Source organism: Papaver somniferum, unplaced genomic scaffold, assembly GCF_003573695.1.
Source record: "Papaver somniferum cultivar HN1 unplaced genomic scaffold, ASM357369v1 unplaced-scaffold_154, whole genome shotgun sequence".
Classification (NCBI taxonomy): Eukaryota; Viridiplantae; Streptophyta; class Magnoliopsida; order Ranunculales; family Papaveraceae; genus Papaver; species Papaver somniferum.
This window is the reverse complement of record NW_020624820.1, coordinates 9018508-9079455: the sequence shown is the minus strand read 5'-3', so window position 1 is coordinate 9079455 and position 60948 is coordinate 9018508. Positions and strand designations below refer to the sequence as shown.

Genomic DNA, 60948 nt, shown 5'->3' with positions numbered 1-60948 from the left:
ATTGCATCCCCTTGGTCAGATGCATACGTATTCTTGGGGTACTGCGATGGTTGGCTTCTTGAATGCAGAGTTGGCTAAGGCTTCAAGGTCACTAGTGAAGCAAGTTAACGGGAATCCATGTCTCTTCCAGGTAATTCAATTGTCTAAATTATTTATATTCGCAAAATTCTTATAAAATAAGATTCTTACTAAATTTTGCGTTTGCATAGGTTTGGATATATGAACACTTCCCTTATTTGGTGAAATCCAACCCCAACATCAAAGTGAATAATAGTTTTGTGAAGCACAAGCCAAAAGGACGCCGATACACTTTTAGTGGTTGTCAGGAGAAAGATATGCCTCATCAAATTATCAACATGCAAGTTTCCTTGGACAAAATGAATGCGGATGAGGTAATATTTGATCTGTATCAAGATGATAGAAAAGATAGAATAATTGTAAGGAGAAATGATATTGCATTTTACTACGGTCTCGTGTTTTACCCCTAAGGATTTTCAATGTACGATCCACATAGGGTAATGCAACAAGTGGGTTACGTCCAAGAAGTACCTCATCTCGGTGATGATTCGTTCTATAAAGTGGTAAGGGGGGAGTGCAACACATCCCAAAAAACTATTGACTACGTTTACGGTCCACCATCAAAGATTTGACGTCTTATTGGGAAGAAAGACGTGACCATAAAATCGATTTGAGTCTTTTGGACGAGGTGATCGAAGCTCATGAAGATTACATGTCGTGGTACTCCGGTTTTTCTCGCCCTACTGTGATTAGGGAAGAGATTGTTGCACAACCGGCTCGTAAGAGGAAGAACACGTCTTAAGAATTTTGTAAGTATTTTAGAGTTGCTCTAATTGTTTTAAGATTACATTATCGAATCAGTCTATTAATTGTTTGTTGTTTAAATGAAAATAAAAGGACCACTTGAAGACTCTTTTGAAGATTATGTGTTGCGCGAGAGATAGAGGAGAGCCTTTGTTAGTTGAAGAGAAAATTAAGCACATTGACTATGTTAAGAATGTTGACAATTAATATGTCACCAAAATGTTCCAACAAGCTAATGTTGAGCTAAAGAGGCCTCATAACCGTGTAAGTGGTAGCCAAAGAGGCGAAATTACTAAACGGGGCCATGGCGGTGGTAGTGGTCGTGAATGAATGACTTTCTAGTTTGTTTCTTTATGTGTTAAACAACATGTTAAGGTTAATGGTTGGACAAATGTTTCTTAAAGGTTGTTTGGACATATGTTTTTTTATTTTGGACAAATGTTGGATTCCTCGTTGTTGAACGAATGGGTTATTTAGATATGTTAAGTTTCAATAATTTAGCCGGAAGGGTATTGAATGGATGGTTTGTTTAGTTACAATGCTGACTAAACCAGAGTCGGCAAGGTGTTAAACTGGCAGACTGCCGACCCTAACAGCAAAAATGATGCAGTTACCAGGGTCGTCAGGTTAAGAGAATTACGACCTTGTCGACTATATTTTAGTCGGGATTATTGTAAAACATCACATGTCGACTACTGGTAGATTGAACCGGCCTTCTCTCGTGTGTGAAAAAATATATAGCCTCAGGTTAAGAACATTACGACTTAGACGACCATGTATTAGTTGACATTTTTCTAAATCACTATCGCGCCGACTAATGTTCAATGAATATGAGTTTTCCCCGTGTGCTAAATTGTCATTAGTCGTCAGCTTAACAATTTGACGTCCATACTGACTATATGTTAGTCGTCGTTGTAATAAACAAATATCTTACCGACTATATGCAGAAGAATATGACCTTTTCATGTGTGTGAAAATTCTATTAGTTGTCAGGTTGCGACCCTTACGACTAAGGATGGCCGGCAGCCAGAGGAAACAAAAACCTTGACGGCGAGTTCAACATTCAAACTTTTGCAAGTACAATTGCATTGATTGACTACCCAAACGGCTAGATTTGGGAATTATCTTATAAATACTTTAGTTCTCTCTACAAAAATACACAAACCTATTTTCAAATATTCTACAAACCTCAGTCCATCATCTACTCTTTCTAACTCTCTTCATACCTCTACATACAACCATGGCATCATTTGACTCCGCCGAAGATTTGGCCATCATCAAAACATGATACGCCGAAAGTCGAGTTGTCGACCAATCCCCCGTAAGGGTAGAACCAGAAACCTTTTGGGCGAGATTATATAACCAATATCGTCGAGATAATGAGAATCCAAAGAGAAGAAGTCCTCAAAAAATTCACGATAGGTACCAAGTTATCCAAAAAGGCATATGCAACTTTATAGGTATCCAAAAATGGATTTTGAATGCTAGCCAACTTAGCTTTCCCTCAGACCATTTTGTAAGTATTTTTATGGTTCATATTGCATAATATATGTTTTTTGATCTTCAAATTAAACAACACCAACTAAGTAATTTTGTGTTGTGTTTTTGTAGCACGAAGTCGTAAAAGCGCGCTACTTGGAGGAAAAGGGGAGACATTCAATTTGATGAAAGCTATCATTTCATGGTACCCAAAATTCCGGAGTATTCGCACCACGACTATTCCTCCGACGAATATTGATAGTTTTACAAGTTGTTGTGTAGATTTTGTGGGTAGATATCTATGTAAACCCTCACGAGACTATAACTCGCCTAGGGGGTTCAAACGCACGTGCTAAGTGCATCCGTGATTCCTACAAAAAGGAATTAGATTTTATGTTTCAATCTATGTGGTAACCAAAATTGCATGAATAAAGTGGATAACATCTTTTCAGATTCTGTTTTTGGTTGGTATACCAAAAGACGGCAAGGTTTTAAATTACACAGCTTGCCGACTAACCCAGGGTCGTCATTTTTCGTAATGACAATATTGGCGACTACGGTCAAGTCGGCGGGTTCAGAAATAAATATCATGTCGACTAATCAAGAATTTACAACACCTTTCATATAGGTCAAAAAAACATATAGGCGACATGATGATTTTTTTACTAGCCCGTCGGCTATTTGTAGTCGGTATCTTCCGACATTGTCGACCCCAACTTTTCATATTTTCAGTTTCAGAAGTGTGCATCTCGTCTCAAATTTTGAGTATGAAATCACTCAGAAGCTTTACAATCTCATATACATAAATGTTTAGGTAGTATGGTTTCATTTCCGTTACAAACAGAATTCTAAAAAAAAAAAATCTCAAAAAACTAACCACATAATCCATGAGTTCAATCTAAATAAAACCTAATTTTTAGAACTTTAATCAACTAACTAAATTAATTAATCTAATCAGATTTAGTAGTGTTTATTAAGCAAGAGTAAATTAGTCATTATTGTAAATATATGGCTAAAACACAAAATGACCTTATTCTGTCTTATATGGTATACCAATTTGGCCAAGCAGATATACAAATAGTGTGCCAAGAGACAAATAGTGTTGATGATTCAATAGCAAAATATGCGAGAACTTCCTCAGATGTACAAGATTGGAATATACGCTGTCCTGAATGAATTAAAATCCTTATGAATCCAGCCTTATCCAGGTAGATCAACCAAGTGTGTATCTCTGCTTCTTATTAATTGAAGTTCTTTCTTATTACAGTAAAAAAAAAAAAAAAAAATCCCGTGAGGACAAAACTTAAAAATGTTAAGTGGCCTCTTTTCTTCTGTGTTTTTCTATTTTAGATATTTTTGCTGGAGCAAAATAAAAACAAGGATAGCAACTAACGTATATCGTTTTTATTATTATGATCATCTTCGTGCTCGGCAGTTACATTTGAGTTAGGAAGGCTATCAAAAGAAGTCTCATCTTCATAATCACATATATCTGATAAGCGTACTTTGTATGGAATCTCGTCATCATCACTTTTGTCGGACTCATCATTGCTGCTGCCTTTCCTTTTCATGATTCTTGGGACCACCCGAGTTACCTCTTTGGTCTCCAACACCATTTCATCTCCATTTATCCTTTCAAACCTGACAGCACTCACCTTCCTTGCATTCCCCGCCAATATCTGTCAAACAAGTGGGAATGCAGAAATTTCAAGTGAATCCATTGCTAAACAAAATCTCAATACAAGAGAATGTTCTCATTGCAATTCAATCGCAATAAAATTGTAATGGCTAAATGAAGTACAGCCAGAGACCGACTTGCTGTACACTTGGAGCTCCATCCAAATGTCTGCACTTGTAATATACTCATGCATTTACATATAATAATATTGCCTAGTATACCATACCTCAAGCTTAAAAATCAGATGTTTTTCCTTAGGTTGTTGGCGCTCAGCTTCTACTTCAGTATATTCATTGTTCTCTTCTAGGTCTGCCTTTTCAAGCACCACTTCAATATTCTCACCTGTCCTTGGAATATATCCAAATGCCTCGCACACAAAGCCTGATACTGTCTCATATTGATGGCCCTACAAGATAATAAAAACGATGTAAAGATGTTTGTTTTTCGGTATACATCGCTACCATGGCAATGCAAGCACATATTTCCTTTAAAGGAAAAATAAAGAGACAAATTACAAACCTCTGCCATTTTCACAGTTAAATCTTCTGAAAGCTGGTCAATTGATGTATTTGCATCTACATCAAATATTCCCTCTGCTCGCATAACAATATAGCCAGTTTTTTTCTGAATTTCTTCCTATAAGGAGCAAAGTTGAATATGAACTTTCCAAAATTTATTAAGTACCTAAACATAAAGCTAAAATAAATTCTGCAGGACTATCAAGGATATTGTATGCAGAAGGATGTTAAATTTTCTACTTTGGGAGTGAAAAGGTGCAACTTCAAATATTGAGGCAGAAAAATAAAACAGAAATAATTTAAGCAACCAACAGATAAGTACTCAGAGATCTGGAGGAAGCGCATTAACAAATCCACGCACGAAACAATCACATACGTGTTTACGTTAAAGATTGTTTTCCATCAATATCAAGCTCTCATGCAGGTTGACACTATTTTATTGCATTTCAATTTTTTCATTTTTTGGTTCATAAGAAGCTGTAGACCGAAACATATACTTATAAAGCATTAACAAGATAAGGTCAAATATACTTCGAGTACTAATTGCAAGTCAGAGAGGTTCTCATAAGTCATAAGATATGATGCTCAGTTACATGCTAAACTCAGAATATCATTATCAGCTTATCTACTTCCAAGGAATACTAAGGATGGGGATCCATGAAGAAACAAGGGCAGACATCAGTTCATATACAAAGGGTAGAACTTTCTACAGGCTTAGTTGCAGTAATTCATCTGGTAGATCAACAATGTAAACATCTCCAAACCTTAAGTGTGACTCTTCAAATGATTTACTAACTACAGCTTCACAAAGTTGCCTAGAGTATGTGTTCACTATCAAATTAGCAAAATATGGAGCAGTAGCCAATTTTGGTAAAAATTAAGTAGTTACCTATACCTAATTAAAATTTCCCAAGGGTAAAATATAGCCCAAACAATCATAACCTGTAACTGATATTACAGTAACACAAGAAAATAAAAAAATACGATAAAATAAAATATTTGATCACACCTGTTACATATAGATATAGGATATTACATGGGATAGTGTGTAATGGGTGCTAATTTGGTCAACAACTAGCCAAATAAATCTACTCTGAGGGTAAGATATAGCCAAAACAATCGAAATTATCAACTAATAGCACAGAAACAATAACCAACCATTACCATATTAAGCTAAATCACATGTGTTACGAATTAGGATATGAAACAATCGCCTCGTAGACACTGAAGCACAAATGTTTACAAATAACTAACTTACCTTTGAATCATTCTCATCAAAGATTTCACCAACTATTTCTTCCACGACATCTTCCAAAGTCACTATCTGCTTGAACCGAAAAAGAAACATAAATTTGTATAATATCCAGCTAGAATAACATGACGATAACCTGCCATATAGAGCAGTTAGATTCTTGTAGTTCCAAAAGTCATGTTATAAAGTCGTTTTAAGCAAACATAGATATCTGAACAGAAAATAAAGTAACAGCAGGAACGTGACCAAAATATTATATATTGGACAATAAAACAATCTTTTATGTAGTATTTTAATGTGCGGATCTTCTCTCAAGTTTCCCCATAGTTCCCTGCTGTCATGATATTTCTCAGTTAATTTGGGTGCATGTGATATGAAACATATTCCACGACCAGCAGTATTGCAGCTAACGCAAACAACAAATTGATGACTTTGTGACAATAACTGTACAAATTCTAAAAATTCTCTTGGCCAATTGTTTCGGTTATATGAAAATTGGAGTACTAAATATATACGATGTTATATGAGCATAAGTGCTGGAAAAAAATAAATAATGCATGGCATGTGGCTTCCTATATTACTGTAAGAAGGAGAAACATCGAATACTATGTAAATCAAAAAGAAAATTAAATAGTTCAGACACTAAGCATGAGGCCTCTGACAAAATAAGTTTCCAGCAGCATGAACATCCAATAAATTCTTAATCATACCCCGATAGTTCCACCATATTCATTGAGGACAACTGCCATGTGAACCTTCCTGATACGAAATTCTCTCAGCAGATTCCACACCGACATTAAATCTGCATCAAAACTAAAACGCAATTGTCCACTCTGTACAGTAGCAATAAAATGATCCAAAATCTAAGAAATAAGAAAGTATGTCTCGTGCTACTCGAAGCATATGTATCTTTTTCATTTTTCATTGGTCGGTAGGAGTTATTAGGGTGCTGAAGAGTTCCGAACTCAGGTCAATGGGCATCCAAACCCAACGACCTTACCACTCTACTGGAGAAGCATCTGCAAATTCAATTGAGCTTCCAATACATTACTTGAAGGAAAACTAATTTAGAGATCTTGTCTGACGGTATATAGCAACTTCAGCTGCATGACAGATTGGAATAGCTAATTAAACAATTTACCGGGCACAAAGTATGCAGGTTTGTGCGCAATATCCCCCACAGTAGAACTTTCTAGTAGCTCACCCTTCATTAATGAGAAGACAATGAACACAATGAGGTTCTTTAAACTGACGAAATAAAGAGAAGAAACACTAATTCAGGAAAACAAACATTAAGAAGCAGAAGAAGTAGCTAACCTTTCGAACATAATCCAGTAGATCCATTGCGTAAGTCAAGCCGACTATGTTGTCAACTCTCTGCTCAAAAACTGGAACCCTGGGAATATCCCCAACCAACTCTTAGTGCACAATGACTTGAATATAATATTAGGAATATGCTTTGATTATTTTATTTTATTTTTATTAAAAAGTCAGCAAGTTAACAAACCAAGATGTTCTACCTAGGCGGGAAGCAAAGTTACAAGCATGTTTGGATACCATAATACCAAAGCAGAAGTTATTCTACTTCTTGCAGATGTAGAAGTACTTTGGGAGTCGAACATTTAAGATATGTTTGTACGCCGAACTGTTAACTGAGAAGTCGATAATTAAAAAACAAAAAAAAACATGTAACACGAGAACCAAGAAAAGGTTGGTTCCCGCGGCATAAATCTTTAACGTTTCAAAAAGATGCAACATTCTGTGCTCGTGAAAGTCTTTTTATTTACTACATTTCAATCATGCCTTTCTACTCAAGAGCAACTTCCTAAGCAGTATTAAGACAGCCTATAACGAGACTTAAACATGACTTCACAAGGATACACATATAAATAAACCTAAAGAAACTATTATTTATAAGATGAAGGAGCAATTTCCTAGTGAGATGATATGGGTATTTGCAACGCTACTTTTATTCATTGCCACTGACAAAATACACTAAGTTTTGGTATATAATGAACTGCAAACCTGGAATATTGATGTGTCAGCCAGAGGTTGTGGAAATCAACAAGTGTTGCACTAGCGTCAATTGCAACAACATCTACAAGAGGTGTCATCACCTCCCTGACATGTGTATCTTTGATCTCTAACACATTTTCGATCATATCCTGAAAAATACCCTTAAAGATGTAAGTGACACTGTGACAGCATGTAAGACTACCACAACTTTCACAAAGTAACTACTCTGTAGTAGAAACACAAGTATCCATATTAACTGCCATGTCGTTCAATTTTTAGGCCAACATCTGAAAGTTGGTGATTATATCCAACTTTAGACTAGGTTTATCCATCTAAAGTGGTATGTCAGTCTCTGGATTTGGATTGTAAACAGTTCCCTGTGGAAGGTGGATGAATGTTGAACTGATATTTTCTATATATATTTTGTTTCCTGTTCTCTGTACTCTATCATTTATATGGATTTTCTAAACTAAGGATATGTCCTCAAGTACATCCACGTCTCGGAATTTATCCTACTTAAGAATGTTGCTTAAGTACTTCCTCTTATATTTTTCTTTTTTAGTAATTAAGATTGATTATAGTTTCACCGACATCGTCAAGAAGTGAAAGAGATTGTACATAGGCTATTTTCATCTGAGTAACATAGAGAAAAAAAACCTATACTATAAACACAGCAGCTGAAATCAATAGTTCTACCATATGTAAAAGCAACCAAAAAAGACAACAAACCGATGCTTAAGTTTCGAAAGGATAACTACACGACAAAAATTCTAGCCTCCTAGGTGATAAAAGTATGACTGGGCATCCCCAGCGAAGAGTTAAAAGGCGCACAAAGAAAGATTTCAGCCTTGATGTGTGTTATTTTACTATCTAGTCAGTTATTCACCTTCTAGGAGCATGTGCAGTCCTGTAGTAGTTATCAGGTAGTAAAAACTTAATAAAATAGTCCTGGATTTTACGCTATTGAAGAGAGAATAACTTGATATCACTTTCAAATGGCTCTTCCCACAGGGAAAAAGCACAATCAAGCTATACGCAGAGAGGTTGGAGGTATCCGCTTATGTTATGCTGGCTCTCGAATGCCCTTCTTGCTTTCACTTTATTCAATATATATTATGGCAGTAGGGACATGGAACAAAAATGAGAGTTTTAACCAAGGAACCGAAAGTGACTCAATAAGCACATACGAACCTGCTCTTCCTCCTCTATCGCCCCACTCAACTCTGCTCCTCTCAGCATCAACTTCAACTCTTCTTCAGTTACAAATGGTTCGCTGCATCACAGTTTTAAGTGTGTGAAAAGGAAAATAATGAAGACACCATTCAAGGTAGCGAACTTTCAGAAATATGATCCATTTCATTTACTAGATAATCATGCAAAGCATACACACATCATTGTGGCCATACTGGGAGAACAAGCCACAAAATATATGGAAAAGGAGAGGAAATATACACATGTTTTGAGCAAAACAGTTCTGATGTTTGAAATGGTATCCAAACAGCATGAGATCCAAAGTATCAACGAATTTGTAAAGTTGTTTTTCCAGCCAAAACTTCAAAACATTTTATGTTAAGGCTATTCTCGAAAGATCATTTGGGTTTGGACTTGAAGGCACACTCTCAACATCTAGGTGTCAGCAGCATCCTCAGCCACCCAATATTCCTCGGTATCAAACATATCCAGATGAATTTTCTTTTTGAGGAACTAGTCATCCTATAGAAAATATAACATGACCTTCCCAAGTTTCAGTTTACTGCCTAAAGCTAAGATGTTGCAGGATTTAGTTGCTGACCTATATCAAGTGATATAGTTACTTGTGCAAATGAGATGAATTTAACATATGCAATGGCCTGCGAGGATACCTACTGCAAGGAACTGAAGAAGTGACATCGAGAACCAAGAACAAAAACAATTAAATAAAAGGGACCAGAATAACCAGACAGAAATCACCAGAGTTTACTATAGAGTGATGCATTTTTGTGATACAACTAAGATAGAAATCACCAGACAGATTCCTAATAGGGATACAAACAACACTGATCATAGGAATGACACTTCGACTAGACCACCTGAAAATTGCTTTAAATTAAATGTTGATGCTTCTTTTGTTGCAGGGTCTAATATTGTTGGAATGGCTCTAATATTAAGGGATTTTTCAGGCAATCTGGTGGAGCGAAGAGCCTTAACTGAGTGTGCTAATGCTGGAGGCTACTAAATGGGCAAACCAACTTCAGCAAATGCAGCTAATAATTGAGGGTGATAACAAAAAGGTGACTGATGCTATGAATGGTAATCTAAGATGGGAGGACCAGCACATGATTGATAATGCTAGGAAACATCTTCAATCTGTGCCTGCTGTTAAAGTGTGTTTTAGTCATAGGATGTGTAATAAGGCTGCTGATAAGCTAGCCAAGTTTAATAGAAGAAATCATTGTAATACTACCTTCAGAGAAGATATCCCTGTTGAGATTTGAAATCAATTATGTTGGGATAGAGCCATGTCAGGTGTGTTGCAATCTTCTAGTCCTGGGGAGGATAACAGTCTGTGTGTGTGTGTCTAGTCTGGTTGTGTTTCCTTTGCTGGTTTGGTCAGTTTGTACTCTCTTTCATGCTTAATGAAAATCTTTGTTTTTCTGTCAAAAGAAAAATACAATAAAAAGGACCAGAAAAATAACTTATGAATTCGCGAACACTTTACAGAGTTGTTATTTTATCAGTTTCACAAACTCTTTACGAATAGACCAAGAAATATAAAGCCCCGGCGACTACTTCCTAGTGTTCTCCAAAACGTAACAAGGACACCCTTCAAGGGAAATATGCAGAGAACTTTAGGGCCTTGTGCACAACCTTGCCCCCTTTCTTTTTTCTTTCTTTGTGCATCCCCATAAACCTTGGAAATACAGCTACAACTTACAGCTATAATTATCATGAAGCTCTATAACTATTGTGAATACAAGTTCTTAGATAATCTAAGTGAAACTTGAGAAACAACAATAGTTGAAATATTAGTATCAACAAGTGAGGAACAACTTGAAAATTATGAAGAAACTGAAAAACAAATTGACTTAAACCGTTACTCGTAAACATGGCCTATCAAGCAATTGCAATAACATAATAAATAATTACATTGTAAAAGGTGAAAAAGTATGTTAAAACAAGAAAGTACCTTCGTCCTTTTAAACCCATCAGTTTCAACATTCCCATTGACAGAAAAGTAACAACTCTCCCGACAGGATACAGTATCAACGAAAGCCATGCCACTGGCCTCACCTGTAGACATTCCAGTCCACATTATTGTCAAATATAACTCAAATTTATCAGAACCATCACAACTCAAATTCGTCTAATATTGACATGTAATAAACTTAAGAAATACAATATCTAATGTAAGTTTCACCTTACCACAAACCTAACAACCTCCGTGGCATTGTGAACAGCTATACTCTTTGGAGTAATTTCTGTCAGGAGCAAAATTGCAACCTGTGATCATCCACAGTTAAATCAGTTTAACAAACACTTCGAGGTCAATCCAGGCATCAATTTAAAAAATTCACCTATCTATATCAAGAGTTTCCAGGATATTCCTATAATTATCAGACTTCAACTTCACACTCTAAAGACATCTGCTCTAGTAACACCAATCTTGATTGCCTACTAATGAGGACTTGAACATAGGACATGAATGAAAATATGCAAGGTAAGAGATGAAAGGCATTGAACTGATGAGAAGAAAAAGGACCACTCGGAAATAGTAAGTCGAACTCTAATTATTAATAAAACAATCATCCAGCTCAACCTCTACCGAAATACATACAAGGATTGGTATTTATAGTGTGGCACCAAGAGTTTTTTTAGCGAATTTGGCTACATGTCTACAAGGTAGAGAAATATTCTAGCTACAGTTTCCATGTCTCGAATAAAGTCAAACAAAAATGATTTCTGAAGGAAGGCTAATTCATTGATCTCTACAAACGGCAAAAGAATACTGAAGAATTAAAGAAAACAATGTAGGAAAGTTCTTAAATGTTTGAAGGCATCTAAGTATTTACAAATACCAAAACATGATTAGGCAGTGTGCAAGCATCAGATAAGAGAGGAAGCCTGGCAGGACCAGAAAAGTATGAAAGACATTTTGGGATTTTAAGTTACTCCCCTTAGTCTGGATTTACATGATTTCCTTTTTAGATATTAAAAAAATCAAAACAAGGAACTGAGACATACAGTCATAACTCCTGTTGCTGCACTAACACCAGCTTCACCAAAAATTGTTGTAGCTGCCTCCGTAACTAATGCAGTTGCTCCAATGTTGACCACACTGTTTAGAAGAACCTTGTAAGATTCGTATGATATAAGAATAATAAGCACTTCAGTCGCTTAGAAAGTAATAATCCAAAATATTTACAAAGCAATACGTTGTGCCAATAAGAATGGTTGTTAGGAACCGAGTCACGTCACTTCGAAGCATTTTGAAGACACCATTCTCTGGCTCTTTTTCAGCCAACTCGCGCACCTGAGAAGAAACACATGCATAAGCCTCAGAAAACTGATCGTAGCATAGGATACGAAAGTTGGGACATACTTTAAGGACAAGGAATGACAAGAAATCATGTGTTCTCCAAGGAACAAATGGGCAGAAGTGTAAACTTTTTGATGCGGGACGAGTGTGGCAAAGCGATTATCATGGGAAAGTCGTAAGGAGTCAGTCTATGTTGCATTTGCAAGAAAGATATATACAATCAAGTGTTAAGTGAGAAATTATTTATTTAGTTATTGGTACATAATCAGCACTCTAGATCATGTATTTCAGGTAGGAAACAAAGTGTATTTCTCGTAATATCTGACAAGAATGCACCCTATAGAGGTGAAGCTTTTGATGACTTCACCACCTATCTTCAACTTAACCTTGACCTGGTGACCGAACAAGCCCTTGAAGATGCAATTACAGATGTAATTACTAACCCAGAGAGCACCAACTAACTCTAAGTAATGGAATGCTATAGTAACAACAACGTCATTATTACAATGATAAAGAAAAAAAAAAGAAAAATCTACAAATGAGACGTAACCCCAAAAAAGTACTAGGACCAGCAACAGCAAACCCAAAATTTATACCAACTGTACAATAAATTTTTGCAAGGTGCTAAGGGAATTCTTAAATCTTTCTACCAAAAGAAATTTAGCCACAAGTTCCATTCTTAGTTTGATGCTGACTATGGGTTTACAGCAACTAAGACAGACGAAAAGCTCAAGATTACTTTTAAGTGCAATGCAACAATCAAAAAAGCAGGTTTAAACATTTTTCAGAATATAAGTTACGGGGATTAAAAAAATATTACAAAGCTAACATGGGTCTTTGGCGCCTTTCGAGTGCACAAGGATTTTCATATCATTTTTCGCTAAACCTGGAAAGCTTTACAAATTTTTTGATTAACTCCCATTACTGTTTTAAGTAGCTGATTTGGTATTTGGCAACTAAGATGTTTCACCTACTCATATAATCTCACTATAATGTATTTATAATCGCTCGTGGTGGTTGATTTTGACACGGATATTGCAGAGTAACCAGAACAACAGAGGCAAAGGTCAAACCCATCTCAGACTCTCATTACAGTGTTCCAAGGCTTCTTTTAACTTAATTTTGCCACATTTTTCAAATCGCCATTTTGTTATATAACATCTAAAAACTTTTATATATCTCTCAGACTTAAACAGGCTACATTTTCTGCTACTAATGTGCTCAAGAGAGAGAGAGAGAGATGAACTTACTTTCCAAGGCCAAAGCGTGGTGATTGAAGTCTCTGCCATTGAGAAAAATGCTGAGAGACCCAAAAGAGCAGCTAAAACCAGCCCTTGCTCTTTAAGAACAATCAAAACCTGCAATAATTTTGGCCACGCTTCCTGTCCAAAAGCCTTATAACCCGCATTGACAACTCCATCTGTTGCAATAACTTTCCCACACCTAACAATAAAAACCCCACATACCACTGCAGCCAACAAAAACCCTCGCTTAGCTAAAACCATAAACCATTCCAACTTTTTTTTAGAACCTTTTTCTTCCACTTCATACTTGGATTCAACTTCAGCATCAAATATCTTAATTTCATTAAGCTTTCTACTGGAATTCCTAACAAAGCGAGGATTGATTCGCTTCATAGTGATAATTCGGACATTGGGAATGAACTTAGTTGAGATTCTAAATTGACGATTAAATGGAACAAAAACTGAAGATTTTCCACCGCATATGAAACTTGATTGACCTAAGACTGAAAAGTCCACAGCAAAATACATTGTGTGTGTTTACAGAAATGGAGCAAAATGAATGAGATTAATCAAACATTAGGATTTCTTTCAGAGGCGAACACGTTGTATTTAGCTTATAATTTCATTACAGGAATGGAATACGGAGATACCTAATCAAGAAATGCATAGTGCACCCCAAGTTGCAGGGTTTTGTGGGTGAGAATAAGATATGTGTTTGTTCTTCGTCATCTTCTCAGTTATCTCTGCCAAGAAGTGGATTTTTGGGTTGGACTCTTTTACCCACACAAATACATAAAAATCACATTATTTAAGAACGATTTTTTTGGGACCATGGTTTATTCGGGGACCATGGTTTTATTTTGGGTAAAGACATTAGAAGTAATTCTAGGTCACTTCATATCTAGTTATTAATTTAGTATCTAATCTACCCTCTTAATTAATTTAGGTTATGATTAGTGAAATGATTTAGTTAAAAACAATTAGTGAGATTAAATTAAAAGATGGGTTTATTATTAGTTGAGTAGAATTATTGTGAGAGTAGAGTTAGAGAAGGTGAAGGAGAAAAACATGGAAAATAAAAAAAAATTCTAATTCACCCCCTTTGAGTATTCAAGTGATGAAAACTCATCTGATTCTTCATCTCCATCCTCTCCTAGAATATTTGTTAATCTTCAAAATGATCCGAATTTGGCTTATTTCTTAGACGGTGATTGTATTCTTCCCCAAAATGAAACTCAAGATGAAAATGATGGATTTTATCAACCACAACCGGAGGAAGAGTATTTGGGTGAACAAATATGCTCCAAACTTAGATAATGTATGTTGAATTGGTAAAAACTTACCCAAAAATGTAAATTTTGAACTGGATTTTGCACAGTTCGGTTACATTATATGAAGAACGTGTAACCGAACTGTTCTGAAGGTGTAGTTCGGTTGCCTTGTGAGATGAATAAGTAATTGAACTCATTTAAAGATGTAGTTCGGTTACTTTATCCAAACACGCAGGTTACCGAACTCCATATTAATGGAAGTTCTGAGATGCAGTGTTATGTTCGGTTGATTCGCAACTAACCGAACTTTACGTAAAAATAAAGATTAACTAAGTGTATACAGTTCGGTTGGTTCGCAAACTGCATGTACCAACTATCTAACCGAACTATGTTTAATAAGTTCGGTTGTTTCGCAAACTTGAACCTAACAGCATAACCAATCGAACTTAACAAACAAAAAAAAATCTGAAGTTCCAGTGTCTAGTTCGGTTATCTACATAAAATACAAAGTAACCGAACTCCGTTCCTTTTATTAGTTCGGTTGTTGCGATAAAATTCACATGTTACCGAACTCGGTTCCTTTTATTTGTTCGGTTGCTTTGCAACTTTCTTAACCAACCGAACAATGAGTTCGGTTTTCCCGATAAAATTATTATGTGACCGAACTTATTTGTGATTGCATTGATGTTGTTACATTTCTTGTAGATGGAATCACAACCTATACCAATGCATGATCAACCTTCTCCGATTGGTATGTTGTTCGAAGATACATCTACTCACTATGCGAATGAGTTGGTATTTGACTTACCTATTGATGCGAAGAATTGGTCTAGAGAACATGCCAAGAGAGTCAATTGTGTCTTGGTTTTGAATGGAAAAGAAAGCAACACTCGTTCTGAAATGGTTTGTGAGAGAAGTGGAGATCCGATGTTAGTCACAAGAGGAAGGGTTATTAGTATAAAGGAAAGACGACGAGGAAGAACACAACGTGCTCAAAGAAAATCAAATGTCCGTTCAAGCTAGTATTTAGCAAGAGCAAATTAACGACGAAATGGTTTCTAGCTATGGATAAGGTGGTAGGTCGTCATAACCACCCTCGTCCGGATGATCTTGAAGGGCATGCAATGGCCACAAAGCTCACTCCTCGAGAAATGGAAAAAATAGCCGAGTATAGGAAATTGTGTATTCCACCTTCCACAATGCTTCACTTATTAAAGCAAGATAACCCGGGTAACGTATCATCTTTGTACACCATTTATAATGCAATTGAGACGATTAAAAGGAATGAATGGAATGATAGAAAAGTAATGCAACAAATTTTTTTTTTGGCTCAAGAGAAAGGTTACGCGGTTCAAAGAAGGTAGGTCCGGAAGAAGAAATAACTCATCTCTTCATTGCCCATCCGAAGAGTGTTCAATTGGCTCAATCATTCCGTGAAGTTCTTATAATGGATTGCACTTACAAGATAAACAAATACGAGATGCCATTGTTGAACATTGTTGGTCGTACGTCGACGAAGTCACCGTTTACCGTTGCTTTTTGTTTTCTAAAGGACGAGCAAGAACCAAGTTACACTTGGGCGCTACAACAAGTGAAGGCGATCTACCGAGATGATGAGATCCCCGGGGTTATCGTGACGGACAATGACGTAACATTGATGAACGCAATAGAGAAAGTCTTCCCATTAGCATATAATATGCTTTGTACATTTCATATATGGTGCAATGTAATGAATAGGTGCAAGCCTCAACTTTGTCCACCTAAGAGGAAAGGATTGGGAGAGATTAGTAAGCTACCGGAAGATGAACAAGCGGATGCAAAATAGGAATTCGATAAACAATACGCCATAAATCACGCTAAATGGGTTGCCTTCTCCGTGGAATGGGAGGCATTGACTTGGTCTCTCACCGAAGAAGAGTATTATCTAAATCTTGCCGAATTTAGAGAACATTGGTCTAGCCCCGAATATCCGGAGGATATAATAACGTATGTGGTGAAGCAATGGTTGGAACCGCACAAAGAGCGCTTCGTTTATGCTTTTACCAACAACTATAAACACTTTGGGAATCAAGCGACAAGTTTGGTAGAATCGGCTCACCACCGGTTGAAGAAAAATCTCTTTGGATGTGTCGATAATTTTTTGGTTGTGTTTAACGCAATGGAGAGTTACTTCAAACGCGATATTGAGAGAATTAAAGAGAAGTTCCAAAAAAGCCGCATCATGAAGTACACAAAGATTGTAAACAAAGATGGTAACATCAAGAAAATGGCGGACCTTCGGTTTTTTAAGGGACTCCGCTGTAATGTTTCACATGCTTGCATCAAGAGGTTAATGGTTGAGGTGAATTTGATTGACATATGGGGAACCAAGCTGGACGAGGTGTGTGTTTGCAACATGATGAAGTCTATGGGACTCCCTTGTCGCCACATGATATCTAAGTATGAACATGGCATAATCCCTTTAAGCGATATTGATTCACATTGGCAACAATTAAGTTTTGTCCCTCCTCCAAAGGGCGATGTCGGTGAAGAGTTTGGTGACAATGAAATGGGAAGAGCGGTTATCGAAATGTACCGGAACATGACCAAACTCGAAAGGTAAATCTTTTGGGATGACATGCGGCCAATCATTTTTCCGCATACTTCGGAGAATGTGCAAGAACCGGATAAAGGCAAGGGCAAAGGTAGGCCAAAAACCAAAGAAACAAAAAAACAAGTTAGAGAATATGCAAAGGTGTTGGCTAAAAGGAAAAGTGAAATTACTCCTTTTACTAGAGATCCTTCGGGGCATGAGTATACCGCGGCGAAGTACCAAGAAGATTCTAAGAAAAGGGGAAGGAAAATTATTGAAAAAGGCGAGTCAAGTGAACGGGATATGAAGAAAAAAGGACCGAAGTTACACTCTCAACCTACTCCGTCAGAACCGAGCCAACCAAGTCAACGAGACGTGAATCTAAAGGCTCCAATTGATACACCACCTCTTGATGATAAAAGGTACTTGGAAGAGGTACCTCCTTACATTAGAGATTATGTCATATCCACCCATGACGTCCCTTCGGATGGTAATTGCGGTTTCCATGTAGTCGTACAACAAATAGTGCCTTTCACTCAAGGTGCCAAGCTATATGATGATAATCAAATCACTTATGTCCGTCAAAGGATGTTGATGAAGCTAAATGATAAACCGGAATTTTACAAGACAATGTTGTCCGATGGTGATGCTAGTCTCAATATTCAATTTGTTAGGTTTCAAATGCGTCTCCACGGGGCCCATCCAATCACAGTGATCATTGGATGGCCATGCCGATATGCGGGCACTTAATCTCCGACGCATTCAATTGCGTGGTTCACTATTTCTCAAAAGGTGCTAGTTTCACATACACTCCCAAAACAACCATATGTGTCGAGAAACTTAGACGTAGGAGAGTGGTGATTGCGCTCGTTAACCACAACCATTTTATAGGCCTTCGGTTAGAAGACAATTGTCCATTGCCTCCGATATGCGGATGCTCTTATTGAAATGGATTTAACCCCGTCACAATGTTGGGTTGGTGCATTATGTATGAACATAACATGGAGATGTGGAAAGCTTTGGAGGAATCAGACAAAATTATACACGATGGTTCAATTTCCCTTGGGGATGATTAAATGTACCCTTAGCTAGAATATGTATGCTTTGAACATCATCATAAGAATTAAAGGTTGTGTTTTTTGGAATTTGGGTGTATTATAGTGTGTTTGCATAATTTGGGTGTAACCGAACTATGCATAGACAAAACCGAACACGGCAGTCTAAAAGTTCGGTTGTTTCGCAGATTTGGTCAACTAACCGAACTAAGCAACAACAATATTTCAAAATTTACAGTGTAATGTTCGGTTACCTGGTATTATTTTGCAGGTAACCGAACTTAGAAAAAATTTCACTGATTTTTGAGCTCCATAGTTCGGTTACCTGGTATTATTGCGCAGGTAACCGAACATTACACTGTAACTTTGAAATTTGTTGTTAATGAGTTCGGTTAGTTGATTAAATCTGCGGAACAACCGAACTTGTTGTTTATCAAGTTCGGTTGTTTACCAAATTTAATCAACTAACCGAACTTCCTAATAATTTCTTTAAAAATTTGAGTTTAATGGAACACATATGAGTCAAATAGCCAAACTAACTAATAATTTCTTAAAATTTTGAATTTAACGAAACACATATGAGTCAAATAGCCAAACTAATCCCTTAAAACACAAATTAAAAACCAAATTATGAAATTCATTTAGTAATCCATATAACTAAATGTTGGAAGCAAACATAAGAAAACAAACTACCAAATCCGCAAAACAAAAGTATTCCAAACATAAGGAAACAAACTACCAAATCCGCAATAAAAAAGTCTTCCAAACATAAGAAAACAAAGTACTAATTGTTGAAATCACTCATTTACCACGACTACTACGAGAAACTTTTCTACTCTTGCGTTTAGGAGCTTTAGGTCGTCCTTCGTCACTAGGAGTGTCATCTCCACTGCTTTGTTGTTGAACCATCCGACTTGAACCTTCCCCTTGTTGGCGACTCCTTTTCAACGGCATGGTCTGGCTTGGATCAACCTGGCTTGTATCGACAAGGTCGGGATTAAAAACATTAGTTATTTGGTTGTAGAGGTCTGTTTGTTCTCGAGTGTCCATCGGCTCTCCACTCCGGATTTTTGCCATCAATTTCTTCAACAACTTAGCACTTGCCTTCACCTTTTCTCATCAAAAACATAAGTCACTATTATTTTTCAATACTTTATAAAATTTTGAAAAACAAAAATAAGAGTAAATATCTTACCGCTGAATTCCACAAGATCAAGCCTCATCACCACACATAGGGGTAGGCTTCATAATCTTCTGAGCTTCTTTCTCCATTGCCGTCGCTTTTGCTTTATCAGCACGGGCTTTTTGGACACTATTTATTACACGAGGATGAGAAAAATTTTCATACCATTCCATATATCCATCGTAAGCGGCATTTGGATCATCAAACGAATCTTGTAACTCTTCGACTGGAACAAGATAATCCCCAAAGTTCTTCCAGTGGTCCACTGATGGAGAAGGATCATATTTGGGGATGAAATTCTTCTCGCTGTTCTTAGTTCCGAGCTTATTTACCTTGAAGTTGAAGTTTTCCACTTGTGGGACACTTTGGACACAAGAAAGTTGTCTAAGTACTCTTCGAGGATTATACATTGTACAACCCCCAGGATGAAACAACGGTCCATTATAACCCGCAACAGGTGAGAAATTAATAACATCAACATCCTCCTCGTCTTCATCTGATGCAATGCTGTAAGGATGGAAAACCACATCTTCCACTGTTAACTTATCCAATGTCTCCCTCAACTCCAACACCTTCTTTTCCTGTGAGTTCAAAAATTCATATTTACCAACTGTAGACTTCCCATAAGGCCAAGGAGTGCGAGCATGAGACAATTGCAGTTTAGGGAAGTGGTCGTACACCCAAACCTATGAGAAGAGGCAAAAAAATAATACATTCGCAATATGATTAGTAACAATACACATTCATTCACTTATATAATCAAACACACAAACGATAATTTAACGGGGTACCTGAACAAGGGTGTATAAGCCTCCAAAATATAGACTCCTAAGCCTCGAAGCTTTTCTGAGTTCCACTTGAACGAATGAAAGAACCACAATGCCCCAAGAGTAGTTGTTCACCTCATCCAAGGGGTCCTATAGCTGGAGGTAATGAGCATTTACCACGTGGCCTGAAGTGTCAGGGAAGAAGACGGTTCCAAGTTGATATAACAAATAAGCAGTCACATGGTGCTTAGTTTTCTCCTCTGTCATCACCAACTTTCCTTGAGCAACCAAATCTTTCGTCCCTGAAAACTCATCAAACAAGGTTTTGAGCTTGATCTTTTTCAACTTCTTCTTGTACGTGGTGTCTTCCTCAAACTCATTATACTCATCACCTTCCTTAGGCTCTTTGTTAGCTCGCCTAAATTCACATTGTGCCTTTTTATCGCTCCATCCTAGACACCTTTCGACTAGTTTTTCAAGAACTTCATAACTCATCGAGGGATCGTAGCCATCTCGAACACTTGTTCCTGTAATTGGTAGGGCTGTGATTCTAAAACAATCATCCGGAGTTATTGCCATCTCACCAAAAGGTAGATGAAAGGTATCCGTTTCTGGATAAGCCCTCTCGGAAAATGCAGTAACAGCGACATCATCAAATTTTTGGTGCGCATGTTGTATCCCGTTCCATAATACATAATCAAATACTGCCAAGCGGACCTCATCACACTCATTTTCTATATTCCATACCTTGTTCTTTTAACGTTTCAAAACACGAACAACATTTTTATGATCCTAAAAAAACAACATCATATCTTATATACTAATATATATAGAAAAGAAAAATATATGTCAAAATATAATAAAATGACTGAGAAATCTAAATCTTGATGGTTAAGATTGAACCATACCTTTGTCGCAAAGATCTTGGCGGCCCATGAGTTTTTGTAGCCCATCAATACCTCCCCGCCATCTCTTGGAGTACCATATGTTGGATTCTTTGGCGGCAAATACAAATACTTATGAGGAATGTATGAATATCTAGCACAAGGCTTTTTAGGCGCCTTTCTAGGTCTCTTTACCACTATGTCTGCTTGTTCCTCTTCTTCTTCCTCTTCATCCGAGTCCTCCTCTGATCCATCATCATCCTTATTTCCATCCTTGTCTTCGTCTTCCTCATCTTTTTCACCCTCATCATCGCCGCCCTCATTTCCTCCCCCTTGAGCTAGTTCATCTTCTCCGCCTTGATTATGTTCTTGACTGTCCGTCTCTTCCATAATCTCTTCATTAACTTGTTGGCTTACGTTGTCAACATTATCTCTATTGACACCATCTTGGATGACAACACCCGGTAATGACCCACCTCCATACTTAGCATTTTTGGTTCCACGCTTACCGGCACCACAATGTACTTTGTCTCGAGGCGTGGGAGTTCTCAGATCTTCCAGTAAAGGTTGTTTTCCTCTAATCAAGAAAACAAAATATATTAGCTTAACCGATAAATGATTGACTAAATCAGATGCAACATAAGTAGGCATGTCAATGGAAGAATATCCGTCGGATATTTAGAAATCCTATATCCGACATGTTAAGCACTACCGGATATTCGATATCCGATAATATCCTACAGGATATCAAAATCAGATATCGATTCCGATAGGCTAAGCTGTCGGATATCCGATAAATATCCGATAGTATCCGGTTATAACAAAAAAGCTTAAAAACCCCTGTAAAACATTTTCATAATTGACACTTATGGGATATGTATCCGATAATATCCGATACTAGACTCGAAATTAGGATAAATTACAAATAAGTTCCTATACTATCGGATATCGGATATTAACATTTCGGATGGGGTCTAATCCGTTTCCGATATGTTAACGAAGAAATATCCGATAAAAAATTCCGATCTGATATCCGATATCCGATAAAACGGATAAAATCCTATAGGATCTCGAATACTCGGAAACGGATACCGGATATCGGACAAATATTGACAGGCCTAAACATAAGGGTTCTCAGCGTAAGGTTCGGTTTGAATAGGTTTTTTGCGAACACACCGAACTCCACATTTGTGCAAATACTGAAGAGTTCGGTTTGTCAAGGTTTTTTGCGAATAAACCGAACTCAACATTGGTCACTAATAGTAAAGAGTTCGGTTTGTCAAGGTTTTTTGCGATCAAACCGAACTCCACATGTGTGCAAATACTGAAGAGTTCGGTTTGTCAAGGTTTTTTGCGAATAAACCGAACTCAACATTGGTAACTAATAGTGAAGAGTTCGGTTTGTCAAGGTTTTTTGCGAATAAACCGAACTCCACATGTATGCAACACAACATAGTTGGACAAGTTCGGTTAAATTGAAACTCAACATATAGGGCAAAATAGCATAGTTCGGTTATATTGAAATTTGTTTTTTTTTTTTGTTAAAGTTCGGTTACTAAATAGTTTTAGAATATTATGTGAACCAACCGAACAAGATAGCTCAGTTCGGTTACACAAAAACTCAAAATAGCGGGCAAAATTGCACAGTTCGGTTACAAGTGGAAAAAAAATTGTTGCAAAACTGGTGAAGTTCGGTTAGAAAAAAGTTTTAGGCTTTTTTGCGAACTAACCGAACTGGCAGTTCGGTGACCCGGTTTTGAATCCTATAAAACCGAACTGTTTTTCGTGTTCTTCCTTTCAGAAAGTTCGGTTAACAAACTAGGGTTTTCTAGAAATTCGTCCTAACCGAATAACGCATTGTAACTCCCATTCGAACCCTATTTTGATGATTTCTATTCAATTAAACGAATCAAAATCAAATTAAAAGTATGGGTTTGTTGGAAAATACCTGCGAATCGGTCACATGGCAGAATCAGGCTTCTTACTGCGTTTATTATATTGGATTATGGATTCACTTGGCTCTTCCACTTCTTTATGAATCTCAAAATCACTTGGCTGATTTGCTAGATGTCCTAATGGGGGACCTGTTCCTGGAAGTCTATTGGTTTTCTTTCGAAGAACCATTCTTATAGTCGATTGATTAATCGACGATGAAAATTTTATGAATCGACGATTAATCGATGAAGATGATGTTGGAATGGGGGAAGAGGAAAGAAGAAGAGGAGAACAGTTCCTCAAAACTGTTTTTTTTTTTGTGCGGCTAGGTTAGATTAGGATTATATTTAGGTTTTTCTTTTGATTAAGTTAGATGTAGTTATTAGGTTAGGGTTAATTTAATTAGGGTAAGGTCCAAATTAGTAATCTCATCTGATTTTAGGACATCCCTTAACATTGTAGGGTAGGTGGCCTAATAGGACCATGGTCCCCCCAAAAAAACCATGGTCCCAAAAAATGGTTCTTATCTAAAGGAGCCCAACCTTTCTTTTCCTTTTTTCTTGGGTTAACTTAATCTATCTTACAAAAACAAATGGTTTTTATAAAATCCGATTGTTGTGGATGCATTTTTTAGTTTGATCCACCGACACTATTTGCTCTCAAAGTTCAGAAATCTATCTTACAAAAACAAATGATTTTTGTAAAATCTGATGATTGTGGATGTGTTTTTTAGTTTGATCCACCGACACTATTTGCTCTCAAAGTTCAGAAAGTTGAGAGACAAATCGTGGCTAAGAACCAACCCATGTTTAACGCCCCATCCAATCGTCCAGATTCACGCATCTATTATTGTCTCTCCGTCAGTTATCAATATCATCAATATCAGCACCGATTTAGGGCCCGTTGTTGTTTCTCACTTCAATAGGTTTGTCAAAAATAGGTTCTTTCTCCCGTCCGTTACCAATCCTATTAATGTTGTTTCTCCCTTCAACAAGCACCAATCCATCCGGCTAAAATTCGATTTATTTCTCCCTTCAATTTCCTTACGTTACTTACCATGGATTCCCGTTGTCAGAAATAGGTTTTACAGCCCTAATTGTTCATGCGTTACGAAAAGAAAAAAGTGCCCCATTAACAACTCTCTAATTTCTACTATAAATCCCTTCGACTACATAAACATCAAAAGGGGTACGGTTATCTTCCAAAGGTTCTCGGTATGTTTCTAAACCCCTGTAAGTTTCAGTTTGGGTATTTTTTCTTTGTTTTAATTCTTTTATTTTGATTTAGTGTTATTGGTTCAAGGTTTTGTTTTTAGTTTTTTTTTTCACTAATTTTTCATTTGATGCTTCGATCTTACTCAATTTCCCATTTGAAGTGGAATGCTACGGTTGAAATTTAACATTTTTTTTTCTATCGTTAAGATTGTAATTTGGCATCCGTATCAATCTTAGCGAATGATAATGATTTTATCATCAGCTGTGAATAAGGTGACTGCAGCTAAAATTGAATTGAGGAGGTTGAAGAATATAGTGGAGGTGAAGGTACAAGTTAACAACTTACGTATTATTATTGAATGAGTTTTGGTTGGTTTTAATCCAGGGGATTCCCTGTCAGAACCAACCAACATATTTGTGGGTACAATTCCTCATACCTGTATCTGTTTCCCACAATTATCCTTGAATTGAGGTATCAGGCAGCTAGCAAAATGCCTTCATTGACTCTTTGTGATTACTGTGCCTGCTCTTTTAGAAAATGAAAATTTATGTTTAATTTTATTGATTTTTTATTCACTGGATCATCTGGATCAGGGGACATATTCTATTATCAACCCTTCAAAAAATACATTTGTATTCTTCGACAATATTATTATTTGTTTTGATTGGTTTGCTACTATATCGTTGTTGTTATTCAATACTCTTACAAGTTTAATATCTCTGCACAATTATAGGTTCATATCTGCATACTCTCACAGCACCGGGGATGCTGAGGATGCCTTTAGGAGGCTTGAAACACCTCTTCCCAATACTCTATATATATGTACAGGCTTTGGATGGAGTCTTTAGTTAATAATCCTAGCTATTTTACTTTTATGTTCAGTTGAATTTACAGTTCACACTTGGATTTGGATGCCCTGTGACATTATCAATCTTATATATATATGTACAGGCTTTGGATGGAGTCTTTAGTTAATAATCCTAGCTATTTTACTTTTATGTTCAGTTGAATTTACAGTTCACACTTGGATTTGGATGCCCTGTGACATTATCATAAACAGTTCACCACAGTATGCTTGAGGATATTAAAGACCAGGGTTATGTAGCACTTCCGCAGATTTGCCTTAGATATTTCTACGCTTCTTGATGGATCCATAAAGTGGAATGGGACATGCAGAAGTGGAACCATATATAATTGTGTTCAGTTTTTTTTTTGTTGCTATTGGTACCCGATCTTAGATGGTTCGTCAAAAAGATTAAATGGCAGTATGGCACTACAAAAATGTATAGGATATGGTTACAAGGTGCCGAAAGGTCCAGCTTACATAATAATATTCGCAAGCTTTACTTAATAATTTATCTCCAGCTTATAAAAAGGATTATCTTATCTTTAGAACTATTTTTTTTTAATTAGTTTGGCTCATGGACAAACATTAATATGGGACCTGTTTATGTTAAGGATGTTGCAGGGATAAAATTCTTTATATATACAAAAACTCAGCAACCTCTGGAAGCCATTAAAGTGCCTTAGCAGCTAATATTGAGAACCTTACCCTGGATACAGTGTGCCCAGGTAATTAACTTTGATTCCTTAAGTACTGGATATTTGCGCTCTAGAATCGTCCAAGCAAATCCTTGACTCATTATCTGGGATGAAGTGGCAATGCAGAGATGTAATGAAGAACCCAACAAGTCAGTTCGGAGAAATTACCATCGCACTGGGTGGCTGCTTTAGATTTAGATAGACGTTACCAATTATTCAGAAAGGATGCTTGGAGCAAATTGTAGGAGCGTCGATAAGAAGATTTGTACTGTTTAATAGCCTCATGATCCTAAAACTTGCAAAAAAAAAAACCGAGGATAGGAAATGAAGACATATGGAGTGTCAAATTTGCTGAATCTATGCTACAGGTACGCTGTTATACATTATTTATTTAGTTTGTAGCCGAATTCCCAATATTAAATCAGTTTTGCCATGTTGAATTGTCAATGTCCGTATTGGTATAATGATGAGTTTGCTTTAAGTAGTTAGTTGTTACTTGGTTGTGTAGTTAGACTCACACTTTTCTCTGAATTATTCAATAATTCTACTTAGCATAAACTTATGTTTGTAGTTGCTGGACTGTTTGGTCCATGCTCACACTTTTGCTTGATTGGTTAGTTGTCTACTAAGTACCGAATAAAAACTAGAAACACTGTTACTATGAAGAAAAATATTTGAATCATGGTTTCTAAAGAAACATCCAAGTAGAATAACAACACAATTAGGAAATGAATGGTATGAAATTACCAATTGAATGACTGTCCTTTCCTAATCTTTAAGTCCACAGGTGGGAACGAGTCCGGAACCAGAAATTGAAATGCCACACCTGATCGATAAGTTCATAATGATGCTTAGTTCGCCACCATTTAACTTGGACGTAACGGCCGGATCTCCAATAATGATGCTACGCATTATCACCACGAGTGATGGGCTGTACAATAAAACCAGATTGAGGATGGAGTTGTGCGGAGACCATGTAAGTTGAAGAGACAATCTTGACTGGTGACAAGCAGGGTCAGTTGGTTTTCATCCAACAAAATTCACCATCCGATGTCATTGTTAGAATTCCAAGGAGGCAGTTTCCAGTACGACATGCCTACACAATGATTATAAACAAGTCGCAAGGCCAATCGATGAAATTTGTGGGAACACTAGCTTTGAGAAGTCCAGTTTTCAGCCATGGAGTTATATGTGGCTCTGTCAAGATGGAGTTAAATTCCAGAGAACAACGAAGTCAACAAGATGGATAATGTGGTTTATCCGGAAGTAATTTTGTTGTATGCATATAAGACTATCAGTAGTAGATGTCTATGCCGTAAGATTCATTAAAAGTTTAAGTAATTTTACATTTGAATTTTGTAATACTGTGAATTCTAAGAAAGACATGAAACAAAAATGCTATTCAATTATTGCGATATCTTATTTGATAGAGTAAAAGTTGGTAGTATGGTTTTCATAGTAAGGTATAATTTGTTTCTACACATACAATTAACCGTATATCACTGTTCAAGATAATATTTAGTGGGATTTTGCGCTTGCTGCTGCTAATGCCATTAAATGGATTGCGCTTAAATGATCATGTCTTTCTTAGAACTAGACATTAATCTAAAAAGCAGTCTTTTGTTGTTTGAAGTAATTCATATAAAGCTCCATAAAATCCACTCAAACAATTATAGGCACATTTAACGGAATCTTCTAAATGAAAGCAGTTTGATACGAGTATAATATTTAGAAAGCAGTTTGATACGAGTATAATATTGTGTTCGCAGAATCAAATGAACTGAAAATAGATTAAATATCAGTCTTACCAACCGAGAAAAACTTTGAATAGTCACCGCACCATGAAGTAACAGTCGAAAGCTCGGACCGTTACGGCACGGGTCATATACTAGTTGAAAAAAAAAGGAAATACTAGAGCTGTCAATTAGTAACCCGGCCCGCGGGTCAGCCCTAGCTTGGCTTGTTTCAACCCGGCCCGGCTGGGCTTGTTTCCTAAACGGGCCGAGCTAGGTCTGTTATATCTGACCCTAATAGAAAACAAGCCGGACTAGGTCTAACCCGTGTGTTACCAGCCAACCCGTGGGAGCTACTCATTATAGGTGCTGCGAGACCAATCTTATCTATAGAGTCCTTGTTTTATTTGATCAAGAGAAGAACTATGGTGGATAACAGATAGAGATAAACAAATCATCATTTAGTTAGCTGAGGTTTTACTAAATGGGAATGAAATCTCATCAGGGAAGAATGTAAAGAGCCTTGTTTCTGATTTGTTGTAGATTAGTGAAAGATTTGGTTGGGATAATGATGATAAGATAGGTTGGAGTAAGATTAATTTTGAGTTGCTTGGTACTTCTAAAACTGGAAGAATACCTGGTAGGCTTGGGAATGTGTGTAAAATAAGAGAATAAGAAGCCTACATGGTTATACCGCAAGTGCACGGTGTCGGTTGTAGCTTGTGCAAATACGGGTCGAATCCACAGGGACTAGGGTGTGAGTTGAAGTTTCCTAAGCTAATTCTCTGAGCAGTGAACTAATGAAGCAAAGAATGACAGTGGCAAATGACAGTTACAATGGCAATGAGCCAAAGGCAGTGAAGTATAGAATTTAGAAGCAAACAGTGAAGCAAGAATTTGGAAACAAATGTAAACAAAATACCAAGGTCTTTGAATCCACCTCTAACTCACACTGATTATTCATCACTGACAGTAACTTTGTTTTTCTATAACCACTAGCAAGAGGGATGTCAATCCTCTATATAACAAGGGTCATTTTGATATGAAATCTCCTATCACAACTAAAGTACTCCTCCTAAGCATTAAATGTCTAGCTAAAGCACAATTAATCAAAAGAACAATATATAAAATTAAGCATGAGTTGCAGTTCAGCAACACTAGATGATTCTAACTACAATGGATGCCTGACATCCAATGTGAAAGGCTAGTGTTGAAGCCCTAAGATGGAGTTTCACTATGAGCATTTAAACACATCATGGCTACTGACAAGAGCATGAATAACAAATGTTAAGCTAGGGTTTCATATAAACCCTGGAAAATTAAACTAGAACATGTTTAACACATTAAATAACTGGAATTGAAACATTGAACATAAACAGAGCATTGATAGAACAAATCAAAACAACACAGTTGAGGCACTGGCTAGTCCAGTCCTCTTGGGTGAAACTCTGGCTAGCCCAGGTATGGTTACAACACACACCCACACATCATATTTTTACCCAATTTATCAATTTAGGGTTTCCCCAAATTCCCAAATTCAACAGTTGAAATTAGGGTTCGACTTTACCTAATTTGACGTGACAAATCACTCAAGAAGGTCGACCCATTTCTTCTCTGACTCTCCTGCTCCTCTCCATGCCTTCCAATTGCGTTTCTAACTCGACCTAATTCATCAATATCTCACCTAAGGTTTCAGAGATAGAAAAGAGGAGAGATTGATGAAATAGATGGGTAGAAGGCTAGGGTAATGATGGGTTTTGGTTGTTAGAGTGGTAGGATGGTGATGGTAGTTATGGCAGGTGGCTGAGGCAGTGGAGAAGGTGGTGGCAGGGAGTGGTGGTTCTGCAGAGGTGAGAGAGAAGATGAGATCGATGGTTTTGGGAAGAAGGGAGTGTTTGGTTTGCTGCTCGACTTGGGATGTAGGTGTTTGGTACTATGGTGTGTGTCGGGGACAGCAAATGTTGATGCACAGTGAGGATGAGACGTGGGATGTGGAGATGGTGGATCGATCTAACGGCGATATGGAAGGAAGCGAGGAGCGACCGTTGGATGCGGAAGTACAACGAAATTGACGGCTCAAAATGGAGTTAGGTGCTATAGTGTTTGACAGGAGCTTCATATTTTGATGCATTATGATGAAGCGACTGTAGGATGCTGAGATGATCCAATCTGACGGCTGAAGATGAAGGCGGGTATGGATATTGGAAATGGGTTTGGGTGAGGGGTTTGGGCCTTGGGTATGCCAAGCCCATATCTTCTTTAAGAACGATTCTTCCTCTTCAAGCCCAGTTCTAGCCTTTTGGTCTTCCGCACAACATTCTTCGTGGCTTCCTTGTGTGATTCCTCTTGGCTTCCACCACTTTTCTGCTCTTTTTGCTCCGTAATTCATCCAAACTTTATTTACAACCTAAAAATGCAAAATTAATTAATAAAAATATTTATTCTTGAAAACAATGAAAATACAGAATATGGGATAAAATGTAGAATTAATGCACAAAAGATGAGTTAAATGCCAAGAAAAATATATAGAAATATGCACTTTTTAGCACTCATCAAATACCCCCAAACCTTAATTTTACTTGTCCTCAAGTAAAACAAAACTAAGGAAATCCTACCTATACCACTGTCGCTGGTCTCTCGAATGCATTTAGCGTATGCACTAAGTCTTTTAAACCACTAAGTGTCCCTAGTGGACGAGTTGAAGTCTCGTGAAGGTTTGCTTAGAACGTACCTACAAAGTTCTAGGACAAAATATAAGATCAGATTCCATGAAATGTGACATGTGCAAGACAGTAGAAGCTCACAACAAAATGGAGATGTCAATCTAGCTATCAAAGGCACAATCCTAGCACTGATAACGAATAAAGACATGTGATAAGAGTGTAAAGTGTATCTACACATGTGTAAAGAAAGATCGGATGTTATGACTACTAATCACCAAGAGATAGTTTCTCAGGCTAAGAACCGAGGTCGAAATCTAGCTAGCTGTCCGGACTTTACGAGAATTGTGAATGAGTCGGAGGTATTTCACAATTACTCGTGTTGTACATCAATGGCATACACCCTTCCTTGCTTATAACACAAAAACACAAAAGATGACTCTTTACATGACTCTTATTTACATTGACTACTCTCTTTTATTTTTGGAACAAGAGAGGATGGAATTGATAAATACTGGATTTTTTTTTTTGATTTTTTTTGATATTTTTTTGAATATATACATCATTTTTTTATTTTTTTTAATTTACAACATGGTAACTCTTTTGATACATAAGCAAAAAGAAACAAAAAATTACATGACACTTTGCAAGAGGTAGCCCTTTTTGATGCACCCAGTTAAATTCGATGGTTGTTTTTCTTAATGTAACCTCCACCTTCTATCCCAACCAACCAAAGAACAAGCTAGTCAAGTTTCGTTCAGTATTCTAAAGTGATTGGCAATCGTGACTTCCGATAGAACACCTCAAGGATGAGGCTATACATGTATTGGTAGATCGTGCGCGTGCAAGTTTCTTATCACCATGTGAATTGTGCTAGAATCAGGGTGCCTAAATATCTAGACTAAGAATCCTTATGTTTACATACATGCACAAGAGTCAACATTTCAAGGTAAATGAGCTCCATTTTTATGTTTTTTTCAATTTTTTCATTTTTAATTTTGATTTTTTCATTTTTTTTTTTCAAAAAGAAAGAGTTCTATTTTTCGATTATAGCATGTTATCAAAGTATCTACTTTTCACCCCCAAACCTAAACTAAACATTATCCTCAATGTTTCAAAAGATAAACATGATTATAACACATACCGTGAGAACGATGCTAAGTGTAGAAAAAGGAAAGAGATTACCGGATATTGGCGAAAGCAAGTTTTGAACTCCATTATTCAAGTCAAAACCCAACAGTAACTCAACTGAATTCACATTGGGTTAGCACAATATATACAAGAAACATATGATTCCACTAAACATTACCTACCAGATTATATACAAACAATTCACTATATACATACAGTCTAAAGAGTTGAGGATCAACCCAAAAGACAAAGTGTTGAAACATAGACATTTTCAAAACACTAAAATTGGACTGAAATGGGAGCGAGAGTGAACAACCAAGTGAGCTACCCCTAAACCTGGATTTTACACTAGATATACTATTGGATACAAAATCTCGCGGTTTTGGGGGTTCATCATGCACAAGGTCTAACTCGAAATGGACTTTGTTAGGGACGGGCAAACATGCATATTCCAACTATGGCTCCTTAAAAGTATTGTATTTAGATGCAAAATAGTCCAAGAGGACTTGGGAGGCACACAGTTCCAGGCCTAGATTAGGTATTCTCAGAAAAGTTGGTTTTACAATATTGTTACAAACCATATCTAGGTTGGGTGGACTAATCTCAATCTGTGACTTAGGCAAGAAGGTGACATCTAAGTTTCTCACATGCATGAGATCAAAAGTACCAATATTATCAGTCACATCAGCATTTTCTAAGTCATAATCAAGTTGTGTAGCATTCTCATCATCACAAAACAATTTCACAAGTCCAAATTCAGAATCATGGTTATCCGAAATATCCAAATTAACATCGAAAGAAGCAATATATTGTGGCTTAAGTATGGAATCAGACACATCAACTATATTTCCATGCATAGGATCATTAGTGTCAACAGAAGATTCAAAATTACCTAAGTCATGCTCTTCACAGGATAACTGCACAATATCTAAACCAGTAGCCTCATCACATGTATATGAAATACTAGATGAAACATCATTCATGAAGGTAGGGGTAGAAAAGCCTAATGTATTTGAACCCAAAGGTTCCATAACATTTTCAGCATAGACATGTTCTTCTAATATAACATCATCATAATCATCATCATCACAAATACATGAAAATCCTATTTTGTCAAAACCGTTAGTGTTTTCCGCCCATACATCTGCCTCTAAAGTAGGTGAATATGGATTGACATTTTCAGCAATAGGGTATGAAACACTATATCCATAATTAAACTCATTGGGAAAATCAACATCTGAATCATGGTGATTACCCATATCATGTGGCATGGTCCTAGTTTCCCTATTGGTTTCCCACTGATGGGTTTTCTCTGCAACTTCAGCTAGAAATGACCATGCATCGTCCACAGTTTTATCAATGAATTCACCATTACACATAGATTCAACCAAGGCTCGAGACTTAAAGTCTAGTCCCTCATAAAGAATGGCGACCAGTCTCCACTTCTCGAGGCCATGGTGAGGACACTCAAACAACAAATCATTAAACCGTTCAAAATAATGAAAAAGTGTTTCTCCATCTAACCGAACAAAACAATTAACACTTCGACGAATAGAGATGGTCCTATGATGTGGAAAGAACTTTCCGACAAATTGATTTGTGAGTTGGTCCCAAGTGGTGATTGGCTGCGGTCTCAGATTGTAAAACCATGTTTTGGCACTTTCCTTTAGAGAAAATGTAAACAGACGCAATTTCAGAGAGTCTTCGGACATATGATCAGGTTGCATAGTCCGACAAATTTGTTCAAACTCTCTTACATGAGTATAGGGGTTCTCAGAATCGAACCCTCGAAATATATGAAGTATTTGTGTCATGCTTGCATTTATTTTAAAAGGGTTATTGGTTTGAGGTAAGACAATACATGATAATGCAATTTTTATTGTGGGATACATGTATTCATGGAGAGCACGAGGTTGGCCCATATTGAAAAGGCACAAAGTCCACTATTTGGTTTTAATGGGTTTTCAAAAATTTGGTTTTTTATGGGAAAATTTTGGTTTTGATGGGAATGAAAAACATTTGGTTTTGATGGGTTTTGAAAACTCCTTTTGGTTTTTAATATTGGGAGAAAAACTTTGGTTTTGTTGTTAGGAGCAAGCCCACATTGATGGGAGAATTGTGCAGCCCAAAAGGAAGTTTTGAACAGGCCCAACTGTTGGGTTGGAAGTTGGTTTGAAATTTTTTTACTTTTGAAGCTTGAGCCGAGCCCAGTAGTTTGATTTTGTTATGAAGCCCAGCGAAATGTTCAAATCAGGCCCACCAGGAAAGTTTGGGAACAAAGCAAGCCCAGCAGGATGGTTTTCAAATTTGAGTCAGTTACTCAGTTGGGTTTTATTGAATCAAGTTTATTTGCAAGCCCAGTTGGGATTTGAAACTATTTTAGGAAGTTTGTTGTTGGGGTTTTGAAACCCAAAATTTCAGTTTTAAAAGTCCACAGTCCAGTTTAGTTACAACAGTTAAACTAAATTCAAGCCCACAATAAATTAAAAACAGTAAGCCCAATGTAAAATAAATTACAAGCCCACAAGAAAAATGGAAGCCCACAGTTTGGGTACTCTTAATGGGTTTAGGCTTACTTGTTTAAGCACAGCCCAGCTGCTCGGTTTGGTTGCACAGCCCAGTTGGGCTTGGTTCTCAGCAACAAGCTCAGACCAGCAACTCAACAACAGCAGAAGGAAAATAGCAGCAGCACCAGAGGCTGGATGTAGCAATGGCCCAAGCACCAGCAGCAGCAGGAAGAAGTAGCAGCAGTAGGGAGAAGAAGAAAGTAGCAGCACAGCTGCAGCAACAACAGCAAGAGCACCAGAGGCTCAGCACCAGCAGCAGCAACTCCACAGCAACAGAAGACAAACAACAGCAGCACCAACTACCTGACACTCATTGTGTGTGATCAGTACACAGAAAAGGCAGGGAAAAAAAAGGAAAACTGCATAAAGCAGTGCAGTTTGCAGCTGTAGTTGGCAAGGCCAAGATGCTTGACAGATAATATGCATCTACAAATGCAGATGGGGGTGCAGATGCAATGAATGATGCAGATGCATTGAATGGAATGCAGATGCAGTGATGCAATGATGCAATATGCTTACAGCTAAGTTAAAGATGCAACTAAAGACACTAAGGTTAAGTTAGAGACACTAAGGCTAAGTTAGAGACACTAAGGCTAAGTTAAAGTTGTAGCTAAAAAGCTAAAAACACTAAAAGAGCTAAAACAGTTATACTAAGTTAAGGTTATAGCTAAGGTTACAACTAGGTTACAACTAAGATGCAGCTAAGGTTACACTAACAGCAAAGCAAGAGCAAGAAAGCTAAAGACACTAAATTTTTTTTTTCAACTACACAGCACCAGTCCCCGGCAGCTGCGCCAAAAACTTGGTAGGCTTGGGAATGTGTGTAAAATAAGAGAATAAGAAGCCTACATGGTTATACCGCAAGTGCACGGTGTCGGTTGTAGCTTGTGCAAATACGGGTCGAATCCACAGGGACTAGGGTGTGAGTTGAAGTTTCCTAAGCTAATTCTTTGAGAAGTGAACTAATGAAGCAAAGAGTGACAGTGGCAAATGACAGTTACAATGGCAATGAGCCAAAGGCAGTGAAGTATAGAATTTAGAAGCAAACAGTGAAGCAAGAATTTGGAAACAAATGTAAACAAAATACCAAGGTCTTTGAATCCACCTCTAACTCACACTGATTATTCATCACTGATAGTAACTTTGTTTTTATATAACCACTAGCAAGAGGGATGTCAATCCTCTATATAACAAGGGTCATTTTGATAAGAAATCTCCTATCACAACTAAGGTACTCCTCCTAAGCATTAACTGTCTAGCTAAAGCACAATTAATCAAAAGAACAATATATAAAATTAAGCATAAGTTGCAGTTCAGCAACACTAGATGATTCTAACTACAATGGATGCCTGACATCCAATGTGAAAGGCTAGTGTTGAAGCCCTAAGATGGAGTTTCACTATGAGCATTTAAACACATCATGGCTACTGACAAGAGCATGAATAACAAATGTTAAGCTAGGGTTTCATCTAAACCCTGGAAAATTAAACTAGAACATGTTTAACACATTAAATAACTGGAATTGAAACATTGAACATAAACAGAGCATTGATAGAACAAATCAAAACAACACAGTTGAGACACTGGCTAGTCCAGTCCTCTTGGGTGAAACTCTGGCTAGCCCAGGTATGGTTACAACACACACCCACACATCATATTTATACCCAATTTATCAATTTAGGGTTTCCCCAAATTCCCAAATTCAACAGTTGAAATTAGGGTTCGACTTTACCTAATTTGACGTGACAAATCACTCAAGAAGGTCGACCCATTTCTTCTCTGACTCTCCTGCTCCTCTCCATGCCTTCCAATTGCATTTCTAACTCGACCTAATTCATCAATCTCTCACCTAGGGTTTCAGAGATACAAAAGAGGAGAGATTGATGAAATAGATGGGTAGAAGGCTAGGGTAATGATGGGTTTTGGTTGTTAGAGTGGTAGGATGTTGATGGTAGCTGTGGCAGGTGGCTGAGGCAGTGGAGAAGGTGGTGGCAGGGAGTGGTGGTTCTGCATAGGTGAGGGAGAAGATGAGATCGATGGTTTTGGGAAGAAGGGAGTGTTTGGTTTGCTGCTCGACTTGGGATGTAGGTGTTTGGTACTATGGTGTGTGTCGGGGACAGAAAATGTTGATGCACAGCGAGGATGAGACGTGGGATGTGGAGATGGTGGATCAATCTAACGGCGATATGGAAGGAAGCGAGGAGCGACCGTTGGATGCGGAAGTACAACGAAATTGACGGCTCAAGATGGAGTTAGGTGCTATAGTGTTTGACAGGAGCTTCATATTTTGATGCACTATGATGAAGCGACCGTAGGATGCTGAGATGATCCAATCTGACGGCTGAAGATGAAGGCGGGTATGGATATTGGAAATGGGTTTGGGTGAGGGGTTTTGGCCTTGGGTATGCCAAGCCCATATCTTCTTTAAGAACAATTCTTCCTCTTCAAGCCCAGTTCTAGCCTTTTGGTCTTCCGCACAACATTCTTCGCGGCTTCCTTGTGTGATTCCTCTTGGCTTCCACCACTTTTCTGCTCTTTTTGCTCCGTAATTCATCCAAACTTTATTTACAACCTAAAAATGCAAAATTAATTAATAAAAATATTTATTCTTGAAAACAATGAAAATACAGAATATGGGATAAAACGTAGAATTAATGCACAAAAGATGAGTTAAATGCCAAGAAAAATATATAGAAATATACACTTTTTAGCACTCATCAATACCCAGAAAATCCATTTCTTCTTCTTCTTCTGTTTCTGATGAAGATTCAAAGGGTTTTAGGGAGAAGAAATTTGGGGGTTTGAGTAATAACAGAGGGTCTTCTGCGGTTGAAACAGAGGATGTGATGATGGGTTATGGCAGTGGAGCTAGTAGAGAAGAGAGGAGAGAAAGCAGAGATTAAAAAGAGGGTTAAAATTGCGCAAAGTGAAGTTAGATTTTGTTGCAAACAAGAAAAAAGAGATTTATCAGCATCAACATCGTCTTGATCGAGATAACGATGACGATCTAATGGCGGCAGTGGAGAAACCTGCGTCTAGTCCATTTCCAGGGCGTGAGAATCTACTAAAGAAAGTGTTAAATAGACAGAAAATTCTGTAGTCACAATGTGTTTGATGAAATGCATCACATAAATAATGTTGTTATAGTGTTATCCATTCTATTTGATGAATGCCTGACTGGACTTCTTTCTGTAATTTTAGCTAGGTATGCATCTTAACTGGAATGTCTAAATTTACCTGCTCACCATATATCCAATACTTCTATATGTAATATTTCAATATTTCTCTTCATTTTTTATTTGTAATTATGTTTTCAGAGGTGGTCAAGTGGTGGAAGATGTGCTGACATCTGGACTGTCGGCCAAGCTTATGCGGTATCTTCGTCTTCAGGTTCTTGGGGAGATGAATACAAGTAAAAAAGAAGTTGGGTATCCAACAGAGAATAAAATTGTGGCTTGTATACGAGGGAGAGAAGATGGCCAGGGAAGGATCAGGCAAGTCTTAGATGCCACTCCTTTAGAGAGTCGAAAAATTGGTGATATTGGTTTAGTATATGATCAAACTGTGGAAAGGGGTTTTAATAAGATCCAAGTTCATGAAGACGAATGCTGGAATGATGACGGAGAGTTAATGCAATCTGGAAAATTGGCTGCTGAAGCCTTTTGTCGATACCCTATAGATGAAGATATCGGTGAGGAGGCCCTGAACGAACAAGAGTTTATCACATCGGGTAGAAATTTTATATCAAGAGAAGATGTCGTTTACATTTGTCGTAATAAGGCTTCCACATGGGTAGCTTACACAAAATCCTGCACCCTAGCAAAGCACATACAAACTATACAAATAATAAAAACAAAACATCAAGCACATACAAGCCACCCCATTTTGACAAGCCAACCCGTCCATGGCTTGTCAAGCTAGGGCCGGGTTGACCCTAGCTTGCCCCGTTGACAGCTCTAGGAAATACAATCATACAAGAAACATGTGCTTCCCGGGGGCCAAAGCCCTATACCTTTATATTCTAATTGTAATCCATTACATCCTCCCAAACCATCTAAATATCAACCCCCATTAATCCATTACTTTAGTTATCAAATCTCTAAAAGAAATGCTTTTTATTGCATATTTTGATAATATTTTCGATTTTGAAATTTCTTTGTTATCCAAAAAACCTTGATTTATAAGGGCAATTCCTATGGAAATGAACAAATCCATTTTTTTGTTGAGCCGGGTGGATGGCCAAGCTGGTTTTTCCACTATGGTAAAGCACTGGGTGTTAGATAACTAAATGTGCGTGATTGAGACAAACGCTGGAGTTTAAAGAAAAAGCACGGGCGTTGAACTGACAAACTCGGGCGTTGGACTTATAGACGCGCGTTGGTCCTATCAACGCGAGCGTGAGATACAAAATCTCCAACGTTCATATCTCCAACGGCCATAATTCCAACGTCTATATTTTCAAAACCTATAAATAGGATTAAACTCACTTCATTTATGTCACACCACTACTATTTCCTTCTTCTAAAAGCTCTTCTAAATCAAAAAAATTTGATACAATATGAGCGACTTTTTAAGAAAAGCGGTCAATAGTGTAAAGAAGAAAAGAGATCGAAGAAATGAATCGGCACCGCGGTCTGCCACACATGTATATTTTTCTCAAAATCGGGAAGCAGAGTTTGTTGCGCCGAGTGTCTTTGTTGGTCCATCATTAGTTTGAGGTCATGTGTTGGCATCAAGATCGGTCTGATAGTTATTTGTATATGAGAGGTGGATTTTCAGACTTAAAGGCTATTTACGACGTTTTACCCCCTCAAGTCCGAGAAAGGGTTGACATATTTCCCTGGCGTGCGCTTTATAATGTGAAGCCTAGAAGACACAACAACAAAATTCCGATAACAGTGGTAGAAAGGTGGTGGGCGACGACTGACACATTCCATTTCAATGATTTTGAAATTGGTAAGCTTGTTTAACTTAACTTAAATTATATTTTTTTAAATAATTATTAAATAATCAAAAGAATTAATCATAGTTGATATTATACTTGTAGTAGGAATTACACCCATTGATTTGTATTTCATTTGTGGGATCCCAAGTGGAATAGGAGAGCCGCCATCGTTCAACCAAGACGAATGGATATCAAATAGTAAATGAGAGACGCTTTTTCCATCGTTTATAGATTCAGGAATACCTGAATGTTATAAACGATTGAAAGGAGGTGGGATTAAATGTTCAGCGTTGAAGTTTTTCCTTAACCAACCAAGAAACCCAGAGCATGTAGATGACTATCCTGAACTCGAAAGGATGTTTATCTTATGGGTACTGGGTCAGACATTATTTCCAAACTCAACTTCTGTTGCTCGTGTTGGTTGGCTTCGAGCGTTAGAAGATCTTGACAAAGCACCAGATTATGACTGGGGATCTGCAATTTTAGCAGAATATACTGTGGGATGGATGATGCATCTACAGGCGGAGATAACTTCACTGGTTTCTGGGGCATCATAGAGGTAAATATCAAAATTATTATTTTAAAATTTAAATAATTTTTATGAGCAAATGTAGATTAAGTCAAAATACTAAAATTATGGAGTAATTTGCAGTATTGGTGGTATACCTACTTTCGTATTGGTAAACCAATCCTTAACGATGATACCCAAAGATTTCCAATGTTGGGTATGTACATCTCGACCAACTTAGCGAAGTGCACTGGCAGCAACATCTCGGGTTCCAGTTTTGTTCAGAGGTTTCATCAGATGACTCGGAGCCACAACAACGTCGTTATTCACCATTACATTGATTTTCCTGAGTATGATGCTGATGTTGGACGAAGTATTCTTGATTATTCTCTGCGTATAGTTGTATTTTACACTCCACCATTGGATAGAGGGGTTTGGTACCTGGGAGAAAGACTGCAGTACCATATGCAAGGTATATATACAATTTCAATTAACCCACCACAATAGATGCAAACCTATGGATCAGATTTTGAACGTATGAGAAGAACCAATTGGGCGAGGTATGAACTAAATGCACAGACGAATATTAGTGAAGCGGAGTATGTCAAATGGTACGCATCGATTTCACATCCTGTAATTGGGACACACAACACCCACATCTATGGGTTTGATCTCCCAGCGTTATCACACATGTCCCATGATGCAAATGTCGTTCCTACCCAGCCACCTCCAAAAGAGCCATGCTTTATGACTTACCCCACCACGGGTGCAAGTTCTTCATCATCTTCGTCAAATTTGCCTGAAATCCGTTGGGAGATTCCAAGTATTATTTCACAAGGTGAGCCAACCACGATCCCCATTGTTTCCCAAGGTATGGAACGTGATTATCCTTACTACAATGTGACTGCCACTGAGGGAGAGTTGAGGAGCCAACTGAACGATTTGCATTGGCTGACTCGGCAAATTATGGCTACACACTTAGATGAGTGTCGGAAATGGCACGAGAACACAATGTTTGGATTGAGTCCAACTGAAAATGATGATGGGCAACGGTCTGGATTGAGATCACAGTCTTCCGATTCCACCAGGAGCAACAGATCAGGACACGAAAGTGATGATACAATGGTGGGAAAAACACAAGTACGACAGAGTTCTTCTTCACCACACATACGACACAATACTTCTTCACCACAAACTGTGCATGTATCTCAGCCTCAAGTATTTCGGTTAAATCCTAGGCGTATTTTATCATCATTCTCGTCCTACAACCCAAATGATAGCTGCTAAAATGTTATACCACCACCACCACAACAACAAACATCTTATATGCTTGGAGGACCGAGTGCACCGAGTGCTTTCCAAGAAACGTCTAATGCTTTCCAATCGCCTAATGTTGGTCAACCAGGTCTATCCCCAGGTTTATCAACATATGGAAATTTATTTAATATGTTGGCAAGTGGGAATGTCCCAGGTCTATCCCCAGGTTTTGCAGAATTCTGGACTTCAGAAAATAACAATGGGGGAGCTAGTAATGAGCGATGTTATAGAGATTGTAAATTTTTTAATTCTGCTACATATGTAATTTTAGTTTTAAAAGTACGACGGTCTTAATTAAATAAAATTACATATGTTTAAAATTAAGCATTTTACATTAGCTTCACTGAATTACGACGGACTACATTAGCTTTAAAATTAAGCGTTTTACATTAGCTTCACTGAATTACGACGGACTACATTAGCTTGAAATAAGGGGTTGAAACTGTTCAACACCTTAAGGATTTTGAAACATTTTTCGAAAGGAAAAGCCACATTTTTCCATCTTCGCCATTCAGCCAAAGATCTTGTTACCATCTCAGCATCAGTTTCACCTCTCAGTATATATCGATTGGCTTGTATGGTTAAAGCTACAAACTCACTTACTTCTTTCTTAATTATACGAAAACGATTTTCTATGTCGCATATAGCACGACGACTCAGATTACATGTGTCGCTGCAGAACCCGTCGTGAATAACCGCCCAGAAATTCACCCATGGATAGTTTGCTGAAGCAAGCTGAGTAAATAAAAAAACTTAGTTTCTGCAAATAGATTCATTTTCTTCTTTAGTATACGGAGCGCGCCGAACTAACAAGGGCCGAGACATGTTCAAGAAGTTGAAAAATTTGTTGAAGTTGAAGAATTTTTTTAAGCTCAGAGAAGAGTAAAGAAGACTAGATGTGTGAATGTGAATTTGAAGTTGAAATGAGGAGTACTTATAGAACTCAAAAATTATAGCCGTTAGATCACAAGAATTTTCAGCCGTCCAGATTCAGCCGTTGGCGCTTCTATGAAAAACGCGGCGCTGGAAGGACAAGCTCTGGCGCTTCAATCAAGATCGCAGGAAGGAATGAAAAGCGCCAGCGTTTGAGGCAAACTCGCCCGGCCTATCATCAAACGCTCGCTACATCCTCCAACTCAATGAACAAACCAACAAATTTGTTGGTTTGAACATCCATTTTTCATGTTTGTTGAGTTCATATTGGGAGCAAAATGAACAAACTATCAAGTTTTTTCATTCCATAGGAACTGCTCTAAATAGTTCAGTTTGTATTTCTTGAAAACTATCCTAAGTGCCAGATAAACTTCACTTGTGTTGTTTCTGGTGGAGCCGTCTATCCAGAGAGGAAGTACCCTAATTAGTTGAAATCTCTTACGACCGCTCGTTTAAAGACTTCTGTGGGATCAAGAAGTTCTACCGAGTACCGTTGGTGGGAAACTAGATAATTGCATTGTTATTTTAGTTTTCGATTATTGATTTGATTGACTAACTTTTGTTGGAGCATTGCTCGTTCGAATTCACAAGTGTTGCTATCTCAAGCTTGTTGTCAAATTTAGTTGTCAAAACTATATCTTGATTTCTATTCTATAATTAGTTAAGTCTCGGATTAGGATAGAAGTGCAGTTGAGAAACGGACATCGCGACAGTCATCATTGTGTTTTGTCGTTTGAAGGCAAAGATCAACCGAAGCTTTTTGCAGAACTTCTTTAACAAAAGGTAAGTGAAGACTGAACCACCTATTTCTCAAGTTATATTCATCTTTCTATCTATGAGATGATGTCGCATAACCAATGAAACTATCATAAGCATATCAAGAATTTTGAGTCAAGATTCATTTTGTAAATAGTTCTCGAAATATGAATAAGCTTAATGAACATATTTCATACTTGATGAATTTCGGTTAAGGACAATTTATTGTTCACAATCAAAATCATGATTCAAGTTTTATAATTCGAAAATAGCCTGGAAATGTGATATGTGTCATTGACGGTATTCAGGAATGTTTCGAATCGATTTAGAGAAATACATAACTAATGTAGATTCAGATACAAGATAGTGTATATACCAGTCTTACAAACTGGGAAATTTTTTATAAGTATGAATCCATAATGCATGTACTCAGTACATGAAACAGAGTAGTTATATGTCGACAAACAGATTTTTGGTACGCATATTTGTATGCCCACCTTTAAAAGTCTGAAAACTCGTGAATATGGATTGGTACGGAAACCAGTATGTGTACTACAAAAGAACTTTGATTAACGGAACCGGTTTTGTATCCATACCGGTACACGTACCGGAAAAGTTTTGTGGACTCCGGAACGTGGCTATGTTTAAATGGTATCCATACCAGTACACGTACCACAAAAGTTATGTGGACTCCGGAACTCGGCCATGCTTAAATGGTATCCATACTAGTATGCATACCGAAAAAGTTTTGTGGACTCCGGAACTCGGTTATGTCTTAAGGTTTACATACCGGTACACGTACCATGACATAACTGTTCACTAACAGGTTAAAGTGTTTGTACCTTGTACATCTACTTACAATGTTGATTAAATTCTTATGCACTTAAATTATTTCTTCGAGATAATTTGCATTTGAATAATATCTAAAAACACCATAGACATATTTGATCATTTGATTGTGTTTCGAGTTAAATCTTAAAGTGTTAAATGAAAATGCTCAACTTTATAGTTCAGTTGGATAGCTTCGTCTAACCATTCATGAGCGTGGTCTTATACACGGTTCGGTTACTGTTCATCCTAACCATTTGAGTGTATATCTTGTTATGTAAATCATATTCAAAGATTTATCTAACGATGGATATTGTTTGCTTGGTTCCAAAGCTATCGTAGCTTAAACATAAAACAACCTATACTTTGAATGTCTATAAAAGGGGAACTTCAAGCAACTGGGATCTTTGATTCCCGACACTACTTTTCTTGGTGTTTCCTAGTTGTTACTAGAATTGTCCTCTCATTCGATTGTTGAGATGGGATTCGTGAATCCAGGTCCAGCTATTGTTTATCTTGATAGCTCGAGCATCCTGATCTTGTTCGATTGTTGAGATGCTCACTTGAACAAGATAGATAGAAATCATCAAAGTTCTCTTCGTCTCAATCTTTGTTGATTCCACAAGTTTTATAATTGTGAGGTGAATAATAATCTAGGCTGCACTCCGGGTTGCATAAGTCCGGATTCTAAGGTTAGCTAGACTTTGTCTATTGTTATCGATTTTCATCACCTTGATCAAATTTTTTGATCCCAAAGGAAATCACATATACGCTTATATGTGGGAGGCAGATTGGTTTAAGGTCTTCAATTAAGTTGAAGCAACTCGTAGTTGGTGTGACGCCAACTAAGAGAATCAATTACGCGGAGTCCTGCTGGGATTCAAGAGGTGTAAGGAACGCGACTATAATTGAATTGATGGGAGGGTTTAATTTGGTCTCAACTACATTCCAGTCCGAAGTTAATTGGTAGTAGGCTGATAAGTGCATATTTCACATATATTTGGTGTCAATTCCATGCTATTAATTGCTTATATTCTTGCAAATTATTGTATATTACGTTTGTTTTCTCTTATTTGTGTTTCATTAGGAGAATCGTCCAAAAAGAAGTGAATTTGTACTTAATTGTGAAATAAAAGAAGCTAGATACAAGTGGAGAAGGGCCAAAGACAAAGTGGAACTCGTTCAAGTACGAGAAGACGAAGCCAATGACGAAAGAACGGAGTCATTCTGAGTTCGTACGAAGAAGTTATGAGCAAAACAAGAATTTGGAAGGCTAAAAGGACAAAATGATCATTTTACGTGTACTATTGGCAGATCAGAAAATGTTAAGGGGCACCCATTACTATTGGCAGTCTAGCAGGCCTTAAGGTGCAACCAGAGAATCATTACGGGCAAGGTTTATTGGCACCATTGGGTGTAGTTAATTGAGTGCTCATTTGGTTGCATATGGGTCCACTAATATTCATGTACGCATGCATGTGAAGGAGGAGAGCTACATCTTTCTTTTGTTAACAAAGAAAATTGAAGTGGGCCCGGCTGGAAAAGTGCAGAACATGTTGGGGAAAGGTGGGAATCTGGTATAGCATGGTGTATCAAAAGTGTACAATGGGTGAAAAGAAGACACATACACTCCACCAGGTCCCGTTACAGTTTCATCCAATAAGAAGCCAGTTACATCTAATTAAATTGTTTCAGGTCACACCATAGAACCAGCACTTATTCTCTCTCCGACAAAATTTTGATCTTTTCGTCCGAACATTTTTGAAATGGGTCGAGTAAATAACGGAAGTGATATCTGCATGCCGGACCCACAAATGAGAGAAGTTTACTGATTTATGTCTAATTACTTAGGAAAGTGGGAATTGACATGGTATATCAGAGATGGATGAACTGATGGTGAAATAGTACACACGTAAGCTTCACATGGGTTGACAGAAGATCGGATGGCTTAGAAGTCGTGTATACAGTTGTTGGGCGCGCTCTGTTACACCAAATCAGCACTATTTAAATTCAGATAAACAGAAGTTCTTCTCAGTCCCACTACACCTTTATCATGTCCGGATTTGGCGAGAATTGTGCGGTGATTCTCTTGTATAAATAGAGGTCGAACATTAGGGAAAGGATTCACTTCTGTTTTTAGTCATTTACTTTGTAGCGAGAAACAGAGAGATGCTGGCTTTTACTCTGAGTTTTTATCTGTAGTTCCATTTTAACTCTTTCTTGTTTATTTATTTGCTAAGTACTATTTAACTATGAGTAACTAAATTTTTAATTGGTTATGGATGATTTCAAAGTCCTGAACAATAAAGCATTAATTTCTTTAACTACGTTTATTTCAAGTTTTATTTTATTGTTGACTGTCTTTATTATTTTTAGTGTCTAAGAATATTGAGGGATCATTTAAAATGATCAATTAAATTAACCAATCAATATTTCTTCTATTAGTTTAGGGTTATGTGATACGTGTAATTGTCACATCAACTCTTTACACAGTAGTAAATCGCAAGAGCTGACAGAGGGATTTTGTTAAACAATTGTGTGTAAAGATAACACTAGTAAGTAGGCTGAGCCTATGCGTCTGATGCTAGGATCAACCTGATTCACAGAGTGTAAAGCATTCGACTAATTTACACCTTGAGAGCTTATTCTTGGTAGGTTGGTTGGATGGATAGAATCTGGTAGTCGAGCGCTTCTGTATCCAGTGACAGTAGGAATTCGGGGGATAGCAGAGCTTATTGCTATTCTACGGTTGGTAACATAATAAGTTAAACAGGAAATAAATTTGTATTTATTCAAGCTTCGGTTCAAAGACGGCGAAGGATTCCCTAGTCATCTTCTTTATTATTATTTACAACAAAGTATTATTATTTTCTTTTATTAGTTACTTTGATTTGAAATCTAAAAACCCCCATTCGGTTACTTTTAACAACTAGAAACTCCCTGCTCTTCGTGGGAACAAACTCCTTGCCATTATATTACCAGTTAATTGTGTGGAAAGAAGTAATTAATTTGTTGCGTAAACGACGCGCACCATAGGCTAGTGTCTGTTACGGCTTAATACAGTTTGGTGTTCAATCTGGACTAGGTCCCGGGATTTTTCTGCATTTGGGGTTTCCTCGTTAACGAAACTTCTGGTGTCTGTGTTATTTCTTTTCCGCATTATATTGTTTATCTTTATAATTGAAATATCACAGGTTCTGTATTAATCAATCAAAGTAGATACATACATCCTTGTTTATTAGATACGACTTGATTGATTACTTGGGAAATTAATCTTTGGAATCAACCAGGTAGTCACACCCGAAAATCAGGTGTAGATGGTGAAATTTGGATAAGGGGGCAAAAGTGTCATTTCAAGACTATAACACAAAACTCAACTCTCATGGGAGAGATTAAGCCCTTGGTCCTCAAGGCACCCATAACCACGATTTCTAGTATACGTCCCCGCGAGACGTTGCTGGTCGTGATGCCATGACTCCTAGCATATATCCTCGACGAGATATTGCTGGTCACGTATAATCTGTAGAGAGTAAAACGTCCCGGGTAGACTTATGAACCAGAACAACCACAATTCCAGCATGTCTTCACGAGACGCAACTGATTGTGATGCCATGATTTCTAGTATACATCCTCGACGAGATACTGCCGATCATGTAGGCTCTGTAGATGCGTAAAAACGCCACCGACGGACTTATGACCCAGAGCGGAGACATACATGTCTCCTGTAAGCACGACTCATCATATTTGAGAACAAGGACTGATTCCTAGTATATCATCGCGAGATACACTGGTCATGTCTACTCTAGGCTCTGACTCGTCTTACCGAGGCTTCAAAATAATTTCTATGACATCCCCGCGAGATACGCTGGTTATTCTGCCTCTGGGCCCTTTCAACAGACTCCTAGAACATCCTTCTGAGATATACTAGTCATGTCGGTCCCATAAAAGATACGGACAAAATTGATTCTTATCACATCTCTGCAAGATACGCTGGTCGAGACAAGTGAGCTGGAGTCTCGCAAAGACATTATTAGGTGTGCAAGCCTCTTTTTTTTTTCCTCTCTCAAACATGACTCAGCTGACTTCGGAGAGATTCCATTGTGTTGGACAAGTCTTGAATAGACTTCATCCCGTCAGCCAAGTCTCTGACGACCTCAAACCCTGATAGGCACATTTTTGTGTCTTATATAATCTCAATTGTATATATTATTAGTGCTCGATTTTATATTTATTATGGCTTTTTATGTCCCTGTAGGCATTTTTGGAGAAATAAGCTTTTGCGGCGAAATTGGCTAAAAACGTGGTTTTTGCGCTCGTGGGAGAAAATTATTACACGGACTCTCACTTTGGATAAGGGGTAACCTAATTACTAAGGGGTGACCCATTTACATGCATCTGCTAAAGGGAGACCAGTCACAGATAAGGGGAGGTCACTTTCTTCCCAAATTCAAATAAAAAAATTGGCGGGAAAATTTTGTTCACGTCTGCATGATTTTTGGGTGATGATTCGATCGAGTTCCAGAGCGATTCAATGGCTGAAATTGATCAGGTTTACTCCCTAGGCCTAAACAGGCCTGGTGAAGTCTTTTGTTTGAACCCAAATTGGCTAGAATAGCCGGAAAAAGAAATAGAAGTCAAGTTATACACGGTTTGTTGTTGGACTTATTTTTGGAATTCCAGGAAGACTAAAGGAAAGAAACTCTTCCCAAAGATACATATCTATCTAAGGAAGAGTTTGAGATAAGTTGGAAAGCTCAGAAACACGTGAAACAATTTGGGAAGAGATTATTGCTGTAACTGCCAAGGAAGGAAAGAAGAGATTTCGAGGAGTTTTGGGGAGATTAAATCGCTTTGTTGGCTATATATAAGTTGCTGGGAGTTCAAGGAAGGAGGTCGAACAGTTTGGGGTAGTTTAGAGAACCACAGGAGACAAAAATCAGAGTTACATACATTCGTTTCTGCTGGTGTAGAAGGAAGAATACGAAGAACATCAACCCACGGAAACTGTCGCAGAAAACTATCGTTGTTTTACAACACTTCCCTTCTATCGTTCCTGTAACAGTCTGCAATAATTATTACTGTTAGTATTTTTCTCTGTAACAGTGCTTTCTGTGACAGTGCGTTTTGTAACAATTACAACTGTTACAAACACGCTGCTTCATACCTTCTCTTCTATTTAATCAACTTTTGAGCAACAAACATGTATTTTGAGCACCTGAATAATATGAGGAGCTAAACCCCTTAGCCGAGGCGACGGAGGAAGCCATTGTTCCATGAAAAGTGGTATATTTAAATTTTAATTAATTCTTGCAATTTCTTTTTATGATTATTTGCATGGAACTAATATTGGAAAATTGATTTTTATTGAATGATTGTGATCCGTTTTGATGGAGCATGCTTAGTTTAAGACTTTTGATGTTTCATGCTTGATGTATACAATTGTTACTTCAAAAATCTACTAGAGGCAATAAATTAGAATTACTTTAAACACAAAGAATTACATGAATATTGATTAGATTAAATCACTTAATTGGTCAATGGTGGAATCCTGAGTCTTGGTGCTTTTTATAATCTTGATAACAACAACTTCTTAAGTTTTCTATTGAGTTTGAATCTAAAATCGAATCTTCACAAGTCTGAGTGAACGATACTTTACTACCACTTTCTACGACAACATAAAAACCACATCAATTTTTGGCGCCGCCGACGGGGATTTGGGTTTAGGTTAGGGTTTTAGATTTATTTTAGGTTTTGTTTTTGTTTTTAGTTTTATTCTTCTTGTTCTATTTTACGTTTTTGGGTATTTTTCTATTTATTGCAGGTTTTGAATCAAAAAGAAATTGGAGACTAAAGACCTTGGGGATTGAAACAAGAGACAAAGCGAAAAGAACTGAAAAGAAGTCAATTCTATTTTTGTTTAATTTTTAGGATTTTGTTTATTTCTTCCTTTTTTAGAAAAAACTGTATTAGGGTTTATTTTTAATTTTTGTAATTTTTCTTTTCTTTTTGGACACTTTGGACTTTAAACTTTGGGACATTATTTTAAACCCTACGGAAGGGTAGTTTAAATATAAACTGTGTGCAGAGAAGGACGACGATTACGATATCGCCTCGGCCCCTCGGGTTCGTACATGACATAGGAGTTGTGGCCCGAGTCGACTTCAGCGGTTCTTCGCCCGTCTGGAACGGGAGGTAAGATACTAAACACCCGCGAATCTCCTGTCAGCGGGTTTACTGTATTCCTTCGGTTGCATATATGTTGAGGACTTTAAAACGGCTGCTTTAATTTCCTAGTAAAGGGCAAGGACTGGCCATACAATATAAGGGTTCGGATTTCATCACCGTTCTCTTCTTGCCCGCCTTAGGAAAACGAAACCAAACGCGAACCTAAGCCTAAAATTTTAACGAGACCTATAGGGTAACGAGCTTAATAGGAAAGTCGTTCGAAAAATATTGGTTACTCTTTTGAACATACTTCGAAGTTCATGATGGTTTCTGTGAGTTGAATGCGTGACTGCGCCGCCTTGTAATACCGGTGAGGCCTTGGGTATCAAAGCTCCATCGAGCTTCCCTCGCCTCTATTCAACTTACTTTGACTCGGATTGGTTCCAGAGGGGTTTGCTCAGATTGTAACGAGTTCCTTTTCGAAAGAATAGAAGCTGGTCTAGAAACAATCTAAGTGGAGCCATCATGCTTTTTGTTTGCTAGAAATCAATAGGTTTGATTTGGTTGAGTCAGCCTTGTTTTGTGATTGCATAAAATTCCCCACCTTATTATTTTGCATGCCTGAACGTAAAAGAGACGCCCTAGGTAGATTTGTTAAAGAGAAACCTAATAGTTCTAAGTGTCTCGATTACCTCAATTTAGAAAGCCCGATTCTTGAAGATTCCGTTTTTGAACGTCCGTTTGAGGAGAAAATCCCTGATATTCCAATAGTGCCAGAAATGAAACTTTGAAAGCTTTGTTGAACCCTACTAGGACTACTCGTCCCTCGTGTATCAGGTTATCTGAAACTGAAGCAAATTATGAACTTAAGCCTGGAACCTTACAGTTGCTCCCGATATATTTAGGGAAAGAAAATGAAAACCCCTATTTCCATGTTAGGGACTTTGAAGAAATTTGTAGTACCCTAAAAATTAGAAACCTTGATGATGATGCTTTGAAACTCAGGTTATTCCCCTTTTCCTTGAAAGATAAAGCCAAATCGTGGCTATATAGTTTGGCTTCCGGATCAATTGAAACATTTGAACAACTTACATCTGCCTTTTTGAACAAGTTTTTCCCTAGGCACAAAACATCGTCTATTAAGACGCAAATCTGCACATTTTCTCAACAGGAGGGAGAATCCTTGTATAGGCATTTGGAAAGGTTCAATGATCTATTAGCCCAATGTCCTTATCATGGTTTAGAAAAGGTTAGGTTAGTTCAGATCCTTTATGAGGGTTTAGATTATCCCACTACAACCACAGTAGAATCTATATGTACAGGCGGGTTTGAAAACCAAACAGTTGATGATGCAATGACATATTTGCATGAAATCGCCGAAAAGACCCAACAATGGGAAAGTAATAGGGGACCCAAGAAAACAATTCTTCTAGGCAGAGGAAACATTAATAGGGTAGAAGGAAACTTTGAATCAAATGCCAAAATTGCTGCTATAGCGAAAAGGTTAGAAGCTTTAGAAGTGGGTCACACTAGTGGTAGATTAGAGCCTTTTTGGGAAGGCCCGAATAATTAAGAGCAAGCCAATGCTATCTATAATAACACTAGATTCGATAACCGTCACAAGTTTGACCCATATTCAGAAACCTATAATCCTGGTTGGAGAAACCATCTGAACCTTTCGTGGTCTAAAGGCCAGAGTCAAGGTTAGTTTAGTAATTCTAATGCTCCCCCAGGTTTTGGTTCAGATAAGAACTCTTCAGGTCAGTTTCAGAACTCTTTAGAGAATAGAATGACGAGCTTAGAGGAATCTCTTAGTATATTAAGAAAGAGCCAGGATATGTTAGCACAAAGCCAGGACATGTTAGTAAAGAGCCAAGTTAGTTTTCAACAGGAAACCAAACAGAACTTTCAAACTAATGCTCAAACTCTTGCTAAGTTAGAACTTCAAGTCGGTCAAATAGCTAAGACCTTAAGTGAGAGAGATAACGGAAGGTTCCCTAGTCAGACTAATCCAAATCCTAGAGGAGTTCATGAAGTAGGTACAAAATCATCACATCAGTTGAATGCTGTTAGAACCCTTAGGAGTGGTAGAGTAGTAGACAATCAGGTAACCATGCCCGATAGTGAGCATACTGTAGTTCACCCCTCAGGACCAACCATACCTGAGGAGACGGATAAAGTTTCTGACGATGTCAATTCGGTTCCTGAGAGGCCCTATTTTATGCCTAGAGCCCCATTTCCACAGCTATTAGTACCAACAAAGAGTGAATCCAACTTTAATGACATAATGGAGGTTTTTAGGAAAGTTACCATAAACCTTCCGTTACTAGAAGCAATTAGGAAACTTTCAGCTTATGCCAAGTTTCTTAAGGATATGTGTACGCGAAAGCGAAAGCTTAGCTAGTCATGTAAGTTCGATCATTCAGAACCCCACAACTCCTAAATATAAAGACCCAGGTGCACCTACCATTGCTTGTACGATAGGAAAACATAGGGTACACAAAGCTTTACTTGACTTAGGAGCCAGTGTGAACTTACTCCCATACCATGTGTACTTAAAGCTAGGGCTCGGTGAATTGAAACCTACCAAGATAACATTGCAGTTAGCTGATAGGTATGTCAAGATTCCTCGTGGTGTGATAGAAGATGTTCTTATTGAGGTCGACAAGTTTATTTATCCTGTGGATTTCGTGGTCTTAGATACCCAACCTGTCCCTGACCCAGAGAACCAGATACCTGTGATTTTAGGTCGCCCATTTTTAGCTACGTCTAATGCGATCATAAATTGTCGAAATGGTATTATGAATCTATCTTTTGGTAATATGACTATTGAGTTGAATATTTTAATGTCAATAAGCTACATTCTGAGCTAGATGACACGTGCATTGAAGAGGTGAACATGATAGGAACCTTAATTCAGGAGTCATTACCAAATCTCATATCGGAAGATCCATTAGAGAGTTGTCTAGCCCACTTTAGCATGGATTTCGACGAAGATAGCACCATTGAACAAGTGAATGCTATGTTGGATTCTATTCCTATGTTAGATACTGATAAATAGAAAGCTAGGTTCGAACCATTACTAGCTTTTGAGTCTACCTTAATCCCTTGTTTGGAAGAGCCTCATAAGTTGGACCCTAAATCTGCATTCTTAGGGCCATATAAGACTTTGCCTGTGATTATAGCATCCGATCAGGACAGCAGGCCAGAAATCGTGCTTCAAGACAATAAGGAAACTCTAGGGTTGACCATAAAGGATATGAAACATATAAGTCCTACAGCTAGTATACCTCAAAATAATTTAGAGGATGAACCACCTGATTATAACTCAGTGAAAGCAATTGACCTTTTTCGGAAACCTGATGGTCTAGAAATTAGGAATATTGTGACTAGTCTATCTAGAGACACCCAAAATTCTAAGTTTGGGGGTAGTGATCGTCAATTATCCCCAGTAGAAGTCCCTAACTTGGGACTCGATCCTAGTGCTTATGAGGTATCACTTGAGTCTATTCAGACTCCACAACCTGATCCTCCTGATACTGTTCAGGAGGAAATCCAGATATTAAAGTCCCATTGTTCGAATGAATCTGTTTTTCAAGACACTCATATGAAGCCCAATTGGGTGCCCCAAATAAATACAGTTGTCTTGCAAGAAACTTTCAATGAGGTTGTGCTCCTTATGTTATATTTTCTGCAACTGTGCAGTTGTTTCATATTAGTGACAATTTTATTTGGTTTTGATAACCCACAGTTATTTCGACTACTGATATATGATTTGAAAGGTAACTAGCCATTTTATGAAACTTGATGTCTGGATGAAGACTTTAAACTTAGCACTTCTTGGTAGGTAACCCAATCTCATGCAACACGGTAATATCTTTCCTTAACTCTTTTGCTTCAATGGTAACAGTTTCTCCTTATTTATGCTTTTAATTTCATCTTTAGAACATTGAGGACAATGTTAGATTTAAGTTTGGGGGTATGGGAGAAACTTTTTAGTTGCATTAATAAACTCCAGAGCCTAGAAATTTATGCATATTAAGGATCGCATTAACTAATCTAAGTGGATGAAATCTTTTGGTTATAGGAGTTGAGGAACCAATCTGATTAGATGGCAACATCTAAAGAGTCTATTCATAAAAGCACAGAGCTCAGTTGTTAGGAATAACATGATAGTTTCACCATATCTCGTTGAGTCCTTTTCACTTCTTTTTGATGTTGTTTTGTTTTTAAACTATGTTTCTCTAAGTGATTAGGTGGGGCTCACGATTCAAGTTGTTACCAATGCTAGGGTGAATTAGAGTGATTGAGATACCATCGAAAAAAAAAGTTGAAAAAGAAAAAGAAAAAAAAAAGAGATGAAAAAAAAATAAAAAAAATTGAGATCGGACCATTTGACCAAAAGGAAAATTCAATAAACTCGACCACTGGTACCCTTGTATATGCCAGTTGTGTTGACCTAGAGTTAGGTTATCGACCACTGGTACCCTTGTATATGCCAGTGTGTTGATATTAGTCAGACTAGTATCTCAATCCATTAGGATAGGTTCATTTTGGTGGAGGCCTTCAGACAGATATGGGAAACGCCGTTCACTTAGTAAACATCAAAACCATCTATGTTTTTCTCTATTACCATCTTCTTGATCTATCCATGTGATTAGTTTTGACTCCGGATATTGATGTCCATAGTGCGACTATCTGAGTAGAGCTCTGTCACTTTATATGAATTTTAGTATGCTTGAGTGCAAACTCGTGTACAACAATTGGAATTTTGCATCAGGGTACTTCCTCCTGTAGTCAATAAGTATGCCAACCAAGGAGATTCTTTAGTGCTTTCCAAGGTTCTGCGTAGATAGCTAGGATCTGGAGTATAAAGGTTTTGTGGGTATACCTCTGGTAAGCCCTCCCGAGACTGTAACTCGGGTTTAAAGGCTTATTGCATACGCTAAATGCAATCGACGATGCCTGCGACAGTGAGTTAGGATTTTATTTCCTATTTTAGATTTGCTCGAGGACTAGCAAATAATAAGTTTGGGGGTATTTGATAGGCACATTTTTGTGTCTTATATAATCTCAATTGTATATATTATTAGCGCTCGATTTTATATTTATTATTGCTTTTTATGTCCATGTAGGCATTTTTGGTGAAATAAGCTTTTGCGGCGAAATTGGCTAAAAACGTGGTTTTTGCGCTCGTGGGAGAAAATTACTGTATGGACTCTCACTTTGGATAAGGGGTAACCTAAATACTAAGGGGTGACCCATTTACAGGCATCTTCTAAAGGGAGACCAGTCACAGATAAGGGGAGGTCACTTTCTTCCCAAATTCAAATAAAAAAATTGGCGGGAAAATTTTGTTCACGTCTGCATGATTTTTGGGTGATGATTCGATCGAGTTCCAGAGCGATTCAATGGCTGAAATTGATCGGGTTTACTCCCTAGGCCTAAACAGGCCTGGTGAAGTCTTTTGTTTGAACCCAAATTGGCTAGAATAGCCGGAAAAAGAAATAGAAGTCAAGTTATACACGGTTTGTTGTTGGACTTATTTTTGGAATTCCAGGAAGACTAAAGGCAAGAAACTCTTCCCAAAGATACATATCTATCTAAGGAAGAGTTTGAGATAAGTTGGAAAGCTCATAAACGCGTGAAACAATTTTGGGAAGAGATTATTGTCGTAACTGCCAAGGAAGGAAATAAGAGGTTTCGAGGAGTTTTGGGGAGATAAAATCGCTCTGTTGGCTATATATAAGTTGCTGGGAGTTCAAGGAAGGAGGTCGAACAGTTTGGGGTAGTTTAGAGAACCACAGGAGACAAAAATCAGAGTTACAGACATTCGTTTCTGCTGGTGTAGAAGGAAGAATACGAAGAACATCAACCCACGGAAACTGTCGCAGAAAACTATCGTTGTTTTACAACACTTCCCTTCTATCGTTCCTGTAACAGTCTGCAATAATTATTACTGTTAGTATTTTTCTCTGTAACAGTGCTTTCTGTGACAGTGCGTTTTGTAACAATTACAACTGTTACAAACACGCTGCTTCATACCTTCCCTTCTATTTAATCAACTTTTGAGCAACAAACATATATTTTGAGCACCTGAATAATATGGGGAGCTAAACCCCTTAGCCGAGGCGACGGAGGAAGCCATTGTTCCATGAAAAGTGGTGTATTTCTATTTTAATTAATTCTTACAATTTCTTTTATGATTATTTGCATGGAACTAATATTGGAAAATTGATTTTTATTGAATGATTGTGATCCGTTTTGATGGATCATGCTTAGTTTAAGACTTTTGATGTTTCATGCTTGATGTATACAATTGTTACTTCAAAAATCTACTAGAAGCAATAAATTAGAATCACTTTAAACGCAAAGAATTACATGAATATTGATTAGATTAAATCACTTAATTGGTCAATGGTGGAATCCTGAGTCTTGGTGCTTTTTATAATCTTGATAACAACAACTTCTTAAGTTTTCTATTGAGTTTGAATCTAAAATCGAATCTTCACAAGTCTGAGTGAACGATACTTTACTACCACTTTCTACAACAACATAAAAACCACATCAAACCCCTCGGCCAAATCTCTGACAGCCTCAGTCGTGTCAGCCAAATCTTAAGAGGCCTCATCCGAACTAATTCATCTCGTCTGAAGATTTTTATACACGCATGAAACTCAGGCACACGCCTTACCTAGAGCTCAAAGTTATTTCTCAGCCTCTCAAACACACTCACGACTAGTAAATTGAGCCTGAACTATATATGTTTATCCAAAAACGTGGATAAGCTCTCTTGAGATCCTCATGCTCAACAAAGGGACCCACAAGAAATAATAGGGTCTCCACGTACATATGTGTGTTAATACCCAATAATCTCTCATAGGTAAAACAATGTAACATCGAAGTACTTTTTTTAGGTTCGAAAATCAAAATTGTTTAAAACGAGCCTAAACCAAGAAGTTGGACGTTCACGTTTTGCTTCGGTTACAAAGAGATAAAATGGGTTGATTTTAGGGGAGGGAAAGCAAAGAAAGTTGAGGAAATCAGTGGTGAATGAAATGTGTATGTGAGGTTGTGGAACTATGGAAGTAGAATAGCTTGAGAATGATAAGCTTGTTCTGTCTTTTGAATAGACAAAGTAGTCTATTTATAGTTGTAAGAAACACTCATTGTTTCCTCGTAAGTAGTGGAGAGATCGAGAGATGAAGATAGTGGGATAATGGTATGGTTACACCCATTATGTTGGGGAAGTTTCTGGAAACCCGTAAACCATTACTCCATTACTTAGCCACTTTCCGCTCTCAACTGTTACCACTACTTGTAACTTCCTTATCGTGGGGTGTTACCACGCCGTAAATTGTTGTAAACCACCAGGACAATACCCATGAATAATCCCCCCATGTAACATGTTTTGATTTCTTATAGGAATAAGTAAAGCCATGAACTATCTCTAAACTTTTCCAGGTTGTCATGATGTACTTAACTGAATAATAGCATAAGCCAGCCAGACTTTGTCGAAGTGACATAGCTGGAAGAGACAACTCAACTGTAAGGTTATGTGTGACTAATAAGAAGTTTGTCGTCAAATGACATTGTAAACATGCCCATAGCCACTTAATATGTTGATGGCGTATTGGTGGCCTATTTGTGGCATGTTAGTGGCATACAACGTATTTTTGGTATATTTGATTATGCTAGCCATAATAATACACAAAGGTGTCGTAGCAATATCCATGGCCTGAGAGGCACGGCCAATTTGGCGAAGGCTGGAAGTTAGCCAAGGTGGATTGGGAAGCTTGGTGGTGCAGGGCACCAATTAATAACTAGCCAAGTCGTGGCGCAAGGCACGACCTAATTAATAGCTAGCCAAGTCATTGCGCGGGACACGGCCTAGTTGATAGCTCATCAAATCGCAAGGCATGGCCTAATTAATAGCAACCAAGTCATGGCGTGGGGGACGTCCTAGATGATAGCTAGCCAAATCGTGGCACAAACTTAATCGATAGCCAGGCGAATCGTGGCGTAGGACACGGCCTAGATGGCATGGCCACGAGACGCTGGGAGTGTTAGTACCCAAAAATTGCTTCGAGGTAAAACAATGTACTGCCAAAGTATTTTCTTTAGGTTCGAAAATCAAAATCGTACAAAACGAGCCTAAACCAAGAAGTTGGCCGTTCAAGTTTTGCTTCAGTTACAAAGAGAAAAAATGGGTTGATCTTAGGGGAGGAAAGCAAAGAAAGTTGAGGAAATCAGTGGTGATTGAATTGGATGTGAGGTTAATTAACTATGGAAGAAGAAGAGCTTGAGAATAATAAGGTTTTTCTGTCTTCTGAATAGACAAGTTAGTCTATTAATAGTTGTAGAGAACACTAATTGTTTCCTCGTAAGTAGTGGAGATGGAGATAGTATGAATAGTAGAGATAATGGTTTGGTTATGCCGTAAGTTTCTAGAAACCCGTAAACCATCACTCCATTACTTAGCCACTTCCTTTAACTGCTTACCACTACTTGGAACTTCCTTATCATGGGATGTTGCCATGCCGCACGTTGCTATAAACCACCAGACCAATACCCATAAATAATTCCCCCATGTAACGTTTTTTGATTTCTTGTAGGAATTAGTAGAATCATGGACTTGTTTCTATTCTTGTCTAGATTATCACGATACTTGACAGAGTAATGGCCTAAGCTAGCTAGACTTTGTCGGCGTAGCTTGAAGAGACAACTCGATCCAAGAGTATGTGTGAATAATGAGCTTTCCATAGCATCGTAAATAACTAACCATATATAATAATTCACCAAGATACGGGTGCAAGCCAATGGCTAGCGATGACTTTCCAGGAAAGTGGCGCACAATGACTGTGTGTTACAGTGTTGCAGACCAAGTCAGTATGCATTAAGGATGGCGCGACACTGTGTAAACTGTCAAGTGTTAAGAATGACATAAATCTGCAGGGCCAGTGAAGCGTAAAGGTAGCGCTACACCGTAAAGACATTTGGCTAAGTAATGAAGCTTTTTGGCCGACACAATGAGGCTTCATTAAGGGATTGGCAAGACATGGCCAAAGTTATCAGATGCAACATGCGATGTTGACATTATGGCATATCCGTGGAATTGGGTTGGTCCAAACTCAAGGATGATGCAAGAAGGTAGAATGGGCCAAGAGTTGGTCTATGGCATTAGTTCAAGACTTGCCAAAGCTTGGACAGTGCAAACAAGATAGTAATGCAAGAGTGGTATTGCTATTTTCGAGCAAATTGGTTAAGTGTAGCATATGGCGCCAGATAACCAAATTGAGCTAAGGAAGTGGTAAGATAAGTGTAGCGTAACAGTTGTGCAATATAGAAGACAAGTTCAGTAAAGCGCAACAGTGTTGCAATACAGAGGCCAAGTCCAGTAAAGCGCAACAGATGTGCAACGCGGCTTAGGTGACGGTTAGGAGTTGGTTACGGGCTTCACAAGCATGCCAATGACGCGAGACATAGGAGAAAAGTTATAAAGGGAGTTTATAAGCGTGGGAAAAGGTTTTTAACTGCTTTGGAACAGGTGTTGGACAATGGCGCCAGCTTAAAGAGAAACTGTCCAATTAACACAGTTGGTGGCGGTTACAGAACTGCTTTAAGGGACAAATGGTTGTCCCATGCATGGGAAACGGTTGTGCACGGTTTTTCCAAGTAAAGTTGATGTATAAATAGTCCTAAGGCATGGGAAATTCGGAAGGATTACATAGGAGAGTGTGAGACTCAAAATAGGAGAGTTTTTGTAAGGCTAAGGCTTAGTTCAAGAGGAACAAGTCTGTGTAAGTCCCTGAGTGGGAAAGTTTTGTATTTCTTCCCTTTGATGCAATAAAATGAAGTGATTGTGTTATGTTCTAAATGTTATTGGTTGGATGATTGTTGTTGGCAATGTATGGCAAAGTTTGAATGCATTATGGGGTGCATTTGAGAAGTTTAGAGAAGTGAAAGAAGGCTAAACACTTCCACTGAAGAACTGTTGAGTTGGATGTTTGCATTGGTGCAAACTCATAAGGCTGAAGTGCAGGTGGGTGAAGCTTGATTCACAGAACCACAGTGCTGCCGGGTTACACTTTCGCAGAAATTTGTCTGGGTCATTTGAAGGTGTGACACTAGCTAAGTCGTGGCGCGGGCACGACCTAATTGATAGCTAGCCGAGTCGGCATGGACATGGGTGCTTATGAAGTTTTAGATACGTTGGTTCGTGGTTGTGGCCACGGGAATAGTAGGCCGAGAGATAACCTAGGCCGAAAGATAAGGAGGACGTAGCTAGTTAGATGCTAGGTTAGGCCAGCAAGCAAGGAGACGGTGTCTAGGATAGGCCGAGAGACAGGGAGGTCATTGCATGGTTATTCCATGCTAGGATATAGAGAGGCCATTGTCGTGATTAGGCCAGGTTAGGCCGACTAACAAGGAGACTGTGGCCATGGTTAGCTAGGCTAATAGACAAGGAGGACGTGGCCAGAACTGAAGAAATGGAGGTTGTTGCCATGGTTAGCCAGGCCTGAAGACAGGGAGGTGTGGCCAGGCTAGGTCAGGCCTGAAGAAAGGGAGGTCGTGGCCAGAGAGGCAAGGTGGCCGACTAGGCTAGGCTTAGAGAAAGGTAGTCGTGGACTGGTAGCTAGTTGGATAGCTAGGAAGTTGGTGGCCACGACCTGTCTAGATATTTGGATAGATGGGAAGTTGGTGGCCACGGCTTGGCTAGGAAATTGGTGGCCACGGCTTGGCTTGCTAGTTGGATAGCTAGGAAATTGGTGATTGTGGCTAGGTTCTGAGACCCAATCAAATTAGCCTGGCTATGGAGTGCGGCCATGTTGGCGTTGGCACTTCGTTTGTAGCATACATAACATATTCGAGGAATTCAGTCGTGGAAGTTCTGCGACTCGAAGTAATATTCCAAATATTATGCTCTGGTAATTCAGAATAGCGTATTAGTTTATTCTGAATATATTTATAATTGCAGCATCAATGTAGACTGATCAATGCATGACAATTCATATGGCCGTGCATAATATAATGAGAATTCAGCCTAGTGAAGCTCTAAAATCTTGCAGGCATATTGAAGGCCGGTATGGCCATTAGCATGATACACATTCTCAATTTTCTTGCGGAATATGATGTAGAAGTATGAATCTATAATTCTGATGTTGGGTCAGGAATTTATACATATTTATAAACATATATATATATAGAATACCGAGAGTTCAGCTGGGTGAAGCTCTAATACATATATAATTATAGATATGTCTCTGGTGTAGGTTCAGAGGCGATTTTTACAAGTTTTTCCCTTGTCAAAAAACCACCATCTACATTAAGTACCTTGCTGAGCGCGGAACAATAATATTTCGTGGTATGCACTAGACGGTGACATTGACAGTACAGAAGATTGGAAATTCATAAAACAAAAAGTGAATACTTATCTTTTCTTTCGATGTCATAAA

At 37.9% G+C, this 60948-nt stretch overlaps 1 protein-coding gene, 1 long non-coding RNA gene and 1 pseudogene across 10 annotated transcripts; 1 reads left to right on the top strand and 2 right to left on the bottom strand.

Annotated features, from left to right (window-relative positions):
* Positions 1-3512: 3512 nt before the first annotated feature.
* On the bottom strand, positions 3513-14261 carry LOC113336868 (putative DUF21 domain-containing protein At3g13070, chloroplastic). The gene is made up of 14 exons (XM_026582559.1): positions 13532-14261; positions 12178-12275; positions 11987-12080; positions 11168-11245; positions 10932-11035; positions 8957-9038; positions 7775-7914; positions 7067-7145; positions 6891-6954; positions 6460-6551; positions 5756-5821; positions 4499-4615; positions 4206-4385; positions 3513-3980 (listed from the first exon to the last, which is right to left on the bottom strand). Exons 1-14 carry the CDS (start codon positions 14051-14053, stop codon positions 3690-3692), a joined length of 2007 nt encoding a protein of 668 aa, XP_026438344.1. The 5' UTR covers positions 14054-14261; the 3' UTR covers positions 3513-3689.
* Positions 14262-23784: 9523 nt separating this feature from the next.
* On the top strand, positions 23785-27437 carry LOC113336828. Of its 9 annotated transcripts, none has more exons than XR_003354035.1 (5): positions 23785-24406; positions 24669-24733; positions 25141-25979; positions 26076-26317; positions 26737-27437. It is a non-coding gene; the product is annotated as an uncharacterized LOC113336828 (long non-coding RNA). The 9 variants fall into 9 exon arrangements; XR_003354031.1 differs by having other exon boundaries at positions 24614-24733; XR_003354036.1 differs by lacking the exon at positions 24669-24733.
* Positions 27438-50634: 23197 nt separating this feature from the next.
* LOC113336965 lies at positions 50635-50734 on the bottom strand (annotated as a pseudogene).
* Positions 50735-60948: the final 10214 nt, after the last annotated feature.

Excerpts from the sequence above, each read along its gene's own strand:
- LOC113336868 (XM_026582559.1), bottom strand. The coding sequence starts at position 14,053 with ATGTATTTTGCTGTGGACTTTTCAGTCTTAGGTCAATCAAGTTTCATA. Across the intron at positions 12,081-12,177 it reads ACCATTCTTATTGGCACAAC|TGTGGTCAACATTGGAGCAA; the intron begins GTATTGCTTTGT and ends TCTTCTAAACAG. Across the intron at positions 6,552-6,890 it reads ACCTGCATACTTTGTGCCCG|ATTTAATGTCGGTGTGGAAT; the intron begins GTAAATTGTTTA and ends GTTTTGATGCAG.